Here is a 72,089-nt window from a genome sequence, read left to right as displayed (position 1 = left end):
ACCATACCTCCATTTTGTTCACATCCTCATATACGTACTTAGAAATCTTCCTCGTATTCATTCTCTACTATCCATTTTAGAATCCTCACAGCCTTAAGAAACACCTCTCTTGGTCACATGCCTTCACTGGTGGTGTGACCCTGAATCTCATGCTAGGCCATTCCCAGACCAAGATTATTGCCCTTGTCTTTTATTATCAAAGTTGGACAACTGAGTATTAAGAACATCCAAGTGAACCAAAATGGTATCAAACATATTCTTCCCTGACTCCAGTGTGTGACAGCATCCTTACATCTAATTAAGGATCCATATGAGTTAAACCTCTCTAGATGATGCTTTACCTTCCTGCCTGTTGGTCCCTTGGCAGAAGTTGTCCAAAGTGTCCAATGTCACCTGTAGCTTTTGGTGAAAATGAGCTCGTCAAAATGCTAGACTTCAAGAACTCTTGTATGTTTCCACTTGTCTTTTAATGTCTTTGTCTTTTCCATAGAACTTTCCTCAGAGATACTCCCTGAGCCTTAGTTGGAGCCCCAGATCACACGCATTTGGAGTGGACATGAGTCTAGACTCAACAGAAGAGATAAGCACAGATAAATCCATAGCTCAAAGTAGAGCCTACATCCTAGGCTCATCCTAGATTATCTGACCCCAGCCAAATGAAAGTTTCATGAGTGATAAATAATGTGTTTTTAAAGCCACAGAATTTTGACAAGAGATTAGTTTGAGGTAAATCGTGGTGAAGACTAGAGAAAGAAGCATGAACCATGTGGACAGGGGGATTTGGAGAAAGAAAAAGTTAATGAAATGGTTTTGGGAGAAAAAGAAAGTGTGGCAAGCGAGGTGAAGAAAAACAGTGATTGATATTGATAAGCTTTCTGTGAATTTGAAAAAAAATTCATTTAATCATACTCTAAAATATCATAGGGAATTTATATTGAAACAAGGTTGTGTGTAAGTAAATTTGTAGAGCACTTAGATGGTTGTAAAATGCTATGCCAAATCCTGAGAAAGGCAAAACTTTCTTCCTTAAGTCGAAAACCAAAGGTCACAAAAGCACATCCCAAATGTGAAATTAACACAAACAACGGGATGGTTAGTTACATGCAAAATAAATGTGTATTTTCCTCAGTATTATTCTTCTTATTCTTAAATTAATTTTTTCCAACATCCTAACCTTTATAATTATACAATTTGTACTGTTTTTTTTTTGGTGGGGGGATGACTCAAGTTTCTTATCCTTTATCAGACTGTTCTTTCTCTGTCTTTCTCTGTCTCTCTGTCTCTGTCTCTTTCTCATATAAACTTAATGTTGGATATGTTTTAAAAGTATGTAGATTAAACACTGGGGTGTTTCCTTTTTCGTTTGAACTTTTTAAATGACTGATTATAGATGTGCTATCAGAATCTTGTTTTCTCTGGACAGGGATGTTTTCCAGTGAAGCTTAAAAAAATAGGAAAAAGCTTTAAAAAAAGGAAACTTTTAAGAACATATTGTCCTATTGCTTTGGGGTTTGGGGTGATCCTAGCGAAATGCTTTGCTGGCTGATTTCTTGTTATGAACTAGGCTCTCTCCTCCAAGCGCAGTCATAAAATTGCGTTGCCATTTTTTTTCAATTGCCAATAAAAACTGTCAAAGAGCCATGCTCAAAAGTGAGTCGTTAGCTGAAGTCAGCTCTTTTATTTATATTTAGTGGACCCATAGTACCTCTAGCATTTAATATTCCAACCAAGATATAAGCATCCAAACAATTATCTACTATCCTACTGCCACATAATGCTTTAAATATATATATATTTTTATTTACCTGCTCTCAGTATAATCCATTCCTAAAAAGAGAAATAGTACTCATTTTCAATCACGGACATTATTGTAGAGAAAATACCTGTGATGCAACAATTGTACCGTAGTATCTGAAGCACAGCACCTAATGTAAGCATTTGTCAGTCTAATAAATCTGTGTTTATTAAGACACTTAAATGTCTTTTTGGTGGCTTAGTGGACTAGAGTAGGGTATGTGCTGCTACATTAGATAATATAAAGGTTTTCTAACAGCAAACATAAGCACGTACAGCATCTTTCCTCAACTGTTAACATTGGCCACAAAAATGTTGTCACTTATTACTTGCAGCATTTTTAGCATTAAATAATGATGAAAAGAACAAGATAGAACAGTGCTAGATAAAACAATGGCTTTCCAGAGGAAGAGAAAAACTGGCAATGTGCCATTTATGGGATTAAAGGGTGTGAGTGGTAGCACAGAGCCTAAATGGTTTATTCACTGCAAGAGCAAGTTGTGAAATACATTGAACAGAGTCTGTGTCTATTCAGCCTATATTTGAACTGTACCACGATGGCAACGAAGGTCTTCCACTTCCCTATGACTTTCAAAGAGCGAAAAATACCTACATGAGGGAAGAAACTTGACTCCAATTCATACTCCACATTTTGAATACGTGAAGGCAAAGTAATATGCTTTGTTACACCATCCATCTTACTCATTATAATGTGACCTGAGATTATACGAAAGTGGGGAAAAAATCCAAGAGGACAAACCTATGCAGTGTAAAATGACATTTAAAAGCAAGGGCAGGCTTCCTTTGTTGTGATTAATTATGTCTCCATCTGTACTCTGCACAATGCAACTTTTGTGCACCATCCATACAAATCAGCAAACACACAGTGGTTTTTAGTGAAAAGAGTAGAGGCTTTGGAATAAAGAAGAACAAAGTACAAATCATCAGCCATTGTCAGGCTATGGAACTTTTTCTTCCTTAGTGAAATAAAGCTAACAGTACATATTTCACAGGAGTCTTGGGTAGATGGAAAGCAATAGTGTGGAAATTTCTTCCATATTCTCTGGGAAAATGGTCCTTTACATAATTTGTTCCTTCTTTTCTTAGTACCTTCATACAAAATAAATGATGAATCTTCTACCTACTATGTCTGACTGTAAAACTGAGGTGAACCTGCCAGTGATTTAAAAACTTGCTCTGGAATGCCCATGAAGTCTAGCATTAGTTTTGGTGGGGAAGTACAGTCAGAGATTTTTCTTTAGTGAAATTTGTATTTTTTTTTTCAGTTGAGTATAGTTGACACTCGGCATTACATTAGTTTCAGGTGTACAACACGGTAATTTGACAAGTTTATACATCAAGCTGTGCTCACCACAAGGGTACCTGCCATCTGTTGCCATACAACACTATTACAATATTAACTATATTCCCTGTGCTGTACCTTTTATTCCCCTGACTTACTCATTTCATAACTGCAAGCGGTATCTCCCACTCCCCTTCACCCACTTTGCCCATCCTCCCAGTCCCTCCCCCTCTGTCAACCACCAGTGGTATTCTCTGTATTTAGGAGTCTGATTCTACGTTTTGTTTGTTTATTGATTTGGTTTTGTTGTTGTTGTTCCTCTAGCCCTGCCCACTTGTAAGTTACATTAAAATCCAACCACGTACTTAGGCCAATCATCCTAGACTAACCATTAATTTCTCTCTTTGCCTCATACCACATTCAATTCATTTATATGTGCTCTTAGCTCTACCACCAAAATGCATCTTATTCCAGACATTTCTTTCTGTTTGAACTATGACTACCGTAGAACAAAGCAAATTATTTCAACCAATTCTTCCAAAAGAGCTGCCTCCTAAGCCCAGAGTAATTCATTTCCTGCATAGCAAGTAAGGTGCTTCCTTGAAAATAAATGTATTCATTTATAATAGATATTACTCTCTGATTTGTTCACCCTGATCATGTGCTCCTTCTTTTTGTTCTGCAAGCATGTCAAACTCTTCCTATCTTAAGGTTTTATCCATGCTGCTGCTTCTTCCTCCAATGACATTCCCCCAGAATGTGGCTTAAAAAACTCTTTCTCAACATTAAATTTCAAATTTAATATAATTTTATCAGAGAGGATTCATCTATGATACAGTGTCTTAGGTGCCCTTCCAATGATATTCTATGACATTATCCTCTTATGCGTAGGGCATTTATCACTATCTGAAAGAGTCTTACATGACTCCTTTTTTGAAGACAAACTCTTGGAAGCAAAGTGTTAAAGACTCTTGCTTGTGGTCTGCAGGTTACTCTATTGTGGATACTGACAGAAGATGAAATGCTTTTGAGACAGAAACAAAGGATTTTATTAATTGCAATGCAGCAAACACCATGAGTTTCATCCTGAGTCATTTCCTCATGACCTGTCACTCCTCAAGTTCCATGAATACTAGGCAAGAAGCACAGAAGAATTCCACACATGCAGTGGGTTCACATTACATATATGGAATTATGAGCTTGGGAAATCTAACTATTTTATAGTGAACCATTAGTAAGCCTGCTCTTTGTATCTTGCAAGTAAAACTCTGAGGAAGCCTGGATAAGGAGCAGTCAGAACCTCATTTTTGGCATGTCTAGCAAGAAGAGCACAGGGGCATTCAAGACCCATGGAAGATTGTTCCTCTCAAAAACCCATTGCTTGGTCTGACAGGTGCTTGAATGAACTTGAATTTTAACATGAGGATGTCACCAACCACTCTCATTAATCTGACTAGCAGAGGCTAGAACCGAATCCATTAAATTTGTCTTCTACAGCATCTAACTAAGGCTACTGTCAACAGGACTCCAAGGTGAAACACATATGGCCAGACTGAAGTACTGAATCACCATATCTTCCCTACCCACCATCAGGTCCAAGGCACACTAACTGAGTATAAGTCCAGAACTGACTGAGCGAAAACCAAGCTTCAATCTTGCTATGGTTGAAAGTTTGTGTCCTCCCCAAATTCATACGTTGAAACCTTAATCTCCAAAGATAATGGCATTTAGAGGTGGGGCCTTTGGGAGGTGCTTAGTCAAGGGGATGACCCTCATGAATGAGATTAGTGCCCAATAAAAGAGCTCCAGAGAGCTCCCTCATCCTTTCTACATGTGAGAACACAGAAAGAGGTCTGTAATCTGCAGCATGGAAGACAGTTCTTGAACTTCCAGTCTCCAGACCTGCAAGAAATAAATTCCTCTTGTGTATAAGCCATCTTCACTATGGTATTTTGTCATAGCAGCCCAAACAGGTGAAGATAAATCTTTGGCCCCATGAATAAATCCATGCCCCATTGGGACAGTTATGACCCAGAAGGTTATGTCTACTTGATTGGACTGAGATTGCTGTTAGGGGAAAGAAAGAATTCTAAATCCTAAAAATTCTAAAACTGAATTTGAAAAAGATCAGTTAAATATTTGACATAAATTTAATCTTTGTGAAACTTATAAAGTACTAAAGATATGTAAAATTAAAGGACATTTGTCCTAAGATAAATTATATCAAATTTTTAGTTATCACTTCCTCCAGATATTTATTAAGAAGTTATTGGTTATACTTAGAGGTCTAATCACTGTATTTGAATTTGTATAAAATACTGAAAATTAGCCTTCGGGGAAATTATTTCAACTACACTACCAAAAAAGCTAAAAGTGCATTTTGCTTCCCCACAGTTAAGACTGGGTCACTCTGAGTGTATTATGCCAATTCTGTGTCCTGTGTGTAACCAAAACAGTGAGGGGAGGACAGAGAGAACATGAACATACAAAGAAAGCTCTCTGCCAAATAAAACCAATGGAATTCCATATCCACTGAATTTATTTTAAGCCTTTCTTTGGAGGGCTTACATTTAATAAAATTATAATTGTTTATTTATTTAACAATAAGAGGGATGCTGTTTCACTCTCCTTGTTTGATCTCATGTAAATAAGGATACTACTAAATAGAGTGCATGTATGATACAGGGATAGAATTAGCGGTGTGCAAATACATAATTAATTGGCTCTCTGATGAGAGGAGTATGTGTATGTCTATGTACATGATTTTATTACAAATTTTACTAATGTAAAGAGAGTATATCATAAAATTTACAAGTGATAATAAAACATTTATTTGCTCTATTATAAATTCATAAGCCATTTGGTTCCCAAAGAATACTTTTATTCATTGTTTTGCTGAACACTTGTACCCAAATGCAAACAAAAATTGCAATTGACAAATGAGTAGAGTAGTGACATGAATGTTGTTTGGTGTTTTCTTTATACTAAGGAACAATATTAAAAATGAAAAATAAATACAGATTTTTGTTAATGATGTGAACAACTTTCAAACACTGGGATAATATTTTCTTAATATGCTATTCATAATAAAACAGCTATGGATACACACATTTTACAGTTTAAGCTTAATGAAACACAGCTTCTTAATATTTTTCCATCACATTTTAAGTGTAGGTAATTAGAAAACAATATATCAAGTCTGATTTGCAGTGTCTGATTTCTGGTGTATATACTGACATTGTGGGTCATTTCCAGATACCCAATTGATGTAACTGAATGTAAAGTTGAGAAAAAAAGGCACATTAGTGCATCATTTTATATAATTCTACCATGCAGACTAAAAAGATGTAAATAACATTAAAATGCAGCAATTAAGAAGTGATAAGTATTATGTATTTATTAGCTTTTATTTTTAAATAATTTATTCGAATTTAAAATTATATTAATGTTTAATAATGATTGCATTTAAAAATCAGCTCCCCCAATTTCCTGAGAATTTAACAATCTGTTCTGCCAAATTCATACTATCCAGCTCCAGCACCCTACTGGATAAAGACAAATAGAAATATACATCTTGAACAACTGTGGGAATAATAACTCTGATCTAGGGGGGTGAGAGGAGAGATAAATATGTTTAAATATTTGAAAGAATTTATGTGGAAAAGGAACTGTCCTGATTCTGAGTCTAGGGATTTGTTATTCAATAAATGTTGCCATTTAAGAGAGATTATCTTCAATTTAATGTATAAACCAACTAGGAAAATGTCACTCTCATAAATCAAATGTGGACAGCTGGTTTCCACTGTACAATGTAGAGAGCTTGGAAATTATCACTCATGGACTTCCAACAAGAAAAAAGCTGAACAAATTGAAAATCAATAACTTTTGTTGGATACATCAGAGGACCACATTCACATGACAAGCCACTGCTCCCAAATCTAGAAAGACAGTGGAATCCAGAGGATCACAGGAGATCTGCTTACCTGGAACAGAAACTGCTGGAGCCCTACTGGTAGATAGTTAAGTGGTAATCTTGTGGATAAAAATGGAAGTCAGACACTATTAATGGCCACAATCTTTTAGAAACACCGCCTCACTTTTGTTGGGCTTTCTTCCATGAACTCCCTAGTTTCACACAAATAAAATAAGAGGAAGTCCCCTACGTTTCTGGCAGAGAGAGGGTAATATTGTGGAATAGTAACATCGTGGAAAAGTAATATTGTAGAATATACCCAGATTTCTCCATCACAAAAGCCTGGTCTCTGAGGAAAAACAACAACAACAACAACAACAGCAACAACAACAACAACAACAACAAAACAAAGCCTGTGGGGAAAGCATTCTCAAAGGCAGCTCAGCTTAGCTTTCTTGTCTTACCTAAGTGGGCAGGGTGGGAGAGTTCTATGGCTGCGGAAGAACTTAGAGCCCATAGTCACAAACCCATAAAAGGCTAAGACTTAATCATAAGATTGTAGATCCTGCCTGTATCTCACAACGTCTTTCCTCATCAATAGGACTTCAGTGTACTAACTGCCTTAAGGTACAGCCTGTTTCTGAGGAGAAATTCTCAGAAAAGTCCAAAGTCAAAAAGAAAGAGGAAAGTAAGGACATTAAAAAATTTTGACGCATAGGGCGACTATAGTTACAGTAAATATTTGAAAAAGCCAAACATCTAGGTAGATTAACATGAAACCTCACACAAAAGACAAGTTTCATTATTTTCCTTTTACCTGATATAACATATCTAGCTTTTAACCAAAAATTAGAAAGCATGCCAAACAAACAAAGTCTGAATAGACAAAGCAAACATCCAAACCAGTATAAGATGTGACATAGATGTTAGAATTACCAGACTAAAAGTTTAAAATAATCCTAATTAATATGTTGACTACATGCAATTACACACGGGTCACATAAACACAAACATGCAAAGAAGCAGAAGAAAATGCTAGAAATCTAAAGCTATGCAACAGAATAAAAATTTTTATTTTTATGAGTTCATCAATACTGGGAATGGCCAATGAAAAAAATCAATTAGCTTGATGTGTCCCCCTCCCTAGAATGAAATGCAATGAAAACAACACAAAACAAAATACCAGTATATCCAATAATTGTGGGGCCACACCCAAAGTTGTAAAATACACTTCAAGCCAATAATGTATAAAAATAATTCTACACCATGACCAGATTGGTTTGTTCCAGAAATTCAGGTTGGTTCAACATTCAGAATTTAATCAATATAATCCAACACATTAACAAGTTAAAATAAAAGAAAAAATATATATGTCAATCAGGAAAAGTGCTTAGTAAAGTCTAACATCTCTTCAAAGTAAAAACTCTCAGAAAATTATAAGTAGGTGGTAGCTTCCTAAATTTGATAAGCAAATTTACAAAGACTTATGAATACCATCATGCATAATGAAGAAAACTGGATGCTGTCCCTCAAAGATAAGGAAGAAGAAAGGATGCCCCTTTCACCAGGCTTATTCAGCATCATACTGAAATTGCAAAAAGACTAGAAAAATAAAGAATGTATAAAGATTAAAAGAAAGACATGAAACAAAAAAAATTCACAGGTGACATGATTATCTATGTAGGAAATTCCAAATAATTGACAAAAAAAAAAACAAAAAACAACAACTGATACAACTAACAGCAAAATCACATGAGACAAGGTCAATATAAAACACTGATTGATTTCCTACATAAATAACAAACAATTGGAACTTGAAATGTTAAAACAATGGCACTTGTAATATCACCAAGAAACACAAAATATTTAGATATAAATCTACAAGATGTGTATAAATCTACAAGATGTGAGGACCCAACCTCCAGCACAGTCATAAATCTGCTAATAAATCTTGGTTGTCCCAACACTTAAGTACTAATAGCCTACTGTTGGCCAGAAGACTTGCAGATTAAAAAAAAAAAAAAGTCAATTAACATACATTTTGCATATTGTATGGATTATATGACTATTCTTACAATAAAGTAAACTACAGAGAAGAACATGTTATTAAGAAAATCACGAGAAAGAGAAAATACGTTTACAATATTTTAATGTGTTTACTGATATCATAAGTTTATGGCATCTGTTTACAATATGCATCATATGTTAGTACCTACATCGATATTGTCTTATAGGATACGAAACACTGTAGATGTCTTATGTACTACTAACACTAGACATCAAAAATGAAACGATAATGTGAAAAATTCATATAATTAAAATAAATAAAACTTTTCTAATATATTTATTCAAAAATTCCATATATAAGTGGATCAGTAGTTGAAACCCAAGTTGCTGAGGGGCCAGGGGAGGTGAGCTAAGATGGTGGAGTAGGAGCTAGGACCCTAGGCTTGTCTCATCCCTCGAACACAGCTAGATAAATATCAGATCATTCTGAACACCCAAGAAATCAAGCTGAAGAATGATAGAACACACTGCACAGGTAGAGGAAGAGAAGAAGCCACACTATGGAAGGTAGAGGTGCAGAGACACAATATGGAGCAGAAAAGGATCATGGGTGTTGTAGAGTGGAGGGATCCCTGATCACGGAGAGAGGAGAAAAAGAGAGAGAGAGAGACAGAGAGACAAAGAGAAGCAGAGACATAGAAAGAGAGAGAGAGAGACAGAGAGGATCACACAGGAGATAACACAAGGAAAACACTTCTCCAAAGCCATGACTGGGAAAACAAGAAGGGTTGGTTTTTGTGTTTTTACAACCAGTGGAGCTCAAAGAACAGAGTTTTAGAGGTCTGCACCTTAGGTGGTGTTAAGCCCTGAGGGTGCTGCAGTGCTCCTGTGGAGGAGAGCAGATAGCCCAGGGGCAGAAGGCACAACCTGAGGATTCCCTGGGACAAATTAAGAAAGACTCCCCCCTTCTTGGAGTGCATCTGGGAGAAAGCCAGAGTAGCCACACTTATATCAGACAGACTAGAGTTTATTTATTTTGTTTGTTTGTTTACATTTGATTTTATATTTTTATTTAAATCTAAGTTATATAATGAGTGAAAGCAGATTTTATTTTGTTTATATTTTATTTTATATTTTATTTAAATCTAAGTTAGTTAATATATAGTGAGACAAACGAAATTTTATTTAATTTTAATTTTTATTTTTGAGAAAGAGAGAGTGCAAGCAAGAGAAGGGCAGAGAGAGTGCGAAAATCTCAAGCCGCTTCCGAGCTGTCCATGCAGAGCCTGATGTGGGGCTTGAATTCACGAAACCATGAGATTATGACCTGAGCTGAAATCAAGAGTCAGATACTCAACTGACTGAGCCACCCAGATGCCCCAAGACAAACTAGATTTTAGAACAAAGAAAGAAAATAAGGGCATTATATCATAATTAAGTGGTCTATCCATCGAGATCTAACAATTGTAAATATTTATCCCCCCAACTTGAAGGCACCCAAATATATAAAATAATTAATAATGAACATAAAGAAATTCATTGATAATAATACTATAATAGTAGGGGACTTCAACACGCTGCCTACAGCAATGTACAGATCATCTGAGCAGAAAATCAACAAGGAAAACAATGGCATTGACACACTGGACTGGATGGACTTAACAGATCTATTTAGAATATTTCATCCTAACACAGCAGAATATACATTCTTTTCAAGTGCACATGCAGCATACTCCAGAATAGATCAAAAACTGGGTCACAAATCAGCCTTCTACAAGTACAAAGGGATCAAGATGATACAATGATACAGAACTTGAAGTCAACCACAAGAAACATTTGGAAAGCCTTCAAACACATGGAGATTAAACAACATCCTACTAAAGAATGAATGGGTTAACAAGGAAATTAAAGAAAAATAAAAAATACAGGGAAGCCAATGAAAATGAAAACACAACAGTCCAAAACTTTTGGGATGTAGCAAAGGTAGTTCTAAGAGGGAATTATATAGCAATTTAGGCCTATGTCAAGAAGCAAGAAAGGTCCCAAATACACAACCTAACTTTATACCTCAATGAGCTAGAAAAGGAACAACAAATAAAGCCTAAAGCCAGCAGAAGGATAATAATAATGATTAGAGCAGAAATAAGTGATATAGAAATAAATAAACAAACAAAACCCAGTAGAACAGATCAATAAAACTTAGAACTGGTGTTTGAAATAATTAGACTTATCAAAAAGAAAAGAGAATGGACCCAAACAGATAAAATCACAATGCGAAAGGAGAAATCACAACCAACACCACAAAAATACAATTATAAGAGAATACTATGAAAAATTATATGTCAACAAACTGGGCAATCTGGAAGACATGGATAAATTCCTAGAAACTCACACACTAGCAACAGTCAAACAGGAAGAAATAGAAAATTTGAACAGCTCCATAACCAGCAAAGAAATTGAATCTATTATCAAAATCTCCCAACAAATATGAGTCCTGGGCCAGATTGCTTCCCAGGGAATTCTACGAGACATTTAAAGAAGAATTAACATTCTTCTCAAATTGTTCCAACAAATAGAAATGGAAGGAAAATTTCCAAGTTCATTTTATGAATCCAGCATTACCTTGATTCCAAAACCAGACAAAGACTCCACTAAAAAGGAGAATTATAGGCAAATATCCCTGATGAACATGGATGCAAAAATTCTCAGCAAGATATTACTAAATCAAATTCAACAGTACACTAGAAGAATTATTCACCACGATCGAGTGGGATTTATTCCTGGGCTGCAAGTTTGGTTCAATATTTTCAAATCAAGCAATGTGATAAACCACATTAATAAAAGAAAGGATAAGAAGCATAGATCTTGTCAACAGATGCAGGAAAAGCATTTGACAAAATACAGCATCCATTCTTGATAAAAACCCTCAACAAAGTAGGGATGGATGGAACAGACCTCAACATAAAGGCCATATACAAAAGACCCACAGCTAATATAATTTTCAATGGGGAAAAACTAAGAGCATTTACCCTACTATTGGAAACATGGCAAGGATGTCCACTCTCACTGTTTCTAGTTAACATAGTATTGGAAGTCTTAGCTTCAGCAATCAGACAACAAAAAGTACTAAAAGGCACCCAACTGGCAAGAATGAAGTCAAATTTTCACTGTTTGGAGACAACATGATACTCTATGTAGAAAACCCGAGTGACTCCACCAAAGAAATGCCAGAGCTAATACATTAATTCAGCAAAGTCACAGGATATAAAATCAACGTAAAGAAATCTGTTGCATTTCTATACACCAATAACAAAATAGCAGAAAAAGAAATGAACGAATCAATCCCATTAGCAATTACACTAAAAACAATAAAACCTAGGAATAAACCATAATAAAGAGATAAATAATGTATATTTTGAAAGCTATAGAACATTTATGAAAGAAACTGAAGGGAACATAAAGAAATGGAAAAGCATTCCATATTCATGGATTGGAAGAACAAACATTGTTAAAATGATGATACTCCCCAAAACGATCTACACATTTAATGCAATCCCTATCAAAATATCACCAGAATTTTTCACAGAGCTAGAACAACTGATCATAAAATTTATATGGAACCACAAGACCCTAAATAGCCAGAGCAATCCTGAAAAAGAAAAGCAAAACTGGAGTAATCACAATGCTAACTTCAAGGTGCACTACAAAGTTGGAGTCATCAAGACGGCATGGTACTGGCAAGACACCAGACACATACATCAATGGAACACAACTGAAAACCCATAAATGGACCCATAACTGCACGGTCAACTCATCCTTGACAAATATTCAACAAAAAAGCAGGAAAAAATAGCCAATGGAAAAAAGACAGTCTCTTCAACAAATGGTGTTGGGAAAACTGAATGGCAACATTCAGGAGAATGAACCCGGACTGCTTTCTTATGCCATACACAAAAATTCAAAATGGGTGAAAGACCTAAATGTGAGATGGGAAACCATCAAAATACTAGAGGATAACACAGGCAGAAACCTCTTTGACCTCAGCCAGAGCAATTTCTTACTAGACAAATGTCCAGAGGCAAGGGGAATAAAAGCAAACATGAACTATTAGGGCTTCACCAAGATAAAGAGCTTTTGCACAGTGAAGGAAACAATCAATAAAACTAAAAGGAAGCCTGCAGAATGGGAGAAGATATCTGCAAATCACATATCTAATATAGGGTTAGTATCCAAAATCTATAAAGAACTTATCAAACTCAATACCCAGAAAACAAATAACCCAGTTAAGAAATGGGCAAAAGACATGTATAGACATTTTTCCAAAGAAGACATACGGATGGCTAACAGACACATGAAAAGATGTTGAACATCACTCATCATCAGGGATATGCAAATCAAAACCAAATGGCACCACAACTTTAGGAGATAATTTGGCAGTTTATTTCAAAGCTAAAAATAATTTTATTGTATGATCCAACAACTCTACTCCTATGTATTTACCTGAGTTTTAAAATTATATTCACACAAATAGCTGCACCCAAATATTTATAGGTTTGTGTGTAATCAACAAAAACTGGGAGCAACCGAGAGGGTTTTCAGTAAGCGAAATGTTAACAATGTATTTTTGTTGTATAGTGAGATACTATTTTTATTGCACAACTAATTATTTTAGCAATAAATAATGACCTATCAAGCTATAAAACATGGATAAATCTTAAATGCCTATTGCTAAGTAAAATAAGCCCGACTGGAAAAACTACAAATTGAATGGTTCCAATTCTACTCTGTAAACAACTAACTATAGAGCCCATAATAACAGTAAATAGCCATGGATTGGCAAAAGGGTTTAAATGGGTGAAATGAGGAACTTTAAAGAAAAACTTCTCTCAGACATACCAGGACACATTTTTCAAAACCCACAGGAATTTACAATGCAAAGAAAGGGGTAACTTGATATATAATTTCTCAAAAATCACTTAGGAATCCAGGGAGTTCCAGAATGGAATTCAGAATGTGATAAAAATAATTCAACTGTATTATTACAAGAACATGAAAAATAATTCACCTAATTGGGGAGCAGGGAGTGGGAGAAGAGCTGATCTAAGTACTGTGGAAATGTGTGGAGTCTATAAAGGCAGAGAAACTGAATATAAGCATTACACTCCAGCTGGCATTTTTATGTTTTTTATTTTCCTTGTGGCGGGTCAACAATTTTGATAATGGTATGCAAGTATACTGGAATTCAATAATAAGGAAAATGGATGGCAAGAGGCCAGAGCTATATTTCTCATAGTTGGAGTAGAACTTAAATATAAGTGCCAGAGGTTGGAATAGTCCATGTGGTCATGGATCAGTACGACATCAATATGAACGCACTTTTAGCTTAACATAGATGTAAATGGTTCCATGTAGCAATATTAATAAACATGTTTTTAATACATCAGTTATTAAACAAGCACATATTTTCTTGCTCTGTCAGCTGAGAGGGCCCACCCCAGGAGCAATGAACATACCAAACACCCGGATCTTGGTTTCTAATGCCATTCTTGCACCAAAGGGAGCGGGGCACCTTTTAAACACAGGTGATCTAGGACAGGGTCAAGGGATGTAGAAGGAGAGCATGGAGCAAGCTGGAGTGCCAAAAAGTAGAGGGAGGGTTGAATACATTGATACCCGATGAGGATACACCAAAGAAACACAGGAACCAACTGAAACTGGCCCAACGATGGAACAGTTTGAGCAGCAAAATAATAAAGGAGCATCGTATTTTAGCACAAAGCACAAAATAAATATCCATGAGTTCAGAGTGATCTAAATAAATAATCGAATAAATACACAAATGAAAAAAAGTCAAATAAGCAAATGACATTAGACAAGTCTGTCTCATGGAATTCCAAATAAGGTATATCATATCCTAACTTCAAAGAGTTAGGACATGACTGCCCACTGCGTAAGTCTGCCCGGACATAGTGACTTCCTTCCACTGAGTATAGTAAGGGGTGGGGTGGGGAGAGGGAATAACTCTACAGTGGAGAAGCCTGACAAAAGCCGGTGAGACCAGTGATCAAGATTAACATGACCAGTGATATGTCATGTTAATACAAGATGTGTTTGATATGATGTGATGAAAATGACATTTACCTCTATAGTCTTTCTTCAAAAACCACATAATCCTTTTCTAACCATAAGATAAATGTCAAACAAATCCCCATTGAGGGACATTCTACAAAATGTCTTACCAGGACTCCTCAAAGCTAAGGTCATCACACAGAAAGATGTCTGAAAACTGTCATAGCCAAGAGGAGATCCCTAAGGAGACAGACAATTAGGTGTGATGTAGTAGGCTATATAAGATCCTGGAACAGCAAAAGGACATTAGGGTATTAACAAATGAGATTATATATATATATATATATATATATGTATATATATATACACACACACACACACACACACACACATATATATATGTGTATATATACACACTTGTGTTAATAATATTGTAACGGGCACCTGGGTGGCTCAGGCAGTTAAGCATTCAACTTCTGACCAGGTCATGATCTCATGGTTCATGGGTTCAAGCCTCATGTCAGGTTCTGTGATGACAGCTCAGAGCCTGGAGCCTGCTTGGGATTCTGTGTCTCCCTCTCTCTCTGCCCTTCCCCTGCTTGCTCGCTCTCTCTCTCTCTCTCTCTCTCTCTCTCTCTCTTTTTCTCTCTGCCTCAAAAATAAGTAAACATTAAAAATAATATTGTAGCAATATTGCTTCATTTATTATCACAGTTGTACTTTACTAATGTAAGATATTCACAATAGGAGATACCTAGTGTTAGGTATGTGGGAAGTCTCTGTACTCGCTTCACAATTTTTCTGTAAATCTAAAATGGTTCTAAAATAAAAACGTGCTAAAAGACAAAGCACTGTATTGTCCTCCTAAGTTATCTAACACTTAAATATTCAAATAGAGGCTAGATGATTGTAGGTTGGGCAATTTCCTGAAATCAATGCGAACTTGGACTAATTTCCTCATATAAAATGGTTTTTATTATATTATAAAGTAAGGTCTGTCTTTCACATACCTGAGGCTCAGCATAGTTTACTTGACTCAGCGTATAAAATGCTGACAATGTCTCTATCGTTGCCTTCTAGGAACTCACAATATAGAAAAATAAGACAGTTAATGAAATTAACACTTTAAGACCCATGGTAAGGGCATGCTGAGGCTGTGGGAGATGCAGAGAACAAAGAACTGAGCCCAGCATCCCAGCATCATGGAGGAGATTTTTCCTGATTGGACTCTTGAAAATAAGTTGTAGTCATTTAGACTGAGAATGGAGGGAAGGATGTTCCAGAAAAGAAATCGGAGGGCAAGAATAGAGAGTAATAAAGTAGCACTCAAGCAGCTAGAAAGTCACGGTATTGAGTGGACTCTTAAAGTCGAGGATAATTCTGAAGGAATATGTTGGGGTCTGTCTGCAGTAGGCTCTAGCTGTCCCATTAAATCATTTGCATTCACCCCTATATTCAAATTGATCTACTCTTTAATTGTGGGAGTTAACTCTTCCTGTTCACTAACAAATTACTTGTATTCTAAAAGCTGTCATAAAAATCAAAATTAGTATTTTCCCTGTTCTGCTTTGATGCAGTTGTTCAGCATGAACATTTGAGGGTAGAGTTTGACTAACATCTGGATATTATTGCAAATTTGCCTTTAGGGATGCATTTCAGAATGGCTGCTACAGAGAATAAACATATAACTTTTCTCATTTGAAAGAACACACTAGATTTGAGTTCTTTCCTGAAGAGAGGGCGAAAAAATCAAAGCACAATGGGTTTAGGCAGATGTCACTCATTCATTAAACATAGTCTCAACCACTTCCTATAAAAAAAAACAAACAAACAAACAAAAAATGTGGAAAGTTGTTTTTCATATATATATTCCATATCCTTTTAAAACTCTTAAAGTAACAGTGCATTTGTGCATAGATGTTTTAAAAATCTTTCAGGCATTGGTTTCTGCTTAGGTGCACAGAATGCTGCAGACGGTAAGAAAGTCCTTGAACAATCGCTTAAATATCAGCTGCTGATTTTGTAATCCAGAAAGGTTTACATAGACAATAGGTTCTCATCACACACGCTTGCTTCCCATTACTTTCCTCCCTGTGTTCAAATAAATGTTCGATGCATAGTTCTTTTTCTAATTGTAATTTCTTCATTAAGTTAATAGAGACAAGCACTGTGGATGTGCCTCCCAGGGTGTGAAGAAAATATCACCCACCAAGTAACACATCCCCTACCGAGGTGATTAAATTAACAGAACTGTAATTAAATGAACAAGATCTGTTGGTTTCAGAAGCTTTCTCCGGCACTGTATTTCATAAAGTGATTACAGGCCCTTTCAGACAGAGAACTTACACTGCCTTTGTGTTGAATAAACTTTCCAAGTAAAAGTTATTTCGTTAAGTTTATTTACATAATGGTAGCTGCTATTAAAAACTTCTTAGACAACATCTAAAGACTTGACTAGAAAATAAGCCATGTTCACTGATGTCAAAGTCAAGCACTTTCATATCACCTGACACGAATGGTTGCACTTTGATCTATGAAAAACACTTTGAAGCTCTTGAATATTTGGCAATGAGTGCATTTTGCAAACCACCTGTCTTTCATAGTTTTGCAGCATACTGTGTTTTACTATAATTCGTTTTGATAACAGTTCATATATATGGCGGTTTACAGAATTTGTGGAACTGATTAAGTCGTGTTTCCAGTAAAGAGTGTAAGTGTGCTCAATGATTGAGACCGTAGATTATAGATTATTTAAAAAACATCCGGGTCCGAATATTGGTTCTGATAAGTTTTTTTTTTTTCTTTTTACCATGTGTGCACTTACACAGTATCTCTTCTGTAAACTCTCTTGAAGATGAGCATTTATAAACAACCGCCCAGAGAATTTTCCAGGAGGTACACTCCTGTCTGTGGTGGTGTAGACCTCCAATTAGATTCAAGAGTATCTCCTAGTCTTTCCTCACCCTGAGAAGCCAATGGGAATAGAGGTGTGGACTTCTGCACCCCTGCACCTGTTCTACGCCTCTCACTGGTCTCCCAGAGTTTGGTCTGCTATTAGTTAAGGGTGTGTTTGTTTTCCACTCTTCAATGGGGCAAACTGTGGTATATCACTTAGTCTATCTGAACTTTGTGTTCTCTACATGTAAAATTGGATAACATTTATGCCCTAATCTGATCCCCCCCCCACCAAAAAAAAAAAAAAATCTTAAAAAGGATTTCGCTCAGGAATTCTATGTAGGAGATCATAGGAAACAAGTGAGGTAGTAAGGAGAGTAAAGTAAGGAATGAAAAGCGACCAATAGGAAATGTTATCAGCAGAGGGTGTTTGACGTCACAAGAACTCTGAGAAACTTGCATTGTGCCTCCTTAGAATTGTCCATTTGTGGAATGGGAAGCTGGACCTTCATCTGCTAGATTTGCTCCTCTTATTTAAATTCCACTAAGCTGAAAGAGTTAAAGTGTTAGTATGTGTTAAAGGCAGAAACTGTGCCTCTGAGCTCCCATACAGCTGCCCTCTGTCGCTTCCTGGAGGGGTAGTGCAGGCACTAAAACAACTGCTCTGTGCTTCTGGTTTATAGGATAATTTTGAAGATTAAATGCGAAAATACATCACAGTATTTAGAAGAGTCCTGGGGACCGGTAGCCCTCATGCAGTAAGTGGTCTTCTTATTAGTGTCGTTTTTATTGTCATTATAATGATGCTCATTTTTATTATTCGGTAATGAATCACATGCTTCAAGACAGCTCATCTTCTACTTATTCTCTCACATAAACTAAACATAAAAGACCTTCAATCTGCTAGTTTATAACCTATCTCACATATAGACTGTGCAGGATGTGAAGGAATGGACACAGTTTATATCACTTTTCTTATCTCCTTGCTAATGGTCATTAAAAAACCAACAATCCTACTTTAATTCCCTCTCCTAATTGGCTATGGTAATCACTTGCATTAAATTAGTCTCATTAAGTTGGAATAGCATCATATATTCTGCTTGTCAAAATACTTCTATGAAGCCTTTTTTTTTTTTTTTTTTACCGAATAAAGAGCTACCTCCCTCCCTGTACGTCTCTTCCTGTCTCTCCTTTCCTTCCTCCCTCATCCCACCCCACCTCCTGAACTTGCTTAGTGCCATCTTGTATATTCCCTAACTACACTATCATCAGGTCAGTGCTGTTCTCTTTGTTCTGACGTTTCCTACTTTCAGCATTATGCCATATCATTTTTCCTTTTCCCTCTCACGTAGTACAGTCTCAGTCACGTGATCCTTTAATTATGGTATTCTCCCTCTAACTTTTTTTAGTGTCTTTCATTCAACTGTATTCTACATATGCAAGGTAAATAGTTTTAACCATCCAACATGGAAGACTCACTCTCTTCTTCCTTATATTCTTTTCCTGTGTTTTTTAACAAGTAGTAGATTTCTAGTCTACTTTTTTCATATGTATGTGTATAAAAATAGCCAAAAAAAATTAAACAATTATTACAAAGTTTATGTGTTTCAGATGAGCTTTCTTTACTTAGACATATTTATTCCACTCTCCTTGTTTTATTTTTGTGCTTCATTGTATTTGTGCTTTTCTTCCTGGATTTTTTCTTTTATGCTTATTGATATGTGACCTTATGCAAAACAAAATATTCAAATCTAGACTACGTAGCTTGATGATGGATTTGTATTTCACATTCATGTCAACACAATTCTGAGTAAGACATAGACAGTTCTCTTGTACTTTCATAATTTAAAAAAGTGGTATATTAAAATCAATTATTGCATAGTATATAAACATTATGTTTCAACTTTAGTGATTCTAATTAAATCTTAACTATTTAAAAAATCGATCCAAAAATTACGCTCCATAGTCATACTTTTTCATGTTATATACGCATTTAATTTTAACCCGATGGCAAATATTAGTAGTCATTTATCCACTTTTATCATGTTTTTCCTTTTAGATTCTAGGAATGGTGAAAATCTTTTTAAAAGTCGTTTTCACTGAAAATCCTCAATGTTAAGTTTTTAACACACTGATTCCAATCTCTTTGTTATGAACATTTATTCACAGATACATTATAAAATTTAATAAGCTAGGAATGCTTACATTGATCAGTTATGAAAATTTTAAATATATGGCTTTCTTCTGAAAACTATGTTAGAAATGATTTCAGCTGTTACATAATTGTACATATAGTCTTGTTGGCTTTCACAAAAGATGCTCTTTCAAAAAATCCTACCTAATCTGATTCTTTTACACTTGAAAAATTTTATTGCTACTTCATTGCCCACAAGGAAAAAAATTCATTTTTGGCATTGCATCCAAGATAATTTTTGGTCTGGCCCTCCAATTAGACTTTTTGCCTTCTCATATCTGATACTAAAAAGGGCACCCAACTTTTCAACCAAAATAAATACTTTGCAATCTTCAACATATTCCATGTTTTCTTCTTTATATAAGTGTACATTTCATTTGCTGTTCCTTTGCCCCAACATGCACCTCTCTTTCTTTCTCTCTCATGTCACTTTTTTCAAACACTTTTTTTTCCTGCCTGAATGTAATATCCAGCCTAAAGATTAAATAATCTGTAAAGCCATCTTTAGACAAATTAATCCACCATTTTTGTCTGAACACCATCTCATATACCAGCTGCCTCAGCTGAACACGTCTAATAGTGTTTAGGTAAATTATTTACTTGTCGTATCTAAGAGAATATGAGAACTACGGGGAACTACAGTGTCCTATTCGTCTGCATATTCCCAGATGTTGGAATGCAGTCTGTTGGTTGAACAAAAGAACAAATGAATGTGTCCTTGGGCATTAGTAAATTAGGCTGATGTTTCCCAGTGTTATTTTTTTGGCAGAACTTTTCTACATGGAATGTCTTTCCTTCTTGATTTTCCATGTGATTTTGAACAAAATGTGTATCTAACCATGAAATTGTTTGTGACAAAAAAAAAAAAAAAAAAAAAAAGAGAGAGAGAGAGAGAGAGAGAGAAATCCCTCCTCTAAAGTGGGTCATCATGGAACTCAATATTTTAAGGATGAAAGAAGCAGATTGGACCTGAAGCATATCTTGCATAACATTCACTTGCGGACTTGTTTTCTAAGTATTTGAATTAATATGAAATGCCCCGAATGATAGGAGATTAGGTTCTGTACACTAACTAATCCTTTGTGAAGTAACAGCATGCCCAAATGTCGTTTAGTTCAAATCAAAGACCACAGACATTTGGTGAAACACAGCAGAAGGAAATCTTCTTTGATATGCTAATGATTCAATGTGTTATTCATGAAGTATTGCTCACCCTGGACACTGATATCAACTTTAGCAGAGAAAACAGTCATTATACGTTGTTTCATTTAATTTCCAGGCTTTACACGAAAAGTGAATATGAATGAAGAGAATGTTAACCTTTGTTTTTGGAAAAGCAAATCTTCAGGGAGAACAATAGGTTTTTTTTCTTAGACCCATTTCAGATTTTTTTTTAAGTTTACTTATTTATTTTGAGAGAGAGAGAGAGCAAGTGAGGGAGGGGCAGAAAGACAGAGAAAGAGAGAGAATCCCAAGCATATTCCGCCCTGCCAGCACAGAGCCCAATGGGGGACTCAGACTCACAAACTGTGACATCATGACCTGAGCCGAAAACAAGAGTCCAACACTTAACAGACTGAGCCACCCAGGTGTCCCTGACCCATTTTAGATTTCTAAAGAATGTGTCACTGTTCATAGAAATATGTTTCCTTTCCTAGCGTCATCTTTTCCTCCTACATCCTAGCCAGTTTAGACTCAGAGGGTATACTCAATTTCCCATAGTCACACACATGAAAATGTGCACTCATGCTTACCTTATTCTAATGGCTATGTGCGTTCAACATCGTTGTATTAGTTGGGATAGGCTAACTTTTTTTTTAATGTTTATTTATTTTGAGATGGGGGAGGTGCAGAAAGTGGGAGAGAGAGAGAATTCCAAGCAGGCTCTGTGCTGTCAGCAGAGCCCAACAAGCTAACTTTTACTATAGAATCTAACAACTGCCTAATATCAATAATATAGCAAAAAATAAGTTTTTCTCTTGTTCGTGTTACATGTCCTGTGTCGGTGACGAGATGGATTCTGCTAAGTGGTATGACGAATTTCCTACATCACCACGGCTGTCAACAGAGAATAGGGTAAATGCACTCTGGGTTTTCAAGATCTGGCAGGTAAGGAGCATATTTTTATGGACATGGCATTGACCAAAGCAATTCCCATGATTACCACAAACTCTGAAACATGCTGGAGAGTTTAATTTTTCCATTGTGCCGGAAAAACGAGGCTCTAAATATTTGTTTAACAGTATCAATGACTACTACAACAAGTTATTTTCCAAATGTATGCAGAAAGCTTGTATTGATAGCATAAATTCGTCAATAGCCAATAGTGCTTATAAACTTGACAGAAATGAAACATCTGACAAAAAATAGTATGGGAAAGAAAAAGTATGTGTGATATGTATATCCGACACTTCCTAGTATTTTTCTATGTTCTCTTTTTCTATGTTCTTCCAAATAATGCTGAAATGTGCTACCACATTAACTGCTCTAAATCTCTACCTATTCATTTCACTCCAATGCCCATAACCTTCAGAAGTGTCTCATTCGTGAAACGACTGGTTTGAGGGAGAACTACAAACCAGGCACATGCTTCATATTTCCTGATTTTTGCCAACTTGACTCTAGCAGCCTTGTACACAGTTGGGAAGTATGTTTTTTATTTTGTTTTGTTTTGTTTTGTTTTGTTTTGTTTTGTTTTGTTTTGAATCCTGTTCCCCTGTGGTTTGCCAAGGAGCGATACTCACATGCAATTTTCAAGGTAGTCATGAAGAAGAAGTATTCTTGAATGGTTTTGGGAGTTTAACACAGCAGCTTACTCAGACGCAGTGCTCTCTATTCACTGCTCCATGAGTTCCTGTCACAGTCAAGGCTGATTTCACCAAAGCTCACTCATATTCCTCTTTGCTGTTTCAACTGGTTTCCTGTACGGACCCACAGTCTCAGACTCTCCGATACTCTCCCATTTTTCCACCTGCACTGATGTTCGGGGCTGGAATGTTAGTGATATTTCTCTATTAACTCTACCTATGCTTTGCAAATTTCTGCCACGGTTCTTCCGACATTCCTGTGGAATCCTCACTTCCTTATCAGACACCTGTAACATGTGTTTTCCAGACCAATCATAACTTGGTGCAACAGACACAACTCTTCAGCCTAACTTGCATGGTCTTCTATACGCAGGAATGACTATATTTCTCTATGTTTTTTCTTTTTTTTTAATTTTAAACTTCTGTCATGTTAATTTATGTTTTGAAAGAGAGACAGAGACAGAGAAAGACAGAGAGAGAGAGAGACTGGGAGGGAGGACCCAAAGCAGGCTCTGTGCTGACCGCAGAGAGCCTGATGCAGGGCTCGAACTCAGGAACCATGAGATCATGACTTGAGTCAAAGTGGGACACTTAACTAACTGAGCCACCCAGGGACCCCTATTCTCTATGTTTTTCTTATGCTTCTCCCTATGCAGTTAATGAAATATGTACTATACAAAAATCATATCTTCCACTACTTTACATCATTGTTCTGGTTATTGAATCCTTGCCTGGTGATGTTTTCCTTCATCTCTATTTCTATTTATAGGAGTGCTACTAATATTTCATGAGCTGTTTTAAATGCTACCTCATTCCTGATTTTTCCATAATCACATCAGAGAGAGGTAATGGTTCTCTTTAGATATTCATAAGGTATGCCACATACTTTCTTCATCCTTGAATTATCACATTAACCTGTCCTTAAAATAATCATATGCATATTTGATAAGAATAAAAATGGGGACTAGGATTCAATATTTCTTATTTTATTTATTTTTTTTATTGTTAATTGTTTAAAACTTTATTTATTTATTTTGAGACAGAGTGTGTGGGAGGGGCAGAGAGAGAGAAAGAGAGAGAAAGAATCCCAAGCAGGTTCAGCACCATCAGCACAGAGCTCCTTGTGAGGCTCAAACTCACAAACTGTGAGATCACGACCTGAGCTGAAACCAACAGTCAGATGCTTACCTGACGGAGCCACCCAGGCACGCAATTTTTTTGCTTTTCAAGTTGTGTTGTTGTTGCGCTAAGATTTTGGTAGTTGCTGTCACAGTGTTTTGGAATTCTGATAAATAAGAAAAAAATGTGGAGGTAATAAGATAGCTTTTACACTATTTGTCACTTGTAGGATTTATTCCCAAGCAAGAAACATATTGTGGTGTCAATAATAGCATTTGGTTGTAAAAGAATAGAAAACAAACACGAAACATATTCTGCTTTTCACAAGAGCTCGAGCAAATTCTAAACTTAATGTTACGTCTCTGAACACACTGAGTCCTCCCTATCTTTTAATGGAAGTGATGCTTTATAGATCTTACTTTAGTGGTCTCTCAGTACCAATCATCATTTATCTATGCAAGCCAATGGTATTAGACTATGCTTTCCACCTGTTCTCCAAACATATAGAATTTTATGCCTCAAATCTCATGAATGTCATGCAGATACCTTAGATTTGAAAGGTTCATGATGAACCCCAGATGTGGTTCTATGCCAGCACTACCTATTATACTAAGGAGCATCAATATATATAGTTGTAAAATCCAGTTGTACCAAAAAAAAAAAAAAAAAAAAAAAATATATATATATATATATATATATATATATATATATACACACACACATATACCTTTGTATCTTTTTTCCTCTCACTACCCACTCCCCTCAAATAACTAATGACTTCCAAATCTTCTTAATTTTGTCTTATACATTTCTCTTGAAACTGTCCATTTTCCTCCACCTGCAGTAAAAACACCTGAGTTTCCTCTGGAACACTATCATACCATTTTTTTCCCCTGTACGTATCCTGACCTACTTCCAATACATTCTTCAACATGTGGGATCTTATGAAAATGCAAACTTAAACAGGCCTAAAATCCATAGATGACGACTCTTCAATTTTATTAAGGGAAAAGCCTCATTTCTTTCAGCATCTAAACACTGTATTTACTACGTTATGAATAGCTACAGATCTTCAACATCGATTTTATGTGTCCACCAACTAACATCCAAATTTGTAAAAATGTCTTTGCTGCAATTTATTACAGGGCAACCATCCTTTACTACCTATCTCCTGCTGAGCCAGAGCTCTAGACTTCTGAAACATGTACACATGCAGCATTTTGTATTTTTCTATTCACAGTAATATGATAAAATTAGGGTTTACAATAATGTGCATTCTGGACTACTTTGCATATACCATGAGGATAAATCTTTGCAAACTCATTCATCATTGTACTTCTCATGATGAGCATGCTGTCTTCACTTGGTGGCAGTCACTCTATGTGTGCCGAGCACAGGGTGAAAGCCAGCGCATCTGGTAGTCTTTGAACATGTAAAAATTCTCTCTCATTTCCAAGCATTTCTAAAGTACATTGAAAGTTGACACTAAATAGTTTGTAGAGAGGAATCTTATTATATGCTACCACCCGAAATTAATTAAAATTAAGTTATCAACTGTCTTAACCAACTTTAATAACTGGTCACAGAAGACTCATTTTTTACCTGATGGTAAATTGCAGGAAAAAGTTCTGAGTTTCTACATATAAAATGGACACATTGGTTGCTAAGTCAACAATATGTAGGAGATATAATCTTGTCCAATGTTCTCTTGTGGGTGTTTTTCCCAAAGTTGATGAGGTTATTTAAAAAAAAATATTTTTCTTGGCAAAAATCACATTATTATTTGAAAGATCATTTGAGTTTGAAAACTGTTAATGCAAAGTGATTTGATGGCTCTCTGATTTAAGACATTATTGCTTGAATTGTAATTTGGGTATAAAATAAGCATTAAAAATATGCCAAAGAAGGTTCTTCATGATGAAGGAAAATAATACCAAAAATTACTCATATTTCCAAAAATAAATAAATATTGGAAAAAGCAAATATACAGATAAATCTAAAATACATTTTCCTCTATTTGTTTAAAATGCACATTACTTTTTAAAGCAAAAATAATGGTAATTTGTATGTTTACAATGTATGTAGAAGTGATACATTTTATAATTATAATGCTTTCACTATAATGGGTGCACTAAGAACACATGGAAGATTGCAGATTTTTCCATGATTAAAAAAAATAATAATTTTAATTTGTTTGTTTGTTTGTTTGTTTGTTTGTTTTGAGAGAGAGACAGAGAGACAGAGCATGATAGGGGCAGGGACAAAGAGGGAGAGAGAATCTGAAACAGGCTCCAGGCTCTGAACTGTCAGCACAGAGCCAGATGCAGGGCTTGAACCCACAAACCGTAAGATCATGACCTGAGCCAAAGTAAAATGCTTAACCGACTGATCCACCCAGGTGCCCCTGCAAATTTTCCTATGTTTAAGTGAGGTGGTAGAATATTAACTTTGAATTCACTGTGAACATTTATACACATATATATACATATATAGTTATAGTTATATAAATATATAGTAATCTCTACAGAAACCACTAAAAATTTAATGATAAGAAGTATAACTGAAAAATTCAATTAATGATTAAAAATGTTAGTCTAAAATAATAGTCCAAAAAATATAGGAATGGGAAAACAAATAATCAATAAAAAAAAGTGTACTGATAGAAAATAAACACTAACATAATAGAGTGAAAACTAACAATATCAACAACTACACTAAATATTAATGGTCTAAATATTCAAATTAAAAAGCAGAGGTAATCAGCACAGATAAATAAATAAGATATACCCAGATCTTTCTACTAAAAATGCAATTTAAATATAAATACACAATTGAGTTCAAAGAAACTGGATAGAGAAAAAATTACACCATGTAAACTATGAGCAAGAGAAAGTCAAGGTGATGATATTGATACCGGTTGTAATAGGCATCAAGGAACTTACCAAAATAAGGAGGGCATGAAATAAAGGTAAAAGAGCCTATTCATCACTAAAACATTACAGTTATAAATATGTAAACAACTAATAATAAGATAGAAAAATACACAAAATAAACACTGATAAAAGTAAGTAGAGCAATAGAGAACTCCATAGTCTAAATAGATTTTAATATATCTCTTGAGGCATTTCATAACAACTAAACATTAAGAAATATATTTATAAAAGATCCAAACAACATTATTAATCAGCTTGACCATTTGATATTTTTAGAGATCTTCCCTTAAAAAATTACGTATTTTTCTATTTATGCTAAATTCCCAAAGACAGGTAATACTCTGGATGGAACATTAAACAAGTGTCATTTAATTTAAAAGGATTCAAATTATATAGAGCATTATCTTTGAATTGAATTACAAACTGGTAACAAAAATATATCCATAAAAACTACAAATATATTGAAATTATACATTTCTATATAATCCATTGATGAAAGAATAAATCACAAAGGATATGTTTCACTTGAATAATATTTAACAAGTATATATACATAAAAAGATCATTGGAATGGAGATAAAACTGTTCCTTTGAGAGAAATTTGTGTCATTACAAATGTATATTACAAAATAAGGTCTAAAATTAATGACCTGTATTTACACTTCAAAAATATAGGAAAAAACAACATAGTTTAGAACTTAAAGGGACAACACATCATAACCAAATAGGGTTTAGCCCAGCAATTGAGTGATACTTTAACACTCAAGTATCAAACTGTTCACAGGTATAAAAATCTTGCAAGCATTTTGAGTAGGGTTGCATTAAAATTGAGGAAAATTGACATCCTAAAAATACCAAATCTTCTTATTCATGAACGTGGCTCTTCTCTCCACTTACTTCATTTCTTTCATCAATATTTTTAGCTTCTACATACAGATAATGCATCAAATTTATTAGATTTTTAAATAACTTTTGCATTTTGCTATTGCATTTTATAAAGTTTGATTCCAATTGTTTATTAATGGCTTCCAGGAGTTTGTTGTTGTTTTGCAAATTCTTTTGCATTCTCTATATAAGCAATCATGTCATTTTCAAATAAGGACAGTTTGATTTTCATTTTTAATCTGCATTACACTTGTTTATGAATGATTTATTGTACAAGCTAGGCTTTCCATTATAATGTTGCAAAGAAGTGGTAAGGGGGACATTTTCGTCTTATTGCAGATCTTAGATGGAAAGTATTTAACCTTTCATAATTAAGTATAATGTTAGCTATAGATATTTTGCAGGTACATTTTGTGAGATTGAGAAAGTTCCTTCTGTTACTACTTTGTTGAGAGTCTTTAGATGAATGTATATTGAATTTTACATAAAGCTTAATAGATAATCAAATGTAAAGTGTTGTCTTTGATTGCAGCCTGCTTGAGAATATCAAAGGGTAAATATATTTGGGGATAATGAGGGACACTCATAGATTCACTGGGCACTGAATAATGTTGAAAGTTATTTTTAAATTGTTAGTTCTGGTTTGACAATCTGTCATAATTTTCTGGTGATTTATGCTCATATATTTTATGATGGATATTCTTATGATCTATAAATGTTTCAGGGAAAATTACAGTAAAATATTAAAATGGATTATCAAATCAGTGTGTATATGGTTGTCTGTTGATTTTCTCTTTTTTTAAGACACTTTATTCTATTTTTTAAAATTTATCTTGAGAGGGAGAGAGAAGCAGAAAGACAGGGAGAGAGAGAGAGACAGAGACAGAGACAGAGAGAGAGAGAGAGAGAGAGAGAATCCTAAGCAGGCTCCATGTTCTCAGCGCAGAGCCTGATGTGGGACTCGAACTCATGAACTGTGAGATCATGACCTGAGCTGAAATCAAGTGTTGGACGTCTAACTGACGGAGCCACCCAAGCATTCCTGTCTATTGCATTTTCATTTTGACATTTATAAATATTTGGTCATTTCACTGGAAAAAAATAATATGTACTATGTACTTCACAGTATCTTGGATGTCAGTATTTTGTTACTAGTCTCTAAACACTCTAATGGAACATTTTACTGAGTAAACCCTATGTTGCTACTTAAAACTCTACAACATTATAACATTCAGTTCTTCTGTACAAAGACATTTTATAGCCAATTTCTGGAGAAAGTTTTGCTAAGAAATGTTTGTACTTTTGGATGCCTGGATGGTTCAGTTGGTTAAGTGCCCAAATCTCGGTTTGGTGTTTAGGTCATGATTTCAAGGCTTTGTGGGTTTGAGCCCCACATCAGGTTCTGCACTGACTTTCTCCTTCTCTCTCTGCCGCTCCCCCACTCATGCCGTCTCTGTCTCCTTCAAAATAAATTAAAAAAATAAACCTAAAAAAAGAAATGTTTGCAATTTTAAATATAGTTTATTCTAAACATAAGAAGTTCCTTTTAATTTTTAGATTTTTATGTATATACATGTGTGTACGTACGCACATATATTATGTATATGTATGTATATATGAAAATATATGTATTAATAATTCCTTTACCTCCTTTCTGTGCGTAACAGTGATAATAATAAAAAAAAAATATTTGTTAAGGTGAGGTCAACCATGAGGGGTCTAAATTACAAGTCAGAAAATAAAAATCAGTACATGATAAGAAGAATCTCTGGGGACAAGGCACCTAATTCAGTCACATCTTGATTGTGATGTGAAACCAGAAGCAAAAGACAGGAGGAAATCAGTGTCTGTTACATCAAGAATTATTTTCGTTCAAAGATGTGTTCAAATTACATCAAAGGAAAAAGGTTTTAAAATTTGTCTTGGAGACTGTTGTGGGGTTAAGAAACTTCCAGGCAGAGAGGATTGTATTTATGCAACGAATACGCATCCTTGCACAACCTATATTTATTGTATAGTGCCTTTCATCCTGAAGTGCTTCACAAATTGATTTACAAACTCTGTACTGCAATCATTTTCATTTTTGAAACGCACTTCATCCGTTATGCACACATATATTTCATTTTATGAATTTCAGGATATGGCATAGTAATCCCCAAATATCACTTTGAGTTTGAAACACTGTTTTATGGCTTCATGAAAACCACATGACTAATTGCGTACTCTGGTCTCTGTGACAAATCTGTCTTTTCAGTAAGTGGAGCTCTAATTGAAATGTACACTTCAACTTGCAGGCAGCAAAAGACAAAAAATATCAACTGGGGGCTCATGAATGGATGATGCATTAGTTAGCAGAAAATTTATTGGGTTACCACTGTGTATAGAAAAGCAATTTAGGTGTTATATGGGGGAAATAAAAAGTGCAGCCTCTGGCCTTGATGATCACACAAATTAATTTACACAGACAAAACATATCCACATGTAGATTTCAGTATTTCTTTAAGTAGCATACCAACAGATGTGAGCAAACATATGGCCCAAGCTCAATTCACAAGTGCTGAGTTAGTGCAGTAATAATATAATAATCAGAGCAGGACTGACTTAGATTCCTGAAGAGAATACATTTGAACCAGGCTTTTATTAGTAGAAAGGTTAAAATATACCTATCATTGATCGATAGATTTATTAGTACACCATAAGTATACTTATCAGTTCATTTGCTGTAATAGCACTCTAAAATTCATAAATTTCTGCATTTTTTACTTGTTGACTCATAATGATTCATTAATTCATACATCCATTCATTCATGCATTCTACCATTCAGCCATGTAATCAACCATCATTTATTGAACATTTCATATACGTCAGAAAAACTGATAGAAGTCAATAACAAAATAGGAAAGAAAGCACAATCTATGTCCTTAAGAGATGGTTATTATTATTAAGACTTGTTTTCCTGGGGCGCCTGGGTGGCTCAGTCAGTTAAGCGTCTGACTCCAGCTCAAGTCATGATCTCACAGTTCGTGAGTTTGAGCCCCGCATCAGGCTTTGTACTGTCAGCTCAGAGCCTGGAGCCTGCTTCGGGTCCTGTGTCTCCTTCTCTCTCTGCCTCTCCCCTGTTCACACTGTCTTTCTCTCTCAAAAATAATAAACATTAAAAAAAATTTTTTTTAAAGATATGTTTTTCACCCTCTGATATCACAGTCTTAAATAATTATTAGATATTTAACATCATAATAGCTAAAGTCTGGACAATACCTCTTCATGTTTATGAAGGAAAATGTTATAGGCTGAATTGTTTCCCCTCAAAATTCATATGTGGAGGCCTTAACCCCTTTGACGATAAAGGCTTTAAATAAGTATTAAGGTAAAAAGAGGTCAAATGGTTAGGACTTAATTCAGTATGACTGGTGTTATAAGAAACAGAGATTGGAACAAAGACAACACCTAAAACATGTGGGGACACGGGAAAAAAGAGTCATCTTCAAGCGAAGGAGAAATGACTCTGCAGAAACCAAAGCTATGGGACATTTTGGTCTGGGATTTCCAACCTCCAGAACTGTGAGAAAATAAATTTCTGTTGTCTAAGCCAGCTATTCTGTGGTATTTTGATTGGCACCCTTACCAAACTAGTAAAATACATTAGATCAATATCCAAATAAAGTAGAATATGATTGCTTTTTCCTGATCCCTATATATTAGATTCTTTTTCCAGCAATTGACAAAATATTATAGAATATTAAAAATATGTCATTGGATTTCTGAAAAGTGTCTTAGTAACAACACCCTTTTGATGTCATGATAATATTGGTAGGGATTATATGTAAAATAACTATAGAGGAAATTTTAACATAAGAAGCTATATTTTCACATTGGTTTTTCATTATGAAACCAGAGATATATTGCTACAAAAACAAATTTGCCCTCAAGATACAATAAATCACATCTTAAGATTCAGAGAAAGAAAGAAAGCCCAGAAACAGATAAGAAATGGGAGAAATAATGGATACAGAAGGTGAGAAGAAAAAGTTTGTAAAATAAATGCCCAAAGAAAGCATGAATAAAATTTTTATTCATATTTATTATTACTATTCTAAAATAACTATGCAGAAATACATGAGGGGCAGGAAAAAATGAATTTCTCGAGGTACATTTTACTCCCTAAATGCATTCCTCTTTAAATGTTTTTTAAGTTGATTTATTTATTTTGGGAGGGAGAGAGAGAGAGAGAGAGAGAGAGTGAGTATGAGCAGGGGAGGAGCAGAGAGAGGGGAGAGAGACAATCCCAGGCAGGCTCCACACTGTCAGCACAGCGCCTATTGTGGGGCTTGGACTCATGAAATCATGAGATCTTGACTTGAGCTGAAATTGAGAGTCATATACTTAACCAATTGAGCCACTCAGGTGCCCCAAAGCATTGCTCTTTTATTCTTTCCTTGCTTATAAGTATATGTTTATCTTGACAACATATCTCCTTTTTTTGTTGTTTGTTTCCTACGTATATACAAAACTCTTTGCCTCCACATAAATGCAAATATGGTTTCAAGTACTATGGGAAAATTGCTGTATCTGTCATCAAATTTATGACAAAAGTATATTGTTTAATATTATACATGTTAATGAAAAAAATCCATATAATATAATCATACCTTTATGTATACTTATATAGATCTTCCACATTATAAAGCTAAATACAAAGCATCTCCTTCTGGGTGATATAGTAATTATACTGCCACATCACAAATTATTGTAGAATTTGGCATAGGATTTTGTACTTTTGAATTTTTTTTTTTTAACGTTTATTGATTTTTGAGACAGAGAGTGGCAGAGCATGAACAGGGGAGGGTCAGAGAGAGAGAGAGGGAGACACAGAATCTGAAACAGGCTCCAGGCTCTGAGCTGTCATCACAGAGCCTGATGCGGGGCTCGAACCCACGAACCGTGAGATCATGACCTGAGCTGAAGTCAGACGCTTAACCATCTGAGCCACCCTCAGGCGCCCCGGATTTTGTACTTTTGAACGTTTCCACAACCAAGAGATGAAATCTAATTATTTTTATAAGTTAATGTTGAACACAGACAGATAGATCAATGGAACAGAATAGAAAATCCAGAAATGGACCCAAAATTATACGTTCAACTAATCTTTGACAAAGTAGGAAAGAATATTCAATGGGAAAAAGACAGTCTCTTCAACAAATGGTGTTGGGGAAACTGAACAGCAACATGCAGAAGAATGAAACTGAACCACTCTCTTACACCACACACAAAAATAAATTCAAAATGGATGAAAGACGTAAATATGAGACAGGAAACCATGAAAATCCTAGAGAACACGGACAGCAACTTCTTTGACCTTCGCCAGAGCAACTTACTAGACATGTCATTGCAGGCAAAGGAAACAAAACCAAAAACGAACTATTGCGGCTGCACCAAGATAAAAAGCTTTTGCATAGTGAAGAAAACAATCAACAAAAGGAAGTCTACAGAATGAGAAAAGATATTTGCAAATGACATATCTGATAAAGGGTTAGTATCCAAACTCTTTAAAGAACTTATCAAACTCAATACCCAGAAGACAAATTAACCTAGTTAAGAAATGGACAGAAGATATGTACAGACATTTAACCAAAGAAGACATACAGATGACTAACAGACACATGAAAAGATACTGAACATCATTCATTATCAGGAAAATACAAATCAAAACTATGATGAGATATCACCTTACATCTGTCAGAGTGGTTAGAATTAACAACACAAGAAACAACAGGGGAAGCCTCTTGCACTCTTGGTGGGAAGGCAAATTGGTTCAGCCAGTCTGGAAAACAGTATGGAGTTTCCTCAAAAAGTTAAAAACAGAACCACCTTACAAGCTAGCAATTGCAGAACTAGGTATTTGCCCAAAGGATGCAAAAGTACTGATTCAAAGGACACATGCATCTCAATGTTTAATAGCTACACTATCAACAAAAGACGAACCATGGAAAGAAGACAACTGTCCATCAACTGAGAAATGAATAAAGAGGTGGTATATACATACAATGGAATATTGCTCAGCCATAAAAATTAATGAAATCTCGGGGCATCTGGGTGGCTCAGTGGGTTGAACATCCCACTCTTGATTTAAGCTCAGGTCATGTTCTCACAGTCCATGAGTTTGAGCCTGCCATTTGAATCCCTGCTTGGGAGTCTCCCTCTCCCTCTCTGTGCCCCTCCCCAGATCACACGCTCTATCTCTCTCTCAAAAGGAATAACCATTTTTCAAAAAAGAAAAAAAAATGAAATCTTTCCATTTGTAATGACATGGATAGAACTAGAGTGAATTATGCTAAGTGAAATAAATCAGTCAGAGAAAGACAAATACTGTATGATTTCACTCATACGTAGAATTTAAGAAACAAAACAGATGAACATGGGTGGGGAAAGACAGAAGCAAACCAAAAAACAGTCTTAATTACAGAGAACAAACTGAGGGTTGCTGGAGGGAAGGTAGATGGGGATAGGATAGAGGGATGATGGGTACTAAGGAGGGCACTTGTGATGAGCACTGGGTGTTATATGTAAGTGATGAATCACTAAATTCTATTTCTGAAATCAATATTACACTATATGTTAACTAGAATTTAAATGAAAACTTGAAACAAAAGAATAAAATAAATAAAATAAAAAGTATCAGTAAAATAAATAAAAGAATATTGATTTCAGAGATGAAAAGTCAGAAAAATTTGAAGTTGATAGCATTATATGTAGCAATAGATTCAGGCAGAACAATGCTAGGTCTTAAAACGAAAAAAAAAGACTATATTACAAAAATAAATTTCCTCAAAGAAATCAAGGAAATATGTGACTAATTGAAATTTTGTGTTTTTTGAAACATAATTATCACTTTTGAAAACCACTATTTGCAAGTTGTTATTTTTTTCAAGATTTAAGGAGAGCACATTTTATTAAAACAATATCTTATGTTTTCATTCATGAAAGCTATTTATTAACAGAAACACTACAATGTCCCAGAGGTGTTTTATAATGACACATATCTGAACATTTTTATTAATAACAGAATATAATGTCGAATTTGTACTTGGAAATTACAATTCTGAAATAATGAAAAAATGGAAATATAATTTTCTAAGTTAATTAAAATTAGTCAATGATAAGACAAAACATCTTAGCTTGAAGGTAGAATAATATGTCAATAATTATAATATTAAAATAGCCCATTCTAATAAGCAGTTACTGGGCTCCATTCACTGTACTTAGCCTTTATAGATTATTCAGGGAATCCCCATTATCATGCTATTAATAATATGCACTTATTGACTATTTATACGTCTTGCTGCTTTCAGAGTCTTGAAAATCTGCTGCAGGTCACAAAAATAGCAGAGCCAAACTTAAATGCAAAATTAAATAGATAGTTGATACAGAGATATGGAAATAAAAATCTAGGTTATAGATATATAGATATTTTTAGATATAGGTTTCTCCATGTGTATTGAGTTCTTCCTATGTTCTTACTCTTCAATAAAATTAAAAGATGAATTTAACCACATTTAGAGACTCTGAAATAGTATTAGAAAGGGTATCTCTTATTTATCTCTAAAAGTTGATGCCATTTAACAATGGATAACTATAAACTATCAGAATTATACCTATAAAAGTGAATTTAATATTCTAATCTGTATTTGGAGGTGTTCATTATTGAGAACATACTGCAAAGAATATATATTTGTTTTTAACATATTTTGTGATAAATGTCCTAAATATGAAAGATGATGTGCTTGAGCAAAGGACTCATACATAAGTTATGCTTACTCTGTTGGAAAAATGCAAAATGGTGACTTTAAAATTTGTGAAATATTTGTGAGTTTTAAGAAAATGTCTTAATTATTAAGTGTTTTAATAAATCAAGATGACAAAAGTGATTCTTCTATGTTCCTGAGAGGCTTTTATCCATATAATTTTACGTGTCTATAAAGTTTTCAGTGATTCAAAAATCACATTATTTTATTTTTCTGTTTTCAATGTTATTCTAACATTTGGTAAAAATTATGGTGTTTGATATAAATTATGCTTTTGAATGCAGTGTGTGTTGCCATTGTTTAAAAAAAAGACTTTCTTTTTATACAATGTAAATTTGCATTCTGACTAGAGATCAAATTTTAAAGGTATTAAATAAAAATATATATTCTTTGAAAAGTCACATCCATTAAATGTATTTCACTTATGTTTTTATTCATGTATTTACTGTCACCTAATCCGTAAAAGTGGCTACACTTTGTGAAATGTGTGTGATATCTTAGACCCAACCAGCATATTCACGTTCAAACCTGAACTTTGGGTCATTAATACTCTGCCAGGAACTATTAGACATTTACCAGGGGGTTTGGGGGAGGCTAATACAGGTTTCTAAATGACAAGAAAAATATATGACCTTATGTCAGATCATTAAGCCCAAATGGTGTATGTGAGAAGTGGACCAAAATGCACATTCTCCAAAGTCAGAAAAGAAGAGGTATTATATAAGAAAGGGTCAAGTATGTGTTAGAAGAAAACTCAGGCTGATGAATTACACTGAGCTGCAGATAATTTCTGATGTTTTCAGAGGTGTGATCTTAGTTTCTTTGCTTTTGCAGACTACAGCAGTTAAAGGTATTGACAGGTACCGATATATGGTACTGTTTTCTTAGTGGAATTCTAATTTCTTTTAAGCATGCATAGTCTTCAAGTAATAGTAATGTTAGAGGTCATTTATCTGTAAGGATATTTTAACATGTAATCTCAATTTGAATTTAGGAATATAAAGAAATATAATATTCAAAGCTTCTGAACACAGCTATTATACTACCTGGTTAGAGCCACAGTCAATTCTGACTTGATCATTGCTCATGCTGTATCAGCTAAAGGCTTTGTGTCTCGTGTAGGTAATACATCAAAATATTCATAATATTCATTCAAGTGTCTGCGTCTACAAATGTTTACAGTAAAATATATATATATATACATATATACATATATACATATGTATATATATGAAACAATATCCATTTTTGAACTTGCTTAAATAATAATGTAATTTATATAGTATTTCCCTAACTCATGTGTAGTTTTTTTCATGTCAAATTTTGCATTTGTTTATAATAGCAGTGATATTAGGTAGAGCAGCTAAGAATTGTTTTCTTTCATAGAAGAGACCCCCAAGGTATGTGGGGAGTAAAAACAGAAATATTGGGGTTCCATATTTGTCCTCATATTTCTTAGAGTCAATGGTAGTAGGCTAGTGAAATGCAACAGATTCCCTAATAAAGTCTTGTGAAACGCAATATTTGCAATCTATCTGAGAAAAACTCAAATGGAATCAAATTGAATCAAGATGAGAGATTTCCATGTCATTTCAGTTCTTCTGTTGATTTCAATATACACATTTGGCAATGAACCAACATATGGTACAGTGCTCTATACTTTATGCATATAATTTGTATTTGTAGGTCTAAGTCGGGTTAGTCCTTCTTTTGTGAATGAAAGTATATGAGGAATTAAACATCAAATTGATCCACTAATTATTCTTCCATTTTCAATAAATAACCCATGTATTTCCTTTGAGAAATTCCACCTGTTCATCAGTTATTCATAAAGATTTCTCATCTTACTGGACAAAAGAAAATATAGAGATGGTGAACTAATAATGAATACTAAATTATATATTTGTATATTGTGTGTAAAGAGATACTATGTTGTTGTAAACACTGTTTACACACCCACAAAAATGTGTATATAAAATATCATATGCACATATACACAAATATAATTTGTGTATATTCTATTGTGAATTGTGAATATTCTATTCATATTCCAATTTCATTTATATATCCTAATATATCACAATGGATAGGAAAATAATTCATTTTCAAAATGGTTACTTGTAAAGATAAAGATAAAATTAATTTCTTTTTAAGAGAAGTACTTTCAACAAAAGAGACAAGTTATATTCACTCATATAACAAGGGAAAACTTATCTCGGATGTAACTAAGACCAGAGGCTTTTTTAGATTGTAAAAATTACTAGTTTCCTCAATTTCCTGACAGGCTTATGTAATAAATGGCAATTAAAGGGCCATTGAATGAATGTGAAGGATAATAGAAATTTTTAGGTGACTACAAGAGGAAATTAAAGAGAAATGGAATTGCAGAGAAATCAAAAAGTAAGGAAAAGGGAGTGGATAATTAGAGAGAAGGCAAGTATCAAGACTTGAGCCAAGAAAGGGAAGGTGGAACATAAATTTAGACAAAACTTGCTTCAAGTGTCCTCTCAATATTGAAGAGAAAACTCTTCATTAATATGAATCTTCCCTGTTAAAAATGAAACGAGTGGTGTTTTCTTTATGTTATTTCCTTAAGCCACTTAAATCTTCAAATTAATTACATATATCCATTAAAATTCAGCTAAGGTAAGCAATGTTTATATTATGAATTTTAATATATTTAATTTTTACTATTTGTTTACTTCATTCATTTCATATTAATCCTTATGTATGTCAAGTTGCTTGCCACTGACTGGCCAATACAATAACGTGGAAAATAAGGAACAATTGAGGCCCTGGGCATTCATATTTTAAGCTTTGTAAAATGCATTGTCTTCATACCCAGAAATGGAGGAACAATCTCCATCCCTGGGTACAGATGGTAATAAAGGGATAATGATCCATATAACTCACTAATTTCTTTTGAAGTAAGCAAAGAGATACTATACAAGTTTCCAAAGTATTTTTCTGGAACTTATCCCTGAAAATTAAATCAAAGGAATTCCCAAAACCCTTCTATGAGGGCTTTTCACAAAGTCATAACAGCACAAGCCTACAAAGATGATTTTCAATCATGACATAGAGGAAACATTGCCTTAATTCATCTGCAGACAAAATGGATGAGAGCTGAGTTTTCCTTCAAATAATTTTCAAGAACCTGAGGCTTGAGTGCGTCATCAATTTGAAAAAGCGAAGAGACTCTTTTAGAACCAATTTGCAACATCAATAGCTAGAGTTTGCCATGAATACTTGAAGTATATCGCACTGAAGAGTGATGTAAGTGCTTCCCTCCTAACGTTTCTAGATCATTGTATGCAAAGCTTCTAATATATCCTTCATCTGTAACAGGCAGGTCCTCCTGAATGATGTAATTTTTTTTTTAAAGTATGAGGCAATCATTTCCCAGTTTTTCGAAACCAGGTAAACTTCTATCTTAAAGTCATAAATCTATCCAACTAAATTACCTTTTGATAATCAAAGACAATCCACATGGTGGGGGGTTGGGGGGGAGAAGGAAAGCTGTGCTTAACATTCAAATTGCATGCCAAAAGCCATACCTGTATCATATAATTTTCCCTAAAATATTAGGCAGTTAGGTACAGTACAGAATTTCTCATTAATCACACAGTCAGTAGTGATGACACAGTTCATCTTAGAAATAGATGAGTTTCTTCCACATTAATTTTTGCCAATAATCTTGGTTAGTCTAAATTTGAAAGATACTGTATAATCCATGCTTTTTTATTTGAGTGTCTTGCAACATAAAAATTGACTTCTTTTGTTTGCATTATAATTCACCCAAGTTTGTTTTCTGTTACCAGTCGGTGACTAAAGATGAACAAAATGTATTAAATACTTTCTTAAATATTTCAGTCATCCCCATTGTAGATAAAGAATCTAGAGATCAGAAAGGAATATAGAATGGATACAAAGTCAGGTTAAAATTCCACCTTTCTGTCCTCAATTTTTATATTCTATTAACTCAATCACATAACACACTTCTCTTCTCTCAGAAGAACAACTACAATAAGATGTATGTTTTAATTTGTATTAACATTGTAAATCACATTCATGTAGCCATTAAATTCAATTAAACACGCATAATGTTATGTTAATAACATAACTTTCTGAAGTTAAAGTCAATATTTTTCATACCTCTACAGGTACATTAAAATAGTACCTGATATATATTTTTGTCAAATTATAGCTAATTATATGCCTTTATCATTTGTTTGTAATGCAGAAGTTTTTTTTAATTCTAATATTTGCCTAACTTACATTCAGAAGGTTTTTTTAAATTCTAATATTTGCCTAACTCACATTCACTTTGTAATACTGAAAACTGTAATGTTTTAATCAGTATCCCAAATTCTCATATGCTTCTAAAAATATGAAAGCTATCTGCCATCTAGGCCACTAGTAACCCTATTAGTAGCAGAATTATTTTTTAATCAAATATTGCATTCTGTATATAAGTAATATTTTCCTCAATAAGTACTTTTTAATTGTAAGCTGATAACCTGTGCCTACTGTAAATCCCATATTTGAAAATCATAAGATCATTGCATCAGATGTGTTATTTGAAATAAGGAACAGTGGGTGACATGATTTATATCAAAATCTATTTCTTTTTCTTCTTTCAGTTAGGAGCACAGCATAAAAATCATTCATATAAATATTTGAGAAATTAAGATGTAATAATGGCTTCTCTAGAATCTCATGTAAATTTCATTAAAAATTGATAAAAAGCTTGGAAGAAATGGAATAATTCACTTTTTTGTGTGTGTTTATTATAAAACATATCACTATCAAACCCTAATAACTCACTATTTTATTGTTAATATTCATTTTAAGGTAGTGGTGAAATATATTATTCAGCCAATTTGAGTTTTTACTCTTTATCAGAGTAGTTATTAAAATCTTAGTGGATATTCAAAAATGTCTAATAAAATATATCAGTACTTCAGTGACTATATTGGCAAATTAAAGTTAAAAAACATATCTACTCTTTATGTTATCATAAGCCATTGTGCAAATAACACAGTGAAGTTCTAATGACCTACTTAAACTCTTTCAATTTATCGAACATCATCAAGTCATCAAAAAGTGACATAAAAATGGAAAAGCTAACCATTTAAAATTATATATGGGAGTGATAAAACTGAACCTAACAATACCCCCCCCCTGAAAAAATATATGTATGAGTCTTAAATTTTATAATACTGGAACTTTGTGATACTGAACTCATAAACATTATTTTCATGCAACAGAGAGTTTCAAACTAGTTCCTTATTTTGTAAAATTAGAGAAAAAAGCAGCAAACTCATGAGTTTTTGTCAAGTTCAATTATGGTAACAAATGACATACAAACCCCAATGGATTATCCTTTACCAGCCACTCCCCATCACCACATGCCCATCCATCAGACCCTCTAAACAACTAGTCTACTCTGTTTAGAATTTTTTACTTATTCTGAACATTTCATATAAATAAAATATGTGGTTATTTGTGATTGATTTGTTTCACTTAGTATAATGCTTGTATGATTCACCCATGTTATGGCATGTTTAAGAACTCCATTCCTTTTCATGGTTCAATAAAATTCTACTGTATGAATATAATGCATTTTTTTTTATCCAATCATCAGTTAAAAAACAAGTTTTCCATTTGTCTGCATATAAACCATAAAGTGGAATTACTGGATCATACGGTAGTTGTGTTTAAGTAACCATTTGAGCAATGGTCCAATTGTATTGTAACTTTTCTACACCTCACCAACACCTAGAGGTAATATTTTGGAGAAATCGGAACACTTCTACACTGTTGATGGGAATATAAAATAGTGTAGCTTCTACAGAAAACAGTATGGAATTTCCTCAAAAAATTAAAAATAGAACTACCTATCATCCAGCAACCTCACTTTTTCGGTATACACCCAAAAGATTTGAAATCAGGAGAGAGATCTACACTCCCATGTTTATTGCAACATTGTTCACAATAGCCAAGATATAAAAAACAACATAAATATCCTAAGACAGACAAATGGATCACAAATACATTATATATACATACAAAAGAATGTTATTCATCCTTTAAGAAGAAGAAAATCCTACCATTTGTGATATCATAAATTTGAGGTAGGTATCTCCAAGAATGTACAAATTTGTGAACATGCCTTTCTGGCTTACACACTGGGTGTGAAATAACTAATTTTTGGTGTTAAAAAATATACATTCCTTTGAAACACCCTATAGCCGTAAGAGATACAAGGAAATCACTAAGAAAGTCAGCACTACTTAAGAAAATAGGCTATCACCCAACACAGTAGCATTTGTGCCAATTTCTGGCTGGACCTGTGACAACATGCTAGAGTGAAGTGCTAACATACCTTGGCTTAAGGGATGGAAAATCACCTGTCTAGATAACTGTGCCAGGGGAACCATGCTGCTTGAAGCTCTGGATTGTATCCTGCTACCAACTTATCCAAATGACAAGTCCTTGCACCTGCCCCTCTAGGACATCTACAAAATTGGTGGCATCGGTACTATCCCTGCGGACCAAGTTGAGATTGGCGTTCTCTAACCTCACATGGTGGTCACCGTTACTCCAATCAACATCACAACTAAAGTAAAGTGGTTGAAATATACCATGAACTTTGACTGAATCTCTTCCTGGGGACAATGTGAGCCTAAACATCAAGAACACGTCTGTCAAAGGTGTTTGTTGTCACAACATGGCTAGTAGGAGCAAAAATGGCCCATCAATGGAAACAGCTGGTTTCACAACTCAGGTGATTATTCTGAACCATCCAGGCCAAATCAGTGCTGGCCATGCACCTGTGTGGATTGTCACCGAGCTCACATTGCTTGCGAGGTTGTTGATCTGAAGGAAAAGATAGATCACTTTCCTGGGAAGAAGACAGAGATGGCTCCAAATTCTTGAAATCTCATGATGCTGCATCATTGATATGATTCCTGGCAAGCCCATAGGAGCTGAGATTCTCTGAAGATACTCCTCCAGGTTGTTTTGTTCTTTGGACATGAAACAGACTGAGGCTGTGGGCGTCATCAAAACAGTTGACAAGAACGTTACTGGGGCTAGCAAGGTCACTTACTCTGTCCCGAAAGTTCAGAAAGCCAAATGACTGTTACCATTAATACCTGCTAGCCCAGTCTTAATTCATTGTGGAAGAATGATTTTAGAGCTGTTTGTCTCAATTGGTCACAAATGTTTAACAGTAAAATACTTGTGAATAAGAACACATTGTAAAACCTTCAAATGGAGAGGAAAATGTTTTGAGAAACACTTGATTTGTGTGTGGGGGGTAGTTTTAAGTTATTAGTTTTTAAAATCAGTATTTTTCAAGGGAAACAACTTGACCAAAATTATGTCACAAAATCTTGAGGCCTGTGAAAATAAGGTTTAATAGAAAACAAATAAATAATGGAAATATTTCTCAGCTATTTCTTTAAAACGTTTCTCCTCAATATTCTATTTCATGTTACCAGACAAATATCTGAATAAGCCATATTCATGGTGAAAAAATATACTTCTTTTGTCTTATTTTCTTATTTTGATATCTAGCAAAACATGCTATCTTGTGGGAACTTGATAACACATTGTGTAATAACAGGCACATAAGAAGTTTGACTCTAATAGAACAACAATTACATACACTAAATTATCATGGAATAAAGTAACTGAGAAAACAAAAGTAGTAGTATAAGTAATAAGCCGGGGCCAGCCTTTAGATTTTATTCTGAATAAGAAAGGAAACCATGGATGAGATTTTAATAAATAATGGTTGGATAAATAAATAAAAACATGTACTGCTTTGATTTCCTTAAAAGAGATTTTATGACCACGTTAATTTTTTTTAAGTTAATTTACTTATTTTTGAGGGCTGGGTAAGGGCAGAGAAAGGGAGAAAGAGAAGCCCAAGCAGGTTCCGCACCGGCAGTGTGGAGCCCAAGGTGGGGCTCAATCTCAGCAACCCTGAGATCAAGACTTGCGCTGAAATCAAGAGTCAGATGCTTAGCTGACTAAGCCACCCATGCTTCCCTTATGGCCACATTTTAAAATAGAAGAGAGGGGTGCTTGTTCATCTGTTTCAACAGATGAACACAGACAATAAATCTAACTCATCATTAAACTTTTCTAATGACTAGTGAAAGAGAAAAGCAAAAAGTAGGCCGATTGCAGTCTTACAATATTAGCATCTCAGATCACCATAAAACAAGCAGATACAACTTCCATGACAAAATAAAATAAAAGCAAAGCAAAGCAAAGCAAAACAGAACAAAACAAAACAAAGCAAAAACAGACATGTTTCCCACCTCGTGATGTGTATTGAATTTTGAAAAAAAGAACAGATACTATGTCCAGGGGGCAATTAAGCTCAGAAGAAGTCGTCTTAGTAAGAGATCCTGGTATCTGCACTCCGTTAGTCAGTCATACAGGTAGATAGTCCATGCAGCTAACTTTCATTTTCGAGCCAGCTTCGACCCGTAAGTCTCTGCATTCCAGTGTTATTTTCAATAAGCACTATAGATAAATGGTATGTTCTGCTTTAAAAAATCCTTAGGTAGGAACTGCCTCAGATAATCTTGCTGCTATAAGTCCCGTTGCAATATTTACAAGTAGATTTTACTGAGATCAGCATTGCTTTTTGCATGCCCAGGATAGAGCAAACCTGTTCCCAGAGTCATCCGCATAGAGGTGATACGTGAAACAATGGAATTAGAGGTACAGTGTTTCCTACCAGAGCGGCAAGTGCGTGCAAGAGTATTCACTTTCAGCTACTCTTATCCAGGGCTATATTGAAGAAAGCATTGGATTCAATAGGGCTTGGCATTTTGCAAGGTGAGGGCAGTATGCTTATTGGTGACGCGGAGAAAACAATATCAAGCGATAAACAATCCGCTACGAATTTTCTTTGTTTACCTGCTTTTCACATTTCCTGGATGTCTGAGATTCTAATCACACGGGTCTTCAAAAAGACGTGACAAGGACACCAAACAATAATTTCATCTCAATTATGAGGGTCTTCAAAAAGAATGACAGGGGATCTCAAATAACAGAGAACAACAAAGTGTATTTGCACTTCATTCGCGTTGGATGGAAATCTCTTATTTCATGACATAGACCTCTACAGACCACAATTCCTATTGACCAAAATCTTTCTTTATATTCTTTCCAAATTCTAGAAGCAACTTTATCATCAGTTCTGGTTTGCAGTAGTTCTATAAATTATCTTTTCATATGAAAAATATATAATATTTAATATACTATAGTGCATGTATTTTATAATAATATAATCATATATTATAAATAATTATGTAGCAATTAGATAAATATTATATAATACTATTTAATAATATTATATCATAATATTATATATATTTAGCCTTCTAATGTCTGTTCATGTTTTAGAACGTGATAGACTTGTTTGCTTCTATTTTCGAAGAAAAGTCCCTCTTTTGAAATTTCACAAGAAAAAATTCTGCTTCAGTGAAGATGTGACCATCTAAGATAGAAATAACTTGGTTAATTGTACTTCCTCTGACAGATTTCGTTTATTTTGTTTTTCCCTATAAGTGTGGCTGAACTTGAAGGCAAGGTTATGGTCATGTATACTGAGTCCATTTATCTTTATCATATACACAAAGCACATTGGAATTCATGAAGATTACGTTTAAATTAGTTGAGAAAGAAAGCTCTGTTACCTAGGGTTAGAACAATATGTACTTTATTCAAACACTAGATTAGGCATGATCACATGCAACAAATTGGAAATTATATTATGGTCAATATCCATCAAATTTGCCAGCCCACAATCTCATCTTGGCATTTCTCTACCTCACGACTCCTACATTCCCTGGGTAGAATCAGAGTGATATTTCCCAGGGTGTCTTGCCACAAAACAAGGGAAAATAGCATGCACTTCCAAAGATTTGAAAGTTGTGGTGCAGAGCATGCTGTCCTCCCTCTTAGCTATATTCATCGTGGAGGTTGTTACTTGTTCTTTGGCAGAGAGGGTGGTTGTCTGGTACTGGCCTCTGGCTTTTTGAGCATCTAGGGGCGTGCAGTGGATCAAATCATGTTTGTTAAAAAAAACGTGCTTAGGTTTGAACACAAGTAAATCCTGACTGTATCACAAAGTTTGGTTTCCTGGCCCCTTCAAAAAATGTCAGCCAACAAATAGCCTCTGTAAGACCCTTTCCATTTACACTAGATGAAGTACTTTCTGTGACAATCTTGGCAAATACATTCTAGTCACATCCATTTGGTGCTGAGCAACTGGCAAAAATACTCAGCCATATGTGGTAAAGATAATTATCTTTGTTTTTGCCTGTATGACTTCATATGCTGTGTTCAGGGAATTAGGGCTGCTAATTCTCTCTCGCCCCTCCTGAACTCATCTTGTCTTCTGTACATGCCAAGGTGACCCTTTCTTAGCATTTTCCCCCTGAGTTTGTCTTCCTTGCAAAATCTATTAGCAATAAATATGGTCATCAGTATTCATGGCCAATCTTTTCCGGTGTTTGGGGTATTTTTGTTGTTGTTGTTGTTTGCTTACCTCATTCTTTTGTCTTCTCTTATTAGGTCACATTTAGCAGATTTTATAGAGTGTTATTTCACAGAGAGATATTTCACAGAGAGATCACATATTTTTTAACATAATTGGACAATAGGTTATGTGAAGGCAAACTCATCTCCACTGTATTTTTCATTTTGCGGCCCATTTCTCTTTAAAAGATGCCACTTATATTGTAAAAACTATCTGGAACGTGTGGCACCTGGGTGGCTCAGTCGACTGAGAATCCAACTTCGGCTCAGGTCATGATCTCATGGTCCATGGGTTCAAGCCCCGCGTTGGGCACTGTGCTGACAGCTCCGAGCCTGGAGCCTGCTTTGGATTCTGTCTCTCCTTCTCTCTCTGCCCCTCCTTTGTTCTCTCTCTCTCTTTCTCTCAAACATAAATAAACATTATTTTTTTTTTAAATATCTAGAACTTTATGAAGGAATCCATCTTATAAGTTCGAACCCAAGCTTAGAAACAAATGTGTACATTACCTACTAGGAAATAAAGGGTTTTGTTTATTCTTCGGGTATGACAGAAAAATCATTGGGAATCAGGCATAAATGATGGCTCTCTGGGTGTCTTTAGGTCTACATCTTTTCTGGAGAATATTTAGATTGACTCTTCATCACTTTTTGGACAAACAATGTTTCGAATGTATTTGCTAAACTCATATATGACTTATTTTTCAGCCCTAATGAGCAACCAGACCGCTAATGCTAGTAAACTATTTTAATAATCAACATCAAAGACAGAATCCTTTTCCAGATAAAGAGCTGCCAGTTAATTGTGTCACACTTTTGTATGTGTATAATATGCCTGTTTGCTTATTTCTCTGTGCAAAGAGAGATTACCCTGTTTTTTCTCTGTGCAAAGATGTTCTCAGCTCTAGTAAATTAGAGACTTATAATTTTGAGTCATATTTTCAGAGACTATTCCTTCTTTAACCGTCATGTGAAAGCCTTAATGAATTAACCTGTAATTCTGAAACCCACATAATTTTAAAAAAAATATTTGACCGATTTCCAATAAGGTTACCTTGTAGATAGAACAAAGTACAGATTCCTTCAGGGCCACTATGTTGATCTATGCATGAAATCCAGAAAGACAGACATATGTGGCCAATAGATTTTTGACAAAGGTGCCAAGAAAACCCAATGAGAGAAGTATATTCATTTCAACAAATGGTTTTGGAATAATTGGGCAGTTTTATGTAAGAGAAATCCTGAACCACCTCACATACTTTGCAACATAAATTATGGGCCTCAATATACAAGTGAGATTTGTCAAATAGTAGAAAATACATGTAAATCCCTTGTGACTTTTGGCATCAGGCTCTCCACTGACTGTGCTGAGCCTGATTGGGGTCCTCTTTCTCTCCCTCTCTCTCTGCCTCTACCCTGCTAGTTCTCTCTCTCTCTCAATAACAAAATAAACTTAAAAAAAGATAAAATGAATGTGAACAAAAGGCTAGATGTCCTCTGGTAAAACATGTGGAGTTGAAGACACCCAGAGAGTCAATATTTATGCCTGATTCATGATTTTTCTGTCACACCTGAAGAATTAAAAACAAAACTTTATTTCCTAGTAGGCAATTGCATACATACATTTGTTTCTAAGCTTGTATTTATTATATTGTTTGCTTAATAAAATTCCAGATTTTCTTTTTACAATAAAAGTGGAATCTTTCAAAGAGAAATGGATCGCAAAATTTAAAAAAAAAGATAATGGAGAACAGTATGCCTTCAAATAACAGATTATCTTATAATGTTAAAAAATAATGTGATCACTCTGGACATACCTTTGACACGGCCACACTACAAAATCTAATCAATGTGACCTAATCAGGAGGAGAAAAAAGAATGAGGTGAACAAGCAAAATATTCAAAATGTAAAGAAAGAAAGATTACAAGTAGCAATAGCTGTATTTGCTGCCAGTAGGTTTTCCAGGAAGACATCTCAGTGCCAGTTGGGTCCGTGTTCAGGATGGTTCTTTTAGTTTCATTCATTCCTGAAACTGCTAATAATCAATGCTTAATATGTGTAGTGCATATTGAGTCATATGGATAAAATACTCCACTGATTCCTTCTTTTCCAATTGAGGACTATCTGATAGTGCACTTAGGCTGGAGGGAATAACTACGCTCTTCTGGGAGTTCCAGCACCAAATCTAATGCCTATTTCTCAAGCCTTGAGCTTTCCATTTTAAAAAAAAAAAAAAAAAAAAGAGGGGCGGAGCCAAGATGGCCGAACAGCAGGGAAGCTTTTTGTGTGTCTCGCGTCCATGAAATACAGCCAGACCAACACTAAACCATCCTACACACCTAGAAAACCGACTGGAGGATTAACACAACAATCTGCACAACCTGAACCACAGAATTCAGCAGGTATGCGGCGCGGAGAGGTGAACTTGGGGAGCGAGAAGCCCGGGGAAGGGAGGTGCTTTGGCGGCGGAGAGACGATGGAGACTGGGGTTGGGGGGGTGGAGAATACGGGAAAAGCACCCCTCCCCAGAAGCGGCTGGAGAGAAAGTGGAAATTTGGTAACAGACGCAGGAACTAAACTAAAAAGGGAGAAAGGTGAAAGGAGAGGGTTTAAATTCCATTAAGACTGTAAACAAGGGGCGCGCAAAGGCTGCGACTCGGCGGCTCCCTACCTGGTGGTGCTCTGGTGGGAAGGGCGAATCCCCAGGAGCAGAGGGAGGTCCGGGAGGCTCTCAGGCCACACGGGGAGAAGCGGTTCCACTGCTGGAAGGACATCTGGCGGAGACTGTTGAAGCCCCCTGGTCCCAGCGGACCCCGGAAGGCGGACACATTCGCGGGTGCCGGAACAAGGTCGTTATGGGTGAAGCCCAGTGCCAGATGTGTGTTGTGATTTTCCATAATCCCTGAAACGCTGCTGCTACACTGTCTCGCGATCTTTTTGTGGGCCGGGCTGGCACACGGCCGCAGTCTCTGGGCTTCGGCAGCAGCAGAGTAACGCGAACTTTCCTGGGTGCGGCCGTCATTGGGCCACTGCTCAGTGAGAACCTCCTGCGGAGGGGCGGAACAGGTCAAAGCCACAGTCCTTTGGAAGTAAGGGGCCGGGGAAAACAGCCGCGTCTGAGACAAAACTCGGAGAGAGGTACTGTCCGGGGGTCTGGTCGCGGGGAATGAAAGAGCGGGGAGTGGATGACAGCTGAAGACAGAGGACGGGTGCGAGATTGCTGATCTGGGAAAACAGACTGGGCAGCTGGCTGGCGCCATTTTTCACTGATCCTGCGCATGCGCATACACACCTAGAGCCACGCCACACTCCACCCCAGGAGGTTGGCAGCACCATCTAGTGGCGAGCGGAGCTGTTACACCGAGCCCCACCCAACTGCGCCAACTTGGCTCTTCAAGAACACAAGTCTCACCACTGGCTTAGCTTATGGACTATAAAGGGCTACATGGTCTGACTTCTAGGGGAAAACGAAGTAATTTCAGTCCTACTTCAATCTGTTGGCAGGTTCATCGATTCAATTTTATTTTTGTTTTTTTCTTTTTCTCTTTTACACTTCCTTTTCTTGAATACAGAAAAAGAAAATTCACTTTTATTTTCAGTTTTTATTAAAAATGTTTGTTTAATTTTTATTACTATATTTTTTACTTTTGTGTAAATTTTTTCAAATTCTATTTTACTTCCATCATTGTAGTTTAGTCTACTTCACTGTATTCACCTTTTCAAATTTTCAAACAGTTTCCATTTTATTTTTTGTTTTCTTTTTCTTTTTTTTCTTTTTCGTTTCTTCTTCTTGAATGCAGAAAGAGAAAAACTTCATTTTTACTTTCAAATTCTATTAAAATATTTTTACTTAATTTTTCACTATATTTTTTGCTTTTATGTAAATTTTTACAAATTCTATTTTACTTCCATCATTTTAGTCTACTACAGTGTATTCATTTTTCAAATTTTCAAACGATTTCCTTTTTTTCTTTCTTTTTTTAATCTTTTTTCTTTTCTCGTTACTTTTTTCTTGAATACAGAAAAAGAAAAAACTCATATTTATTTTTAATTTTTATTAAAAATATTTTTCTTTATTTTTTCTACTATATTCTTTACTTTTGTATATATTTTTTTCAAATTCTATTTTACCGCATAATATCATTTTATCCTACTTCAGTGTATTCATTTTTTCAAATTCTCAAATGATTTCCTTTTTTTTTCTTTCTCTCCCCCCTTTTTTTTCTAATATGTCAAACCACTTTCAACCCCAGACCAAAACACACCTAGGATCTAGCATCATCTATTAGATTTGTGTGTGTGTGTGTGTTTAATTTTTAATTTTAATTTCTTTTAATTTCAATTTTTCTACCTTATTAATTCATTTTCTCCCTTGAAAATGACAAAACGAAGGAATTCACCCCAAAAGAAAGAGCACTAAGAAACAACAGCCACGGATTTAACCAACACAGATACAAGCAAGAGGTCTGAACCAGAATTTAGAATCACGATAATAACAATAGTAGCTGGAGTCAGAAATAGATTAGAATCCCTTTCTGCCGAGATAAAAGAAGTAAAAAATAGCCAGAATCAAATTAAAAATGCCATAACTGAGCTGCAATCATGATGGATGCAGTGGTGGCAAGGATGGATGAGGCAGAACAGAGAATCAGTGATATAGAGGACAAACATATAGAGAATAATGAAGCAGAAAAAAAGAGGGAGATTAAGGCAAACGAGCATGATTTCAGAATTAGAGAAATCAGTGATTCATTAAAAAGGAACAACATCAGAATCATAGGAATCCCAGAAGAGAAAGAGAGAGAAATAGGGGTAGAAGGGTCATATGAACAAATCATAGTGGAAAACTTTCCTAACTTGGGGAATGACACAGACATCAAAATCCAGGAAACACAGAGGACCCCCATTAGATTCCACAAAAACTGACCATCAACAAGGCATATCATAGACAAATTCACAAAAGTCAGGCAAGGAGAGAATCATGAAAGCAGCAGGGGAAAAAAAGTCCCTAACATACAAGGGAAGACAGGTTTGCAACAGACCTATCTACAGAAACTTGGCAGGCCAGAAAGGAGTGGCAGGATATATTCAGTGTGCTGAATCAGAAAAATATGCAGCCAAGAATTCTTTACCCAACAAGGCTGTCATTCAAAATAGAAGGAGAGATAAAATGTTTCACAGACAAACAAAAATTAAAGGAGTTTGTGACCACTAAGCCAGCCCTGCAAGAAATTTTAAGGGGGACTCTATGAGGGGAGAAAAGATGAAAAAAAATATATATATACATTCATATATACATACCATACATATACATACACATATGTATATACATACACATACATATATATAGATAGATAGATACATACATACATACATACATACATACCAAAGGCAACAAAAATTAGAAAGGACCAGAGAACACCACCAGAAACTCTAACTCTACAAGCATCATAATGGCAATAAATTCATCTTTCACTACTCTAAACGTCAATGGACTCAATGCTCCAATCAAAAGACATAGGGTAACAGAATGATAAGAAAAGAAGATCCATCTATATGTTGCTTACAAGAGACCCACTTTAGACCTAAAGACACCTTCTGGCTGAAAATAAGGGGATGGAGAACCATCTATCATGCTAACAGTCAACAAAAGAAAGCCGGAGTAGCCGTACTTATATCAGACAATCTAGACTTTAAAATAAAGACTATATCAAGAGATGCAGAAGGGCATTATATCATAATCACGGGGTCTATCCACCAAGAAGACCTAACAATTGTAAACATTTATGCGCCAAATGTGAAAGCACCCAAATATAAAAATCCATTAATCACAAACATAAAAAAACTCATAGATAGTAATACAATAATAGTAGGAGACTTCAACACCCCACTCACAGCAATGGACAGATCATCTAATCAAAAAATCAACAAGCCAACAATGGCTTTGAATGACCCACTGGACCAGATGGACTTAACAGATATATTCACAACATTTCATCCTAAAGCCGCAGAATATATATTCTTCTCCAGTGCACATGGAATGTTCTCCAGAATAGACCATATACTGGGACACAAGTCAGCCCTAAGTAACTAAAAAAATCGAGATCATACCATGCGTATTTTCAAACCACCACGCTATGAAACTTGAAATCAACCACAAGAAAAAATTTGGCAAGGTAACAAATACTTGGAGACTGAAGAACATCCTATTAATGAATGAATGGGCTAACCAAGCAGTTAAAGAGAAAATTAAAAAGTAAATGGAAGTCAATGAAAATGATAACACCACAACCCAAAACCTCTGGGACGCAGCAAAGGTGGTCATAAGAGGAAAGTATATAGCAATCCAGGCCTTCCTAAAGAAGGAAGAAAGATCTCAGATACACAACCTAACCTTACACCTTAAGGAGTTGGAAAAAGAACAGCAAATAAAACCCCAAAACAGCAAGACATAATAAGGATTAGAACAGAAATTAATGCTATTGAAACGAAAAAACAAAAACAAACAATAACAAAAAAAACAAAAACAAAAAACAGTAGAACATATCAATGAAACCAGAAGCTGTTCTTTGAAAGAATTAACAAAATTGATAAACCACTACCCAGTTTGATCAAAAAGAAAAAGGAAAGGACCCAAATAAATAAAATCAAGAATGAAAGAGGAGAGATCACAACCAATACAACAGAAATAAAAACAATAATTAGAGAATATTATGAACAATTATATGCCAATATACTGGGCAATTTGGAAGAAATTCCTAGAAACATATATACTACCAAAACTGAACCAGGAAGAAATAGAAAATTTAAACAGACCCGTAACCAGTAAGGAAATCGAATCAGTAATCCAAAATCTGCCAAAAAACAAGAGTCCAGAGCCAGATGGCTTTCCAGGGGAATTCTACCAAACATTTAAGGAAGAGTTAACACCTATTCTTTTGAAACTGTTCCAAAAATAGAAATGGAAGAAAACCTTTCTATAAAGCCAGCATTAACTTGATTCCAAAACCAGACAGAGACCCCACTAAAAAGGAGAACTATAGACCAATTTCCCTGATAAACATGGATGCAAAAATCCTCAACAAGATATTGGCCAACTGGATCCAACAATACATTAAAAAAAATATTCACTACGACCAAGCAGGATTTATACCTGGGATGCAGGACTGGTTCAATATCCGCAAAACAATTAACGTGATTCATCAAATCAATAAAAGAGAGGACAAGAACCATATGATCCTCTCAATAGATGCAGAGAAAGCATTAGACAAAATACAGCATCCTTTCTTGATAAAAACTTCAAGAAAGTAGGGATAGAAGGAGCATACCGCAAAATCATAAAAGCCATATATGAATGACCCAACGCTAATATCATCCTCAATGGGGAAAAACTGAGAGCTTTCCCCCTAAGGTCAGGAACAAGACAGGGATGTCCACTCTCACCACTGTTATTCAACATAGTATTGGAAGTCTTAGCTTCTGCAATCAGACAACACAAAGAAATAAAACGCATCCAAATCAGCCAGGAGGAGGTCAAACTTTCACTCTTTGCAGATGACAGGATACTCTATGTGGAAAACCCAAAAGATTCCACCAAAAAACTGCTAGAATTGATTCATTAATTCAGCAAAGTTGCAGGACATATAATCAACGCACAGAAATTGGTTGCATTCCTATACACCAACAATGAAGCGACAGAAAGAGAAATCAAGGAATCGATCCCATTTACAGTTGGACAAAAAAACCATAAAATACCTAGGAATAAATCTAATCAAAGAGGTGAAAACTCTATACACTGAAAAGTATAGAAAGCTTATGAAAGAAATTGAAGACACAAAAAAATGGAAAAAGATTCCATGCTCCTGGATAGGAAGAACAAATATTGTTAGAATGTCGACTCTACCCAAAGAATCTACATATTCAATGCAATCCATATCAAAGTAACACCAGCATTCTTCACAGAGCTATAAGAAATAATCCTAAAATTTGTATGGAACCAGAAAAAAACCCGAACAGCCAAAGCAATCTTGAAAAAGAAAACCAAAGCAGGAGGCATCACAATCCCAGACTTCAAGCTATACTACAAAGCTGTCATCATCGAGACAGTATGGTACGGGCACAAGAACAGACACTCAGATCAATGGAACAGAATAGAGAACCCAGATATGGACCCACAAATGTATGGCCAACTGATCTTTGACAAAGAAGTAAAGAATATCCAATGGAATAAAGAAAACTGGGAAAACTGGACAGCGACATGCAGAAGAATGAACCTGGACCACTTTCTTACACCATACACAAAAATAAACTCAAAATGGATGAAAGACCTCAATGTAAGACAGGAAGCCATCAAAATCCTCAAGGAGAAAGCTGGCAAAAACCTCTTTGATTTTGCCCGCAGCAACTTCTTACTCAACATGTCTCTGGAGGCAAGGGAAACAAAAGCAAAAATGAACTACTGGGACCTCATCAAAATAAAAAGCTTCTGCTCAGTGAAGGAAACAATCAGCAAAACTAAAAGACAACCAGCAGAATGGCAGAAGATATTTGCAAACGACATATCAGATACAGGATAAGTTCTATAAAGAACTTATCAAACTCAACACCCAAAACACAAATAATCCAGTGAAGAACTGGGTAAAAGACATGAATGGACACTTCTCCGAAGAAGACATCCAGACGGCCAACCAACATATGAAAAAATGCTCCCAATCACTCATCATCAGGGAAATACAAATCAAAGCCACACTGAGATACCACCTCACACCTCTCAGAATGGCTAACAGTAACAACTCAGGCAACAATAGATGTTGGGAGGATGCGGAGAAAGAGGATCTCTTTTGCATTGTTGGTGGGAATGCAAGCTGGTGCAGCCACTCTGGAAAACAGTATGGAGGTTCCTCAAAAAACAAAAAATAGAACTACCATACGACCCAGCAATTGCACTACTAGGTATTTATCCAAGGGATACAGGTGTGCTGTTTTGAAGGGACACATGTGCCCCCATGTTTATAGCAGCACGATCAACAATAGGAAAAGTATGGAAAGAGCCCAAATGTCCATCAATGGATGGATGGATAAAGAAGATGTGGTATATATATACAATGGAGTATTACTTGGCATTCAAAAAGAATGAAATCTTGCCATTTGCAACTACGTGGATGGAACTGGAGGGTATGATGCTAAGGAATTAGTCAGAGAAAGACAAAAATCATATAACTTTACCCATATGAGGACTTTAAGAGACACAACAGATGATCATAAGAGAAAGGAAACAAAAATAATATAAAAACAGAGAGGGGGGCAAAACAGAAAAGACTCATAAATATGGAGAACAAACAGGGTTACTGGAGGGGTTGTGGGAGGGGGGATGGGCTAAATGGTTAAGGGGCACTAAGGAATCTACTCCTGAAATCATTGTTGCACAATACGCTAACTAATTTGGTTGTGAATTTTAAAAAATTCTAAAAAATTAAAAATTAAAAAAATGCTAAAAAAATAAAAGAAAGAAAAAAAACCTTTTGTTGTCAGGATTGGGGTAAGTTCTCCTTATTTGTACCTATGATGCAGGGACTTTTGGGTTGTCATTGTCTACTTAGGGTATTTTTCTTTTTTTTTTTTTAAGTTTATTTATTTATTGAGAGAGACAGAGAGAAAGAGAAAGCCAATGGGGGAAGGGCAGAGAGTGAGAGAGAGAGAGAACCCCAAGCAGTCTCCACACTGTCAGCACAGAACCTGATGCAGGGCTCGAACTCTCGAACCGGGAGATTATCACCTGAGCCAAAGTTGAATCAGACATCTAACCGACTGAGTTACATAGGCTCAAGTGTACCTTCCAATAGCCTACCATAAAGCAATGGTTGAGATGATGAGAAGCTGACCAAGTCACATTAGAACAGAAAGAAATGGTGAAAGAGAAGAAAATGAATTCTGCTGTTGAAGGGCAAGGACCATTTAGCCTATACTCTCAAAAAAGATCACTTTTTATCATATTATGTAAAGAACTCTATTTTAATAAAGTAAAGAGAAAAATAGATAAACGTTTTTTGAATTATAAACAAATGTCCATGTAACTTGAAATTTTGGCAAAGAGTGTAATAATTTTCTCAATCAACTTTGTAAATCTGATATCTGATAATAAGCAAACATCTTTAAAAATGTTTTCTATTTCCTCTGGTGAGAGTGCAATTACACAATAGAAAGTCAAATCTGAAGTGAATTGCATTGCTTTAAGGAATACAATTTTTATTGCATGTAATGACATTGTTCCTTTGTGTAGGAGACGGGAAGAGTAATTATCTTAGACTAATTTTAATGCATGTTGGTTCAATTAACCAGACAATATATGAATTATGATCTTAATATCCATGGGAAAAGAAAAAGTAAAAAAAAAAAAAAAGAAAAAAAACAAAAACAATGAACAGTTTCATTATTGCAAAACCAAAGGAAATACCTCTTTGTGACAATGCAGGTGGTATAATACTGCATACAATCAAATTTTTACTATACAGTGTTTTGGAACAAAATTGAATTCTGTCACATATGGTAGTTCATTGTATTATGATCTGCTACTCTCCATGGTGCAAACCACATTTCCAGATGGCAGAAGTAAATATGGACTCCCCATGATAAAAAAAAAAAAGCACTAGACAATTTTAGTTTTGGCATACTATATAATTGCTAAACAACAACAACAACAACAAAAAACAAAGATGAGAACAAAGAGAAGTTTTTGGAAAGTTAATGATTGTTTTTATTATTTCCTGACTCAATAAATAATGCATGTTCACATGGAATATTTTAGAAAATGGAAATATTTGGAATTCTTGGAAATAGTGGACACAAAAGAGAAAACAAAAATGACCTTTAATCACACTATAGAGAATGTATTGTGAAGGCACGCATGTGTCTGTGTTTCTGTATGGTGTCTGTGCACTATCTAGAACTCATTTGTATATATTTATCATGAGTTTGGAACCTCGTGAAGGCAAGATTTTATACTATAAATGTTTGCTAAATCATATGGAGTGTTTGAAATGTAATTTAATAGTTAAATACTGTATTTTTTATAGTAAAACACTGTAATATCCTAAACAAGTCAATAATGTATAAAATTCTCTCTATAGATGACAATACCAGAAAAATGACTTATATCACACAGCTTGACAGTGGGAGACTCTCTCCAGAGCTAGTTTTCTTTTACTTTTTTTTTTCAAGAATTGTTTTAACGTTTATTTAGTTTTGAGACAGAGTGAGACAGAGCCTGAGCAGGGGAGGGGCAGAGAGAGAGAGGAAGACACAGAATCTGAAGCAGGCTCCCTGCTCTGAGCTCTCAACACAGAGCCTGACACGGGGCTCAAACTCATGGACCATGAGATCAGGACCTGAGTCAAAGTCTGACACTTAACCGACTGAGCCACCCAGGCGTCCCATCCAGATCTAGATTTCTTAATATCTATGCTATAATATACTTTGAATAAAGCTGTATAACTAGGTAAAATGATAAAAAAAAAAAAAAAAATTGCTGAACTAGGTCCCAAAGAGATGATAAAACTGTACATTCTGTATAACAAATAAAAACAGACTTAAAAAATATTCTCTAAACATTGAAATTTAACATTTTTTATTTCAACCAGCCATTTTTATACTTACTATTTATTCACTTCCTCTACACTATATGTGTAGATTTTTCTTAAGCCCTTTAGGAGCTATTTATGTCATGGGATAGTCCTTTTTTTCCCCGTTATGCTTGCTATAGACATTTAATCTCAATATGTCCTTTAAATATCAATTTCATTTTGGTACGTTTTACAAAAAAGAGAATTTTAACATCCTTAATTTCAAAAAATGACCCATTATCCTGGATTTCTCCTATGATTTTTATGTTTAAGAAGTCCCTCAGGGGCACCTGGGTGGCTCAATCAGTTGAGTGCCCAACTCGAATTCAACTCAGGTTGTGATCCCAGGGTTGTGAGTTGGAGCCCCGAGATGGGCGGCACACTGAACATTGAGGCTGCTTAAGATTCTCTCTTACTCTCCCCTGCTCGTGCTTGCTCTCTCTCTCTTTCTCTCTCCCTCTCTTTCTCATGATGAAAAAGAAGTCCCTTCATATTTCAAGAACTTTCAAGGGTCTCCTCAGGTATTTACAATCATAATTAAACATTTATCTCAAAAGTATTTGCTCCACAGCAAAAGCCAATCTTTATATTTTTGTCTTAAATCATCAATCGCTTTTACGTGATTAATTGAGCAATAAGACTTACCCAATCACTTCTGCCATTAAATTTATATTTTTTTCATATATAATGAGAACTGTTTACCCAAACTGTCTGTTGTGTTCTATTGTTTGCCTTTTATTGAACCTGACAAAGATCTTTATATAATTTACTATACCCTTGGATAAAAGCCACATATGCTTTTTAATTTTTTGAGCTTTATTTATTTGTTGAGAGAGAGGGGGAGAGAATCCCAAGCAGGCTCCACCCTGTCAGCGCAAAGCCTGATGCAAGGCTTGATCTCACGAACCATGAGGTCCTGACCTGAGCCAAAATCAAGAGTCAGAGGCTTAACTGACCGAGCCACCCAGACACCCAACTAGGTGCACTTTCTATATGTAAATATCCATGTGAGAAATAATAATAATAATAATAATAATAATAATAATACAAAAATGTAGAAAAGAGGAATAAAATACTGTTCTATCAATGAGATAGCTACAGAAAACAGGATCTCAGGAATTATGAGCAATGTCGGTCTACCATGTATATTTGGAGTTCAGAATAAGACAGGGCAGGAGGAGAAAAAATACTTGAACCACCATCTGAGAATTACACTGGGTGAAAATTAGAGCCCAGCAATACAGGAAGCTCAATAAACACCAGTCAGAAGGATTCACTCTCTGGAATGTCAAGATTAAATTGCTGTTTCAGTTTCCACACAAGGAAGTAGATATTCGTCTTCCTATTCTTCCTGCTAAGCACAGATAAAAATGATGGCTTTTATGTTTTGCATATATAACTAAACACTCTACGACATAATAGCATACAAACAATAAGTTGAAAAGAAAATGCCTGGCTGGGAAGACTGACAACCACACAACACCAAGGCAGATAGTTCCCTGGGCTTTCTATATGCCTCATACGCTCCAGACTTAGAGAAGAAGAAGCCAGAAATGCAGAAGCACCGCTGAACACAGACAAAAACATAAGAATTAAAAGTAAATTAAAACCTGCTTTCTTCAGTCAAAGAACCAGGAAGGGGGAAGTATAGGAAGGCAGAAAACCTCTAGATCATAAATTCAGCCAAAACCACCACCACAAAAGAAGAAGAAGAAGAAGAAGAAGAAGAAGAAGAAGAAGAAGAAGAAGAAGAAGAAGAAGAAGAAGAAGAAGAAAAAGAAAAAGTCCCTCACCCCCATCCATGTCCCCGTAAGTTGAGTGGGGGACCGGCTGTAATGAGGAATACTTCACTGGTGTGGTATCAGACAATTCCAAACCAGAACTAGAAATTTCTTCCTGCCCAATGGTAACAAAATTCTCCTCCCCCCCCCCCCACCCCATACACATGTTGTTACTGGAGACCATCTGAGCAGCCTTACTTTTAAATCCAATCAGCTTCAATTTTTCTTAAAGGACAAGTTACTACAAATCACTCAATACCTTGGATGGTCCTACTAACTATTAAATAAATTGAACTGGAAATTTTTTTAGTTCTCCAAAAAAAGAAATATCTAACATTATTCTGATTCCATACCCAAAGATGGGGGAAACACCAAAAAAATAAGTCCATAGGACAGTTCACTTCATAAATACACAAAAATCTTTAACAAAATACGAGCAAATTAAACTCAGTAACATATACAAATAATCATCCACCATGGTCATTTGGGATTTATCCTAAAGATGCAAGACTGATTCAATATGAAAGAGTCAATCAGTGTAATCAACCATAATAATAACAGGCTAAATAAGAAGAAAATAATATGATTATATCAACTGATGCAGAAAAGTAATTACCAAAATTCAATCCACATTCATGATACAACCACTAAGAAAGCTAGGAATGGAAGAAAACTTCCTCAATTTCACAAATAATATCTACATGAATACTACAGTCATCATCACACTTCATGGTGAAAGACTGAATTCTTTCCTCTCTAGCATTAGGAATAAGATAAAATACTCATTTCTGTTACTTAGATTCAACACAGTACTGGATGCCTTAACTAGACAGTAATATAAGAAGAGAAAGTAAGAACATAATGATTGAAGAGACAAACCCTTCCTATTTGTAAATGACAACTATATCATTTTTAGGAAGAAACAGAAAAGTTTCAAGAACAAGTGGTTGGTGAAGAGTTTTCAGACATTACACCAAAAATACAATCCATAAAAGAAAAAAAAAATGCACTTCATTATAATTAAAAATATTTGCTCCAAGATTTTATTAAGAGAATAAAGCAAAACAAGCCACAAAGTAGAAAATAATATTTTCAAACCTTGTATGCACATAGAATTCATATCTAGAATATATAATTTCAAAATTCAACATTAAAAATATAGAAAATGAACAAAAGCTCTAAAGGTACATTTCATGACAGTGGATATATGCATGGCTAAAAAGTACATGAAAAAGATGTTCAGGATCACTCTTCCTTAGAAAAATGAAAATTAAACCATAATATTTGATGAGAATGTAAAATGATATAGGCAGTCTGGAAAAGTAATTTCTCAGTTTCTTTGAAATTTAAACATATACTTACTTAGGGTTCATCAGTCACACTCCTGGGCATTTATCTTAGAGAAATGAAACTGAGATCTACACACACACACACACACACACACACACGCACACACACCAAGCTAATTGATGGCAATAAAATTGCTTTAAAATAATCAGTTCTTTTCCTTATGGGTCTTGTAGTCATGTGGTAAGGCTGACATGAATTAAATGATCACTTAAATATATAAATAACTTTATAATATATTCTGTGAAGGAGAAATACATGATGCATGAGGTAATACAACAGAATGCATCGACAAAACCAGAATGTTAGAAAATGGTTCCTAAGGAACAGGTGATTGAACTGGTATCTGAAGGAGGGTTCAGAGCCACCGTGGCAAAGCAGAAGTGTCAGGGCAAATCGAGGCTGGTATGGAGAGAGAGGAGAGATATTTAAAGTGCTTAAAATAGGAAGTGTGTGTGTGTGTGTGTGTGTGTGTGTGTGTGTGCGCGCGCGCGCGCGCGCGCATGCTGTATGATGCCCCACATAGCAGTGGCCAATTCAGAGTAAAAAATGATGGCATCTTGGACGAGGGAAGGATGGTGCGGATTAATAAGAAAAGCAGATACATTTCAGAAGACAGGAAATGAAGAAAAAGAATGTGATTCGGAATCCAAAATTCTCAATGGATGAGGTTGGGGGTGGTGTCGACTTCTTAATATTTAGGATATCTTCTGTTTCCTCTGGTAACAAGAAAAAAAAGTCCCTGATGGTCCTGGGCACTGTACACTTCAGAGAACCCAAGGTAGAAAGTATTTAGGGGTGCTGACTAATCACCTGAGAAAAATAACCTGAGAACTGTTCATGAAGCAGTTCATATTTAATTTCACTTCCTGTGAAATTTTTGGCTTTCTGCATCCATTTCATTCTAAAAATGAGGCAAGAATGAGTACCGGTATAACAGCTGATACTACTACTTCCTGCTTAAATTTCTCCCGAGGAACTGAGGGTAGTACATACACATTATTGTACCAATCTTTGCGGCATTGCATATAAGAGCACTGACATTCGAGGAACACCAGGAAAGAAGAATGAGTGCTAAGTGCGATAATGGTCAATTGAAATTTTAGATTAGTTCTAGTAGCTCAGTGAAAGCTCATTAGGCAGAAGTTTGGTTTAAGAACTATATTTTTCTAATTTTGTTATGCAAGTTGAACATTCATATCAATTGTTTCACACTGTCTCTAGTTTCCCTGTCTCAGTACTGCTTTTAAGCATAGGTCTCTAATATAGGTCAGAACATGTGTTAACTAATGGAGACTTCTTGGGGAAGAAAAAAGAAATTGATTATTTTCCATGTGTTATTTTCTCCCTTTTTGATTTATATTTAATGTCATTTCTAATTTGATGAAATGTTAAGATTGCACTGATGTTACTCATTCTTGGGGATGTGTCCCAAGCATTTGGAAAGCCCAGCAGGACCAGGGAAGCCATCATAAGGAAGGCCATGAATTAGAAAATTTAAGCTCATTTTCTTCCCTTTGATTTGACTTTTCACATCTCACTATTTGAGTGAGAAAGTTTAGAGGGCCAACACCAAGGTTTGCGCCTAAAGACCATGAGTGGCCAGACATCTGGTATAAGCAAAAAGAGCTTTCATGAATTATTTATGGCTCGGCCAACTTTGCTGGAGGTAGGAGAATGGATAAGCCTTTAGGGTAAAACTTAAATGTTTTGGATATTCTTTTTGTTCAATGATCTGATGAAAGCTGTCTGCGTAGTGTCAATTAGGAACCTTTTGGCCTTTTGCAATTTAAGGAATTACAAAAAGGAAAATAATTATTAGTCCTTGTCAAAGATAAAACAAGTCATGGCCATATATCCCCAAATCCAGACTACAGAGATATGTTCCAAGTCCAGTTGGATGTTGTAAAAAACAAAAATCCATATGTCATTTTCAGTTATCTGAGCACAGATTATTCAACCTGGATGGTGACGTATACCCCTTCTTGTCCAGCTGAGGAAAGCAAGCAAATGCAATGTTCCATGCCAATTCTGGCTAATGATTTTAAATTAGTGTTCTAGGGCTTAAATAGGGTCATTTATAATTTTACCATACTACCATTTCTTGGAAAACGATTACACATAATATATACAAAGAAGGAGTCAATTGTCCTCCTGGGATCTATTGTGAGTAGCCTAAATTTGTGTCATTGTAGAAGCATTTAAGTATGAAGAAACGTGGTCTACTTGAAGAGTAGGATTTTTAATGTCTAAAAGTCTCTCCACAATTTTTGTACACCTAGATACATATGTGTGCAGCCGGGAAATTGAATGGCTGGTGTTTAAGAAGCAAACGTTAGTCAGACACTGAACGTATGAGGAAGGTAAGTGTCATCTATAGAAGTGAGTTCACCTGTCATCCCTTGAGACGCGCAGGTTCTCTGCGTGCAGTTAATTGATTCCTGAAAACCGGGCTGGAGGGTCTCTGAAGGGCACAGGATAACTAATGAAGGTTGCAGATGATATCGACAATGAAGTTTTTGCATAATAAGAGAGTCGAAGCTTCTATTGAAGTACAACACACAATTAATTTTAAATAATTTAGCCAGTGATTAATCTGTCTGTAAAAGCAGAATATCGAAATTAAAGATACTGACAAATCTCCATACCTTTATTTTATTCTGTAAAATGTATTATGAATGTGATTGACTGACAAGAGTACCTAGAGACAAAGACTTTTATCGAATTAATTGTTATTGCACAATGTCAACACAAGGATGTTTGTAGATCCTTATGGCCAGTGGTGGGTGGAGGGGGGGGGGAGCTCTCTCTAGTCCTTGTTTTCTCATTTCATAAATGGGTATCAGTATTTCTGAAATGATTTTTTTCTCCACATGTTGGAATGCCAGTCTAATTTGTTACTTTTATTAATATAATGAAAATAAATTGGTGAAATTTGAATATTAAACAGACCTTGTATTTTTTAGAAAAATCTAAGATAAAATTTTTTTAAGTTTATTATTTTCTTCATATAGATTTTTTGTTAACTTTATTCTTTTTTTAAATTTTTTAAATGCTTATATTGATTTCTGAGACAGAGACAGAGCATGAGCAGCGGAGGGACAGACAGAGAGGGAGATACAGAATCCGAAGCCGGCTCCGGGCTCTGAGCTGTCAGCACAGAGACCGACATGGGCTTGAACCCACGAACCATGAGATCATGACCTGAGCCGAAGTCAGACGCTCAACCCGCTGAGCCACCCAGGCGCCCCTAAGATAAAATGTTATATGAAAAAATATATACACTATTTCCTAAAATGTTCTTACGGATGGTCATATCTATGTTCATATATTGGCCAATAGTTTTCATTCCGTGTAGTCTTTCGCTGGTTTGCCTCTCAAGGTAACACCTGCCTGACAGGATGATTTGAAGTTTCTTGCTCCTTTATTTTTAAAATACATCGATAGAATTCATCAGTGTTCTCAGCTGAGACTGAGTGTTTTTATGTGGAAGTGTTTTCTGGGCTTTTTTGTTTGTTTGTTTTGTTTTAATTAAAAGCTCAGTTTATTGAGGGGCAACTGGATGCCTCAGTCGGTTGAGCGTCTGACTTCGGCTCAGGTTATGATCTCACAGTGCGTGAGTTCAAGCCCTGCGTTGGGCCCTGTGCTGACAGCTCAGAGCCTGGAGCCTGTTTCGGATTCTGTGTGTCTCTCTCTCTCTGCCCCTCCCTCACTTATGCTCTGTTTCTCTCTGTCTCAAAAAGAAATAAACATTAAAAAAAATTAAAAATACTCAGTTTACCTAATGGATATATGGCCATTCAGGTTTTCTAGTTCCTCTTGATTCAGCTTTGGCAATTTATGCCTCTCAAAAAACATATCTATGAATGTACTGGCAGAAATTTGTTCATGACATCCTTATTATTTGTAACCTCTTTGTGATATGACATGACTTCCTCTTTCTCTTTCCTCATATTGACCACTATTTTTTTTTTTTTATCTCACTTTTGTTCTTGTTTAACGTAGGTAGATACAACCAAGGCAAAATATCTGGCAACCACTAATGACTTCCCCACCATTTCACGTCCTCGTACTTAAATCCCCCTCTTCTGCGTTTTCATTTTAACATTCGTCAAATGGCATCCCCTCCGTGTCCCCACGGCAGGAGCCTTGGTGCAGGCTACACTGATGTCATGGCCAAATCATGCGATGACTTTGAAGTAATTTTCCTACTGAATTCCCTCCCCCTCAATCACACACATTTCAAATATTTCATGGCTCCCTTGTTCTTCTGCAATAAAGCCTGAACCACTTACCACGGCACACATGGCCCTCACTTATGTGTCTCTTTGCACATCTTTCTCTCCAGAAGCTTTCCTATCTCAGCACTGCATCTGCTCTTGTCTGCTCTGTATTCTAGGCTTCTCTGCCCCATATTCTAGGCATGCCTGAATGATTTATTTTTCTGAACATTCCAGCCTCTCTTTGCTAATTCATAGTGACCCTCTCTCTGGAATAGCATTAACCAGTGCCTCCCACCATTACTCTCAACCACGTGTCCATCTTTTAGTCTCAGCACATACATTTTCTGAATGTGATCAACTCACAAAAGTACCTAAACATAGACACAAAATTTTTATCAAATTAATTGTTATCATACAGTGTCAGCTGCAGAATTCTTGTAGAGTTCAGCTTCCAGTCGAAACACAATGCCATGTACCACCGGGAAGATACACAGATTTATCTTAGAACATCTTTCTAAGAGAGGAAATGTGCTCTAGTGGTTAAGAGACAGAAAATAAGCCAAATTTCAAATTCTGTCCTTTCCAGCTGTCTGACTTCAGCAAATTATTTAACTTCCTTTTTCCTCAGTCTCTCCATCTATAAACTGGAGATAATTATAGTAGGTATTTTTGTTAGGAGTTAATGTATGTCAAGAATGGAAGTCTTTGTTCTTTTTACACATGGCCACCACTCAGATTAAAAGTAGGGGAAATGTCTTCTCTCTCCCTTCCTCTCTCTCTCTCTCTCTCTCTCTCTCCCTCTGTCTCTCTCTCCGTGTGTGTGTGTGTGTGTGTGTGTGTGTGTGTTCTTAGCACATAACAATGTTCCCTGTCCACAGCATAACAAATATTTATGAAATGAATGAAGGAGTACTGGAAAGAACAGCATATTTGAAAAATCTCCTGTTGTTGAATTGTTCTTAGACACTTTTCCTTTGTAATTTGTAGATGTCAGTTCTAAGAATAAAATGTTAAATTTTTATGTTGTTTTATGGGAATGACTTCAAATAAGCAAGTGAGAAATTCAAAATAATCTCTATAAACAATAGGCAAATTGCTATTTATAAATCCAGAAAAAATAAACTGCTTAAAATGGAAACATTAATTTTAAAAATTCTATAATTTTTAAACACTCTACATCATCATCTGGACAGCTGAGAACACTCCCTTGGGACAAATCCCTGATGCTCTGAGAGGAACACTGAGAAAGCCATGAATCTGTGTGTAATGGCTTCTAATTTCCTAAAATAAAGAAAGGCATTTCCCTTTTCATTTCTTTACTTTTGTTTTGGATAGTATCTTGAACAAAGTGTGTGAAGTGAACAATAGTAACTCTAGCTCAATGTTGCAACATGGTATAAATCTACTTTCAAAGCATTAGAGCAGATGTAAACCTGTTAACCTCAGAATCCTTAACAATTTAAGAAATGCTAAAGAGGGCTTTTATATAATATGAAAGAGAAACTGTAATTAAGTGTTATTTAAAAATCTATTATGAGGGGGCGCCTGGGTGGCTCAGTCAGCTAAGCGTCAGACTTTGGCTCAGGTCATAATCTCGAGGTCCTTGAGTTCGAGCCCCGTGTCGGGCTCTGTGCTGACCGCTCAGAGCCTGGAGCCTGTTTCAGATTCTGTGTCTCCCTGTCTCTTTGACCCTCCCCCATTCATGATCTGTCTCTCTCTGTCTCAAAAATAAATAAATGTTAAAAAAGAAAATAAAAATAAAAAATAAAAAAAATAAAAAATAAAAATCTATTACGAGGAATGCTATAGATGTGAAACGTAGATGAGTTTAATTTTGAAAAGACAGCAAGATCTGATTTATTATGATTAACATCATATTTTCAATATAAGTAGTTATAAAAGCAAAATATACCACTGCTGACCAACGTAGTTCATAGTTTGTGTTGTTTACAGGAGATGAAACCATATGAGTTGCTAAAATTCATGCAAAGAAAAAGATTAGGGAAGGGACCCAGCTCTGTTTCTCCCAAGTCATCGATAGGTACCTACTTAGTCCCTGTCTGAATAATTCTGTAAGGCAGCAAATCTAATGAGCAGGGACAGGCTGCAACTGAGAACACCCCAATAGTTTGAGCCATGTTAACCTAGAAATTATGGTGCCTCAAAGATCCTCAGCTGAATTTTCTTTTTGTGTTCACATTTGAAGAGCGTTTGCTTTAAGCAAAGGTTAAAAACGAAATGTGGTGTATTCTTAAAGTATTTAAAATAAAATGAATCCATCCCCAAACACTAGAGGCATCGGTTAAAATGCAATTGGGCCAATTAGATTTAACTATGCATTCATTCATTCATTCATTCAGTGACTGAACTTAGCTACTATCAGTTGCTAATATTGGCAAACAGAAAGAGATCAACACAGTCAGATTCCTTGACTTCCTTAGAGTTTACGTTTTACTTTAGTGTTAGTTATTAAAAATAACCGACTGTGTGATGTATCAGGTGGTGATACATGCAATGAAAAAAATAAAGCTGAGAAATCAGATTGGAAGTGATGGGTGACAAGTGTCATTTTAGATGGGTGGGTGGGAAAGGCCTCTCTAAGGAGGTGATAGTTAATCAGCACCAGCCTGAAGAGTGACAGCAAACTAAGAAGATAGCTGGGGAATGGAATTCTTAGGCAGAAAGAAAAAGTAAGCTCAAAGTGACTGGAATGGATCATTTGGGGAATATTTGAAGCAGAGCAAGGAGGCTACCGTAGCCAGTGGGGGATTGGACACATCATCACAGGCCAGGTATTTTAGGTCCATATAGACCATGGTGAGAACTTTACTTTATTTGGAATAAGGTGAGATTCCTGAGCAAAAGAATATGATCAGATGTGCACTTTATTATTTTTTTTTTAAATTTTTTTTTTCCAATGTTTTTTATTTATTTTTGGGACAGAGAGAGACACAGCATGAATGGGGGAGGGGCAGAGAGAGAGGGAGACACAGAATCGGAAACAGGCTCCAGGCTCCGAGCCATCAGCCCAGAGCCTGACGCGGGGCTCGAACTCACGGACCGCGAGATCGTGACCTGGCTGAAGTCGTACACTTAACCGACTGCGCCACCCAGGCGCCCCAGATGTGCACTTTAAAATGATCTCTCCAACTACTGTGTGGACAACAGACTCTAACACCAGGGTGAACACTTATGAAATGATTGCGAGACAGGTAAGCAGTTATGGTATCTTGGTTGGTGTAGTGATGGAGGAGGTAGTATGAAATGATTCAATTCTAGGTACATTTTAAAGGGAGAGCCAATAGGATTTGAGATTTCCTGATGGCTTGGTAATAAAGTGTTTGGAAAAAAAAACACAACAATAATTCAAATTTTACCCCCAGAAATAAACTAGACGAATGTGGTGACCACTTACTAAGACCAAAATACTGCAGAAAGAGCAGTTTTGTGGTGGACTCTATCTGATATCTGATTTGGAGCATGTTGAGTATGAAATGTCTGTGAGGTATCGTGTGGAGTTACAGGGTATATGAGTTGTATCAGTGAGTCTATTACATACATGAGAGGTGATGGACGAGAGCAAAATGACCCAAAATCTCGTGATATGAAGTCTTTAGCACATCCATAGTATTAGAATGAGAAAAGGTAGATAAGTGTGGGTTCTGGGTGGTATGGGCATAGATAAGACACTTAGCTTTGCTATGGGAAACAAGAAAACAAACTCAGAATTAAAAAAATAAATAAATAAAATAAACTGTCTCATAGAACTGCATTTCAGAAACAAAGAGGAATTTAGAGAGGAAGTGATCACTTTCCAAAGCATGGGATTGTCATACCTCAGTTCCTTCGCATATCACAATCCCAGACTTTCTTTTCTCTATAGGGACACCAAGAAATCTCTCTGAAAATTGTCTCTGGAAATGTTCAAGTAGCCCTTGCATTCACACTCATTAAAATTCATTCTCATTAAAATTCAATGAACAGTTGAATAGGAACAAGTTTCAGGAGAACCTGGGTGGCTCAATCAGTTAAGCGTCCAACTGTTGATTTCAGCTCAGGTCACGATTTTGCAGTTCATGAGTTCCAGCCCCATGTCAGGTTCCATGTTGGCAGTATTGAGCCTGCTTGGTATTCTCTCTCTCCTTCTGTCTCTGCCCCTCCCCTGTTCATGCTCTATCTCTCTCTCAAAATAAATAAATGAACGAACAAAAAAAAAAAAAAAAAAAGGAAAGAGTCTCAGAAATGTGGTATAAGGTTTAAAATTAAGACCATGAAATAAGATATTATGCTAGTCTTAATCTCTGGTGGGACTGGGGAGGCCTTCAGTGGCCTCGCCACGGTTCCCCTCCCTAGTCTGCTCCTATGAACAAAGTCCCCTGGCCAAACTACCCTCTTTTCCAACTACCCCTAAATAGCAGGTTTCAATTACCTGCCAGCTCCAGGAATTATTCAACAGGCCAATATTGTAACTGCCCTTGGAAACCAGGGCTCACTTCACTCTTTTGATACAAAATCTGCCTCCCACGGCCCCGGGTTGTTTCCACTACTCTTGAGTACAATGCCCATGTAGCCCTATATGGTGAATGTGTCCTCTCCAGGACTAACCCATGACTAATAAACCACAATATTAGTCCCTGGGGCATGTGGTCCGAGACCCACAGGATGCCTACAGCTGCCAATAGTACCAAACCCCATTTATACCACGCTTCTCCTATACATACCTATGATAAAGTTTAAGTTATAAATAGGCATAGTAAGAGATTAACAACAATAACTACGAATACAACAATTATAACAATATACTGTAATGAGAGTTATGTGAAATGTGATCTCTCTCTCTCTCTCTAAATATCTTATTGTACTGTATTCACCCTTCATCTTGTGATGATGTGAGATGATAAAATGCCTATGTGATGACTGGAGCGAGGTGAATGACGTAGGCATTGTGATACATTGCTAAGCTACTATTCAACTTATATATATATATATATATATATATATATATATATATATACACACACACACACATATATATGTATATGTGTGTGTGTGTGTATATATACACACACACATACATATATGTATATGTGTGTGTGTGTGTATATATATATGTATATGTGTGTGTCACACACACATATACATATGTATGTGTGTGTGTATATATATATATACACACATACATATATATATGTATGTGTGTATATATATATATATATGTGTATATATATATATATACACACATATATATATATATATATATAAAATGTAGATTTAAGAAAAGATTAACTCCAGGGACACCTGCGTGGCTGAGCGGGTTGAGTGTCCAACTTTGGCTCAGGTCATGATCTCGCAGTTCATCGGTTTGAGCCCCGCGTGGGGCTTTGTGCTGACAGCTCAGCTCCTGGAGCCTGCTTCAGATTCTGTGTCTCCCTCTCTCTCTCCCTCTCCCCCGCTCATGCTCTGTCTCTCTCTGTCTCAAAAATAAATATAAACAAAAAATATTTTTTAAAAGAGAAGATTGACTCCATTTTGGTGTCCCAGAACCATATATTAAACTTAGGTTCTGTGTGCAAATTATTTATTAAGAAAGCACCTTCAGAGGAACCAGAGAAGAATGAGAGTAGAAGGCCACGCCAGAATAGAGTGTCACGAAAATGTCCTGCAGAGGACCAGCATGAACTGGATCCACTAGAGGAGCTATAAAGTATAAATGATGCCTTATGGTTTCCAAGGAAAAGGAAGGAAAGTGTAGTCATTGGTTAACTGCTGCCTCGGGAGCAGATGAACAGGCAAAAGCGGTGAAAGATGTAAACTGGGTATATTAGTTCTCCCTGCTTACTGGTAAAATGGCTCCAGGGGCCCAAGCCAGTCCTCCAAAAAGAAGGTGCTGATATGGCTTCCGAAAGCCCATGGAAGCACCTGAAGGGAGCAGAAGTGGTAAAATGGTAAACTCTCCAAGACTCTGCCACAACTTACGTTTAAGGAAAAATAAATAGAAATGATTAAGATTTAAATACATCAATAAATAACATTTATAAACTTACAGCAACCAAACATAAAAAGTAGGCCAGCTTCATGGGAAAAGTAAAATAAAATAATGAAATTAAAGTAAAATAAAATAATAAAATAAAATAAAATAATAAAATAAAATAAAACAAAATTAAACTAAATTAAAAAGTAAAATAAAATATTTCATACTAACGTCAGAAGTCTTAGTAATATTAAGTGATGGAAGACAATGGAATAATGTACCAGATATTATTCACAAGTCAAGAAAAAAGAAAGTATTCTCATCTATCTACATGGTATAGGAATTTAATATCTGTGAAGTATTTTTTTTAAAAATGTACTTGGCGTTGTAATCCAGCCAGCTGAAAAAACAAAATAGAACTTAAGAATCACAAATAGTGGAGTTTTGAAATGAAATGATTGGTGAACTCTAGATTTAGGATTAAAAGAAAATTATATATTGCTTATTGAAAAGTATAGTGTATGGAAAATATAATTGCTAACTGCTACATTTTTGTTAGAAAACCATACAATTAAACATAATTTCATAATAGATTCAAAGATAATGTATAAGCTATGAATATCTTGAAGCTGTTAATAAACACCATCCTACAAAAACAACTCACAGGCCCAGATGGCTGCACTGCTGAAGCTTGAGAAGCATTTAATGAGAAAATAGTACCAATCTTCTGCAAACTTTTCCAGTAAATGGAAAAAAGAGGCGACTCTCCTTATTCAAAAATGGGGCAAGCGTATGACAAGACATAAATGCTAAATGGAGGTTTCCATAATTCATATGGATGCCTCAAGGAGCACAGCCTG

This window comes from Panthera onca, chromosome D3 (assembly GCF_046562875.1).
Source record: "Panthera onca isolate mPanOnc1 chromosome D3, mPanOnc1 haplotype 2, whole genome shotgun sequence".
Lineage (NCBI taxonomy): Eukaryota > Metazoa > Chordata > Mammalia > Carnivora > Felidae > Panthera > Panthera onca.
The sequence above is the reverse complement of the archived record's forward strand: the minus strand, read 5'-3'. Positions refer to the sequence as shown.